The 72,089-nt window shown below is 34.1% G+C and overlaps 4 protein-coding genes and 2 long non-coding RNA genes across 7 annotated transcripts; 2 read left to right on the top strand and 4 right to left on the bottom strand.

The window, feature by feature from the left end:
- Positions 1-28,261: 28,261 nt before the first annotated feature.
- LOC107926652 (uncharacterized) lies at positions 28,262-29,132 on the bottom strand. The gene has a single exon (XM_016857574.2). The coding sequence runs from the start codon at positions 28,910-28,912 to the stop codon at positions 28,385-28,387; it is 528 nt and encodes a 175-aa protein (XP_016713063.1). The 5' UTR covers positions 28,913-29,132; the 3' UTR covers positions 28,262-28,384.
- A 9,899-nt stretch (positions 29,133-39,031) lies between these two features.
- On the bottom strand, positions 39,032-39,983 carry LOC107926503 (uncharacterized protein At5g01610). The gene has a single exon (XM_016857407.2). The coding sequence runs from the start codon at positions 39,662-39,664 to the stop codon at positions 39,188-39,190; it is 477 nt and encodes a 158-aa protein (XP_016712896.1). The 5' UTR covers positions 39,665-39,983; the 3' UTR covers positions 39,032-39,187.
- A 296-nt stretch (positions 39,984-40,279) lies between these two features.
- Positions 40,280-41,803, top strand: LOC107952908 (uncharacterized). 2 transcript variants are annotated; one of them, XR_001698987.2, is made up of 3 exons: positions 40,305-40,912; positions 41,102-41,198; positions 41,301-41,803. It is a non-coding gene; the product is annotated as an uncharacterized lncRNA (long non-coding RNA). The 2 variants fall into 2 exon arrangements; XR_001698985.2 differs by having other exon boundaries at positions 40,280-40,912; positions 41,102-41,803.
- Positions 41,804-42,717: 914 nt separating this feature from the next.
- LOC107926445 (uncharacterized) lies at positions 42,718-43,895 on the bottom strand. Its single transcript, XR_001692207.2, has 2 exons — positions 43,342-43,895; positions 42,718-43,130 (listed from the first exon to the last, which is right to left on the bottom strand). It is a non-coding gene; the product is annotated as an uncharacterized lncRNA (long non-coding RNA).
- A 20,063-nt stretch (positions 43,896-63,958) lies between these two features.
- On the top strand, positions 63,959-65,794 carry LOC107926359 (60S ribosomal protein L18-2). Its single transcript, XM_016857237.2, has 5 exons — positions 63,959-64,138; positions 64,231-64,320; positions 64,422-64,547; positions 64,651-64,833; positions 65,407-65,794. Exons 1-5 carry the CDS (start codon positions 64,136-64,138, stop codon positions 65,563-65,565), a joined length of 561 nt encoding a protein of 186 aa, XP_016712726.1. The 5' UTR covers positions 63,959-64,135; the 3' UTR covers positions 65,566-65,794.
- Positions 65,795-65,817: 23 nt separating this feature from the next.
- On the bottom strand, positions 65,818-68,320 carry LOC107926277 (epoxide hydrolase A). The gene is made up of 3 exons (XM_016857130.2): positions 67,580-68,320; positions 66,345-66,583; positions 65,818-66,211 (listed from the first exon to the last, which is right to left on the bottom strand). The coding sequence occupies exons 1-3, from the start codon at positions 68,042-68,044 to the stop codon at positions 65,965-65,967; spliced, it is 951 nt and encodes a 316-aa protein (XP_016712619.1). The 5' UTR covers positions 68,045-68,320; the 3' UTR covers positions 65,818-65,964.
- Between the last annotated feature and the right edge of the window lie 3,769 nt (positions 68,321-72,089).

Here is a 72,089-nt window from a genome sequence, read left to right on the forward strand (position 1 = left end):
GTTGCTTTGAAACCTCAAACTGGTCTTGAATTTTGAGTTATTTCCCTCGCCAACCTTTGAACTGGAAGCTTTCATACTCCGTCTTTAGAGTGATTTTTTACACCAGAGCAAAGAGGTTTAACACTCTAAATTATTAGAATTAAGTGACCTAAATTCTTATTTAAATAAAATGCAGTGGTAAAATTCATATAGAACTACACTTCTTTTAGTTTATTTTAGAATAAGATTTTTTTAAACCTTATTAAACTCCATCTATTTTATATTGATTAGAATAAGGTGTTTCAATCTTACTACAATTCTATTAGAACATGGTTTTACAAGCCTATAAATAGACAGAATCTATTCCTCTTTGAATTCGACATAGTAAATTTTCTTTTCCTCTGTCCATAGTTTTTGTCCTAAATAGTTTCCACGTAAAATCTGTGTGTTTTTTATTTTATTTTATTTTCACACAAATATCCCAATCTTTTAGGAGTTAAACTTCATTTATATTAAAAGATTGAGACTAAAATGATAATTTTCAGTTTACTTAAATTATGAAAAAAATCAAATTTATAGAAATAATTCCAAGTCATAATTCTGTTTGAAATTTTAATAAAAATGATCAAAATAAACAAATTATATAACGTGAGTGCTTAGATTGTAAATTTTTTATTTGAATGTTTAAAATAAATTCTTTTATAGTTGAATCACCATTTGTGAAATATACAGTATTTCAAATGGAATGATGCAGCACAAGTTGTAAAATATCATTTCATCTTTTGCATCCAATTGGTTCTTTCAGTTGACAGTTCCGTATGGGGAAAAAAGGTAAATTCCCATTTACCAATAGTAAATGTGGAAGCAATCATTAAACAAGAGATTATTCTTGAATAATCTTTTATTTTATTATTGTATTTTCAATATTATAAAAATTTATTAAATCTAAAAATATAATTTGCATTTGTATTAATTTCTCTTTTGAAATTACAACTATTTATTAATCAGGCTAAAGTCCGGTTCCAAAAAGATGTTAATGCCTAAGCCAGTTTTCAGGTTTCGCTATTCAAAAAGTTCATTTTAATGTTAAAATTTTAATAAAATATTAAAAATTATTTTAATTGATGTTTTATTTTTTTTATTTAAATTAAATTTGAGATACAAAAATTATTGTTCAAACTTGGGTCGTGTGCGTTACTCAACCTTTGAACATGTCTGTTTAAGAAGTTTGGTGTCCGAAATTTATTGTCTAAAACATATATAATTATATTGGTACCCTTTGCGATAATTTGCAACAGTATTTTTATTCAAATGTTTTATTCTTATTAAAAATTTTATCCTACGCATATATGTGAAAATCACGAATTTAAAACACAAATGTGTGTTTAAGATTAACATAAATATATAATGAAATGTGTGATTTGAAACTAATTAATCATAATATCACATGAAATATGTATGATGTTAAAATAAAATAAAAGATTGTTAAAATGTTAGTAAAACAAAATTTAAACATATAAATACACTAGATTAACAATAGAATTGTTTATCATGGCAATGTCATCAATTGTGAGTTAATGTCGAGTTGACTTGTGACACCAACTCAATCGATAACATTATCTATATACACAAATTCGGTGAGAGATAACATTTTATGTTAAAAAATAATTATTTTTAAAAGTTTACTCAATAATTATTATTAATTTACTAGTAAAAAGTTGTTTATAAACCCTTTAAATATAAGTTCAAATTTTAGAAAGGTTAATTTTAATTATTTTATTTAAAACTATATAAAAATAAGAAAAGATAAAAGAAACTATCAAAATAATAGTAATAATTATTTAATAAAAAAATATTAATTATTTTGATTATTTGTTAACTTTAAGAACTTTATAACACTATAAATAGAATGCTTTCCCGCCTACTAATTTCTTAATTTACATATACTTTCGTATCTAACTTACGTTTCCCAGATTTATCTTATAGCATGTGAAGAGCATATTCTTTTCTATTCATTAATCTTCAATTTCTAATCCAAAAAAACCAAAATTTATATAATAACGGAGGAGCAACTCATTCTGTTTATTTTACGTATAAATAAGTTAGTGTCATCTATAATTAAATCTGAATAAATTTAAAATTTACGAAAATATTCTTGCATGTATAAATAATTTATTGACTTATTGGTAAAATAAGGAGTCGAACTTTTTCAAAAAAAATCAATTAAGCTTTTCCGATTTTTTTGCACCTAATTGAACCCCTAAACTAATAGAATTGGCCAAAGATATCTTTTGACTGACATTGATTATTAGTATTTAATGATAACATTGACGAGCTATTAATAGACACCACGTTATTTATGATTACTTCTGTGGCAATACCGAGTGATCTCAAATTGCTGACATGGCAATGTCACATCATTGTTAGTTGTTTGGTGTAGCAATGCCATGTTAGAAATGTTAGAGTTGTGTGACCCAAATTCTAAGAGATTGCTTGCAAGTCAAGTTAAACAAAATATATCTTCTTTCTAGAAGATTTAGTATTTGTGAGTATAATATATTTAGCATTTATTAGCATAATATATTTGACTTTGATTAGAATTAAGTTTTTTCAACCTATAAATAGATGTAGTCGAAACTCCTTTTGAAATCATTCGAATTCGATATAGTGAATTTTCTTCTCCTCTGCCCATGGTTTTTTCCCGTAATGATTTCCACGTAAAATTTGTGTGTTTTTATTTTATTTTATTATATTTTATTTTTCACAAATTGGTATCAGAGTTTCCGGGTTGTTCATCTCAATCACGGTAATGGCGTCTTTGAAGTATGAAATTTCGTTGTTGGATCGCAACACTAGATTTGCGTTGTGGCAGATTAAGATGCAAGCAGTTCTTGCACAGATTGATCTGGAGGATGCCTTGCTAGGGATAGATAAGATGCCTTCGATATTTAACAGATGAAGAGAAGAAGCGTAAGGATTGAAAGGCGTTAACACAATTACATCTGCATTTGTCCAACGAAATTTTGCAAGATATGATGAAAGAGAAGACCACCGCTGCATTATAGAAGAGGCCAGAACAAATATGTATGTTGAAAACTCTAACAAGTAAGTTGCATATGAAGCAACGTCTTTATGCTCATTGTTTCGAGGAATGTGCATCTGTATACGAACACTTAACTTAGAGGCCATGGAGGTTCAGTATGATAAGGAAAATTTAGGGTTGATTCTACTTTGTTTGTTGCCCCCGTCTTATTCAACCTTTAGAGACATGATTTTATATAGCTGCGAGTCTCTCACAGTTGATGAGGTTTATGATTCTTTGATATCGTATGATAAGATGAAGCATATTATGGTTAAACCCGACTCTCAAGTAGAGGGTCTCATTGTTCGTGGGAGGCAAGATCTGAATACTGATAATGATCGTGGAAGGACACAGGAACGGAATCCTCGCGGTAAATCTAATGGTAGATCAAAGTCTTCAAATAGAGGTAAAACTTGTAACTTCTGCAAGAAGAAAATGCACACTAAATCTGAGTGCTATAAGCTACAGAACAAGATTAAGAGGGAGACTGCGAATCAAAAGGGAAAACAACCAGAAAATTCCGGTTAAGCTGATGTTGTAGAAGACTATAGCGATGGTGAACTTCTAGTCGCTTCTGTCAACAATTCTAAAGTGAGCGAGGAGTGGATACTTGATTCAGGCTGCACCTTCCACATGAGTCCCAATCGGGAATGGTTTACAACTTACGAAACAATGTCTGAAGGTGTTGTTTTGATTGGAAATAATGCTTCGTGTAAAATCGCAGGTGATGGAACAATTAAAGTTAAGATGTTTGATGGAGTTGTCAGAACACTTAGTGACATACGGCATGTTCTAGAATTGAAGAGAAATTTAATTTCATTGAGTACTCTTGATTCAAAAGAGTACAAATACAAAGCTGAAAGTGGGGTTTTAAAGATTTCCAAGGGTTCCCTTGCTGTGATGAAAGGGCTGAGAAAAACTGTCAAGTTATATGTTTTGCAGGGTTCTACTGTTACTGGTGATGCAGCTGTCGCTTCATCTTCCTTGTCAGATGATGATATTACTAAATTTTGGCATATGCGCCTAGGGCATACAAGTGAGAATGGCATGGCAGAATTGAGCAAAAGAGTACTTCTTGATGGACAAGGAATTTGCAAACTGAATTTCTATGAGCACTGTGTTTTTGGGAAGCAAAAGAGAGTTCGATTCATCAGAGGAATCCATAACACGAAGGGAACGTTGGAGTATATTCATTCTGATCTATAAGGGCCATCCAGAGTGCCTTCGAGAGGTTGAGCTAATTATATGCTAACCTTTATTGATGATTTTTCCAGAAAAGTTTGGGCGTTCTTCCTTAAGCAGAAAAACAATGTGTTTTTCGCATTTAAGTCTTGGAAAATTATGATTGAAAAACAGGCGGAAAAACAAATAAAATACCTCCGCACAGACAATGGCTTAGAGTTCTATTCTGATGAGTTTAATAGATTGTGCAAGTCAGAAGGGATCGTGAGACACTTAACAGTTCATCATACTCCACAGCAAAATGGCATTGCAGAATGAATGAACGGAAGGATCATGGAGAAGGTTCGATGTATGTTGTCAAATGCCAACTCACCAAAGTCGTTTTGGGCCAAAGCAACCTCTACTACATGTTTTTTTATCAACCAATCTCCATCCGTGGCCATTGAGAAAAAGACTCAACAAGAGGTATGGTATGGTAATCCTACTAATTATTCTGATTTAAAGATCTTTGGGTGTCCTGCGTATGCTCATGTTGATAATGGAAAATTGGAACCGAGATCCATTAAATGTGTTTTTCCTGGTTATAAAGTTGGTGTAAAAGGGTATAAGTTATGGTGTCCTGAAAATAGAAAAGTTGTGATTAATAGAGATGTTGTTTTTGATAAAACTACTATGCCACCTAACTTATCTCTCAAAGATTCTTCCAATAAAGAAAATAAAAATTAGGTGGAGTAGCAGATTAATACAGAGTAGACTCCTCAAGCCAGTACAAAAATTGAGAATAGAGTTGCTTCTTCACCGTAATACTCTATCACGAAAAATAGAACTAGAAGAGAAATTAAACCTCCAAAGAAGTATGCCGAGGCTGATCTAGTTGCTTATGCTTTAAATGTGGCTGAAGATATAGATGCGAATCAAGAGCCATCTAATTATTTTGAGGCGGTTAGCTGTAAAGACTCAGAAAAGTGGATGTTTGCTATGCAAGAAGAGATGAAATCACTCCACAAAAATAGAACATGGGATCTTGTGAAACTTCTTAAAGGTAAAAAGGCTGTTCGTTGTAAATGGATGTTTAAAAAGAAAAAAAGGGACTCTAGGAGTTGAAGAACCCAGATATAAAGTAAGGCTTGTTGCAAAGGGTTACAGTCAAATTCTAGGAGTGGACTTTACAAATGTGTTCTCCCCAGTTGTTAAGCATAGTTCAATTCGAGTTTTGCTTGGTATTGTGGCCATGCATGATTTGGAGCTTGAGCAGTTAGATGTAAAAACTGCATTTTTACATGGAGAACTTGAGGAGGATATTTACATGCAATAACCAGAGGATTTTATAGTCTCAGAAAAAGATGACTACGTTTGCTTGCTGAAAAAGTCCCTTTACGGTTTGAAACAGTCACCAAGACAGTGGTACAAGAGGTTTGATTCCTTTATGACTTCTCATGATTTTAAAAGAAATAGTTTTGACAATTGTGTTTACTTTAAGAAAACCAGTGATGGTTCTGTTGTGTATCTACTTCTTTATGTTGATGACATGTTGATAGCAGCAAAAGATAAAGGAGAGATAAGAAAGGTTAAAACCTAACTAAGTGAAAAATTTGAGATGAAAGATTTAGGACCAGCAAAGAAGATACTTGGTATGGAGATTCTCAGAGATAGAAAAACAAGTAAATTGTACCTAAGTCAAAAGGGGTACATTGGGAAAGTTCTTTGCAAGTTCAATATGCAGAATGCTAAGCCTGTTAGTACTCCTTTAGCAGCCCATTTCAGACTTTCATCGACTTTGTCTCCACAATCAGATGATGAGATTGAGTACATGTCACATGTTCCATACTCTAGTGCAGTGGGATCTCTCATTTATGCATGGTTTGTTCATGTCCAAATTTATCATATGCAGTCAGTGCAGTTAGCAGATACATGGCGAATCCCGGTAAAGAACATTGGAAAGCGGTTCAGTGGATTTTAAGATACTTACAAGGTACTACTGATGTTTGCTTACAGTTTGGAAGAACTAGAGATGGAGTCATTGGGTATATTGATGCTGATTTTGCTAGAGATCTTGATAGAAGAGAATCTCTCACAGGTTATGTCTTTACAATCGAAGGTTGTGCAATCAGTTGGAAAGCCACTTTGCAAACTACAGTCGCTTTGTCTACCACTGAAGCTGAGTATATGGCGATTACTTAGGCTTGTAAAGAAGCTATTTGGTTGAAGGGACTCTTTAGTGAACTCAATGAAGACCTTCAAATCAGTACAGTATTTTGTGACAGTCAGAGTGCAATCTTTCTTACAAAAGATCAAATTTTTCATGAGAGAACAAAACACATTGATGTTCGGTATCATTTTGTTCGTGATTATTATTACTCGTGGTGATATTGTTGTGAGCAAAATTAGTACTCATGAAAGTCCTGCAGATATGATGACTAAGTCACTTCCTATAGGCAAGTTTGAGCATTGCTTAGACTTGGTTAGTGTTCATTGTTGAAGTTAAACCCTTAAGCGGTTTTATGGAAAAGGTGAAAAACTTGTTCGTTGATAATTCGTGTCAATGTGGAGATTGTTAGAGTTGTGTGACCCAAATTCTAAGAGATTGCTTGCAAGTAAGTTAAACAAAATATATCTTCTTTCTATAAAATTTAGTATTTATGAGTATAATATATTTAGCATTTATTAGCATAATATATTTGAATTTGATTAGAATTAGGTTTTTTTCAACCTATAAATAGATGTAGTCGAAACTCCTTTTGAAATCATTCGAATTCGACATAGTGAATTTCCTTCTCCTCTGCTTTTGGTTTTTTCCCGTAAGGATTTCCACGCAAAATATGTGTGTTTTTTATTTTATTTTATTTTTCACAAGAAAAAATAAAAAATAAAAAAATTTAAAATAAATACACAATGAATCTAGATAAATGGTTGTCAAGGTTTATCTAAATCTGGGCACCTAGTCTCGTTCTAATTTTTAAAAAAAAAAGCATAATTTTTTCTTAAAAATTATAAAAATAATTAAATCTATTAAAAATTATTAGAAACTAATTGAAAACCATAAAAATTATAAAAAAAATTAAAACCCATAAAAATTAGAAAAAATAATTTATAAAATTGTTAGAAATTAATTAAGAATCATAAATTTTAATAAGAATCATAAATTTTAATAAGAATCAATTTATTTTTTATAAAAAATATTTTTTATTACTTTGACTAATATAACTTGCGAAAATTGAAAAATGAGAGAAAAAATATAACAAAAAATTTTAATATTGATTTTACGATATAAGTTGTTGATATTTGTTTAATAATTTAAAATATAAAATAATAAATTATTGTTTTATTTTTTTAATAAAATTTTATGATTAATTTCTATTTTTTTAATAATATTTTATGTATTGTATAATTCCAAAATGTATCTAGACAAATGGGATTCCCAATTCAAATGAACCTAGATAATAATTTATTCAGACTTGTTGTGTACTTTTCTTTTAAAAAAAAGTTATTTTATTTTTTGAATTTTTATTCTTTGTTAACAACGACATTAGTGTTACTGTTAAATACTTATGATCAACATCATCAAAGGGCTTATTTAGCCAATTATGTGCTTTAAGGGTTCAATTGAGTGCTAAAAGTTCATAGATGTTTAATTGATTGTTTTGAAAAAATGACAAGGATATTTTTATATTTTTAATAAGACCGGTAGAAAGTTTGTATATTTTAAATTTGATTTATTTATTTATTTAAATTTTTTTTACAATCAATTTGAACTTTTTTTTTATAATTTAGTAGTTATTGCATATGAATTATTGTTTCATTATTTATTATATGTTATTTCTAAAGACATATTTATGTTTATATGATTTCAACTAAAAAAAGAAGAAACATCAACATAAAAAGAAGAGAAAGGAAGTGTGGGATAAACCTCCCACTCTTGAAGATGAGCAAGGGATAAGGCCACCTTTTTGAGCTCATGAACCATTTGTCTAATCCACCAAAAGGACAACTGATGAAATGAACTCAGTTTTGAAGAACAAGTGTCATGCCGTAAAGAGTTAAGTGCATCCGATTCCACAATTACCCTTTTTACTCGCCCCTCTTATGGCCAATTAATTGATAAATTATTAAACATTCAAATTTCAACTAAAAAAAATTAATTATACAAAAGCCAAAGCATTCTAAAATAAATACTAATGGCTTTTAGTGTAATATTATTTGAATTTAAAAATAATTATGTTATTAAAAGGAAAAAAAAGGGAAGAGTTATCATCATTTATATTAAATAGTTTTTTTATAAAATGTTTAAAATTATATATATTTAATTTTATTCATAAATAATTATAGATAATTATAATGTTTACTCTTAACTTTAAATATTAGTAATTGATTTAAGTTTAAATAAATAAGTTTTTAGTTTTAAAACTTATGTTATTGAATAATAATAATTAAAATAAAATTCATAATTAGATGGATGGATGATTGTGATACACTGGAGCAACTTGAGAGTTGATGCAAATGGTTGAGACCAGACACACCCTTTAGAAACCACACCACTTGGTCCTCGCATGCACCCAAACCAGGCTATATGTATTGGATCTCCATATTTACATATTTTCTCCACTTTTATCCAATATTATCATAACCAATATATTCTCTTTTTAGGCTTTTTTTTATTTTTATAATATCTAAAACTACTCATAATCTTTCTCTAACTTGTAAATAGGAGTATGATGCGCTTTGGCATATTCGAATTTACCTCCTCTTGCATTGGTAATAGTATCCATATTAATTAAGTCAAGATTCAATCAACCTCTTTTTAATATTTTCAATAAAAGAGGAGATCCTTGCTTAAAATTAATGTCGAAACCATTTTTTTTGAAAAAACGGGGTCGCCAACTTTTTATTTTGGAAATGAAAATAAAAATGGGAGCCGCCATCAATAATTTTTATTTAGGTGTGATCGGATCACCTGGTAATTCAATCATTTTAACAAAAGTTAAATTTATTAAAATGATGATTTTTGGTCTACAAAATTCAGAAAACGGGTTCGGGAGCCGATTGCAACGAGGAAGCGTTAGCATCCTCGATACGCCCAAAATTGGTACCTAGTTGATTAATTAATATCTTAGTGCCGAAATTTGAAAATTTGTAAAGAATTTAAAAAATATGACCCTCCTTTTTATTAATGTTAATTTTACAAAAAATGTTTGGATAAATCAAAAGCGGATGCTAAAGACCATCTTGTCCCGAAATAATAAAATGTCATATTTAGTACGTTAGGACACGACATTTTAAACCCTCGAAAATAAGCTCGTCTTTTGATTTTCAAAACTCATGCATTTTAATTTTAAAAGGATATTCGGTCATTTGGGTCAAACGAGAAAAATCGAAACCCAGTACGTTAGGGCACGATCTCTCGAATTTCCAAATACAGAACATTGCTTTATTTTGAAAATTTTCTTTTTATGAAATAATAACAAATATGAAATTTTAAAACGATGTGTATTTATTTTGTTTGAAATATAATAAAACGGCACATTATGAATAAATACGTTGGGACCTAATCCTCGATATGATTTGAACAAAACAAACTAAAATGGCAATATGAACATGGAACAATAATGTACAAATAAAATGTTATGTTAATGAATGTCTATAATATGAAAATACTAATAAATCCTAGTATACATAATGCAATAACCACATACTATCACTTTAATACCAACACGAACAATCGAAGGGAAATAAAATAAAATAAACAACAAATAATTTCAATGATAACAAAAATAAAATAGGCACTAAACAAGACAAAACCGATTTTTATAGTACCATAAGGACTAGTGAATACATAAATTGATATACAAACAGATATTGAAGAAAGTAGTTTGTAAAATATTGAAAATAGAAGAGTAAATTAAAATATAAAATAAAATTAAGGGAGCAATTTGTGAATAAATATACTATATAAAATAATAATATTAATAGAAAATAATAATAGTACTAATAGTAATAATAATGATAACAATAATAAAAAAAATAATAAAAAAATAATGATATTAATACATAAATAGAAATAGAAATATAATACATAGAAATATAATAATAATAATAATAATAAAAGTTTTAAAATCATATAAGAGGACATAAATTACAAGAGTAAAATATATATATATAAGACAAATAAAAATGGAAATAATATTAGTATATACATAAAAATAGAAATATAATAATAGTAGAGAGATAAATAGATAAATAATAATTAGATAAATAATAATAGTATTAGAATAACAAAATACATAGAAATAGAAACATAATAATAATAGCAATAATATATTAAATTAGTTAATTTAATAATAAAATAGCAAAAAAAAGACTAAATCGAACCTTAAAGCAAAATTTTGGGACAAATAAAAAATAAATAAAAGGAAATGGACCAATTTGAACGTGCGAATAACAAGGAGGGACCAAAAGGGAAATAATCTCCGCCCTCCAAAACGCACAGCTTTAAGAAGGATCAAAATGCAGTCAAAACAAATTTTAGGGGCCAAAATTAAAATAATAAAAACTTAATTGCAAAAATATAAAAAAGCGGAAGGGATAACAGTGCAATTAACCCTTCTGATTAAAAACACGCGGATCCTAGGCTGGAGTCGGTCGGGTCGAACGGGTAAGGTTCAAAATGACGCCGTTTTGGCCTATGTGCATTGGCACCAAAACGACGTTGTTTTATGTGCTTATAAAGGCCAAAATTTTTGCAAAAAAAATTCATGTTCAGCTTTCCAACCCCCAAAAAAACTGAAATCCTCTCATTTTCTCTCACGGCCCTCCATGGTCGGCCTAAGGTTCTGGCGAGTGGCCACTGTGGCGGCCGCCGTCTACAGGGGCTGGAAAAGTAATTTCCTTTTTGCTTTTTGAATCCTGAGCCCCCAAGAGGTCGTTTTTCATCGGAAATAACAAAACTCTTCCATCAAAGGCGACAGGACGTGAAAGGTAAGATTTGATTCCATTTCTTTTTCCTTTATTTCTTTTAAAAAAAACAAGTAAAGGAAGAATAGAGGGGGAGAAAAAATAAATAAATAGATAAAGCAAGATAAATGAACAACCTTTCCGAAGTTTCTTTTTGTTCTTGTTTTTTTATTTTGTGTGTGTATTCGTAAAGAAAAAGTCTTCTACAATGGTTGTTTTTGTGGCTTTTTATAGCCGAAAATACAACAAATATTATCTGTTTTGGCTACTATTTTCTGTTGCGTTTTTTTGCAGTATGGCGACGTGAAGGTATGGGTGCGAGCATGGAGGCACGAGCGGCAGACGTAGCGAGTGCGACGGCGACAGCTAAGCTAAGGACTAGGGTTTTCTTTTGCTAGTTTAGGTTATGGGCTTGTTGGGCTAGGGTAAATTTTGGGCTATGGGTTTTGGGTTAGTTTTTTTTTTTGAATTTTGTAATTTGGGTTGGTTTTATTTTTGGGCCTGATGTAATTGGACTGTTGTAAATGGACTATTTATTTTGTTTTAGGCTTGGGCGAATTGAGCTTGCTACAACTGCCCCTTTTTTCTTGTTGTCGTGTAACGAGAATAGAGTAAAGACTTTTAAGAAGGACCAATTTTGCCCGGTCTCGTCAAATCCTGACTTCTTTAGTGCTTCTCCTCTTTAAGTAGTCTTGTCCTAACCCACTGCAACTTTAGGGAGATGAGACTTGTAGCTTCGATATACTTCAACATAATTCCAGGGAGAAGAGATTTGTAGCTTCGATCTACTCCGTTGGAACTTAAAGGAGATAAGAATGGGTAATTTCAACCTGCTCCACTGCAACTTCAAGGAGATAAGGTTTTTTTCCTACTCCACGACAACTTCAGGGAGATAAGGCTGGTGGCTTCAATCTACTTCATTGCAACTTCAGGAAGATAAGATCCGCCATTTGCAATTTACTCTAGTGCAACTTCAGGGAGATAAGATTTGTAACTTCAACATGCTTCACTCCAACTTCAGGGAGTTAAGGTTTGTAATTTGTAGCTTTAATCTGCTCCATTGCAACTTCAGGGAGATAAGGTTTGCTATCTTTATTCTGCTACACTGCAACTTCAGGGAGATAAGATTTGTGATTCACCAATCTTGCTACACCATCCTCTGGGGGACATGACTTGTAGAATCGATTTCATGGGCCTATGCTTATGCCCAAATGATTAGGATGTCATGATCAGAATGAATCAAATGCTCCCAACTAGATGATATTTGCATGAATGCAGAATGTCATGAGAATGATCATTTCTTAATGTTTGGGTTGTCCTTGCTCATTGTTTATTAAGGTTCTATCACTGACGCAATATCATGGCTTCTTGTTCAGCTGATATATTTGACCAAGAACCCGAAGAAACAGTTACAATTTAAACTCTTCTTTCTCAAATATTTCCAACCCTTAGGTTTGGTGAGTTCTAAATAACGGTCCTGTTTCAGGTTCTTATACTATTTAGAAACTTCTCAGAGTAATATGCAAAACTTATTTTATGTGAATATTATCAGCCTAGTAATCATTGTTTCAATGAAAAATGCTTGAAAAAGATTATCACAATGGACAAGATGAAATGTTATTGAGAGCAAAACTCGAAGTGGAAAATTTAACCAAGATAGCATATTTTACTAAAGTACAAAATGAATAAGATGAAAATAGGTGCCCCAGATATCGCAGTATGAGCTTCTTTGTTTGAACTTCTCGAAGACCCTTTTGAGCTAGATACGTGTTTAGGAGATCTAAAGTATTCGTTGATGCCCCAAGATGTAGCACCCTTCCTTATTATTAATTTAGAGAAGACAAGACTACCGCATGCCTGGCCTTCGATCAAAATTCGAGCTGCCCTTTTCAGGTTTTCAACTCAAAACCCATTTTGGTCTTAAAGCACCATTTATGGGTTTTCGCCTTGACTCTCCATTTTTTTAGAAGGTCTCAAAGCGCCCTTTACGGGTTTTCGCCTTAGCCTCTCCCCTTTTTTAGGCGAAGCACCTCTTAACTAAATCTGAATTTACGGGATTGAGTAAGTTTTTACCATCTATTTCGGCTAGAATCAGTGTTCCTCTAGAAAACGTTTTATTTACCACATAAGGTCCTTCCCAGTTTGGCATCCATTTCCCTCTGAAGTCCTTTTGTATTGGAAGGATCTTTTTCAATACCAGGTCCCCCTCATGGAATTCTCTTGGGTGAACCTTTTTTTCATAAGCTCGTATCATTCGCTTTTGGTACATCTGACCATTACGGATAGCCTTTAGCCTTTTTCCTTCGATCAAGCTCAATTGATCATATCGAGACTGGATCCATTCTGAGTCATCCAACTTCACTTCTGATAAAACTCAGAGAGAAAGAATCTCGACTTCAATGGGCAAAACTGCCTCCATTCCATAGACCAAAGAGAAAGGCGTTACCTCAGTGGAGGTCTTGACAGACGTTCAATAAGCATAAAGGGCAAATGGTAACTTCTCATATCAATCTTTGTAAGTCTCAGTCATTTTCCTCACAATTTTCTTAATGTTCTTATTGGCTACTTCCATCGCACCATTCATTTTTGGGTGATATGGCGATGAGTTGTCGTGTTCGATCTTAAATTTACTGTAGACCTCTGCTATCATGCTATTGTTCAAATTCAGCGCATTATCCGATATGATCCTTTCTGGCATTCCATACCGAAATATGATCTCCTTCTTCAAGAACTTGCTAATTGCCGACTTTGTGACATTGGTATATGAAGTGACTTCTACCCACTTGGTGAAGTAATCGATGACCATGAAGATGAATCAATGTCCATTGAAAGCTTTTGGCGATATTGGCTCAATCACACCCATGCCCTACATAGAGAAAGGCCATGGAGAAGTCATAACATGAAGAGGTGAATGAGGTACATGAATTTTTTCTCCATAAATTTGGCACTTATGATATCTCTTAGCGTAATTAATACAATCCCCTTCCATGGTGGATCAATAATACCCGAATTTCATAATCTGCTTGGCTATTGTAAAGCCATTAGCGTGTGTTCCACAGATACCATCATGGACTTATTCTAAGATCTTCTTAGCCTCAACGGCGTCTACACATCTTAATAGCACTTGATCTTTTCCTCTTTTATATAGGATCACTCCATCTGAGACATAGTCATTGGCTAGTCTTCTCAATGTCCTTTTATCATTCTCAGTTGCCTGGTCAGGGTATTCACGACTCTTCATATATCGCAATATATCATGGTACCATAGGTGATCATCTTTTTCTTCTTCCTCGATGTTGTAACAATAAGCCGGAGCTTTACAAATACTCATCTGGATAGGTTTTACATCCTCCTGTTTGTTTACTTTAATCAATGAAGCTAAAGTAGCTAGGGCATCAGCCATCTAGTTTTCATCTTGAAGAAGGTAGCAAAAGGTGATGTCATCAAACTCTTTAATCAATTCAAGAACCAGCTTTCGATAATCGATCAACTTGGGATCTCTTGTCTCCCATTCTCCCTTGAGTTGATAAATCACTAGCGCAGAATCCCCATACACCTCTAACACTTTGATCTTACGTTCTATAGCTGCACGGATACCCATGATGTATGCTTCATATTCTGCCATATTGTTCGTGCAATCAAAATCAAATTTACTAGTAAAGGGATAATGATCTCCGTTTAGGGACACTAGGATTGCCCCGATTCCATTACCCATAGTATTTAGTTTCCAAACTGTCTTAATCTCTGAGTTGTCCACATCAAGGTACAACACAACTTCTCGATTGGTGAGTACCTTATCTCACGTTCAGTGAACTTTTTACTGAGGTAGTATATTGCTCTTTATTCCTTCCTGACTCATCATGTTGGCTGAGCACGCACCACATGGAATTCTCAAATACAGCCAAGTACAATATTAATGGTTTATCTAGGTTGTGTGGCATCAACACCAGGGCATTGGACAGGTTTTGACCTTGTCGAAAGTCTTTTGGTATTTCTCATCCCATACACCTATATTGTGTTTCTTAAGGAGACGAAATATGGGATCGCATTTCTCAGTTAGTTGTGAAATAAACCGGGTGATGTAATTTAAACTCCCTAGGAAACCTCAGACTTCTTTTTGAGTACGTGGCGGAGGTAGCTCTTGTATGGCCTTGACTTTTTCTGGATCGATCTCGATCCTTTTTTCACTGACTAAAAATCCTAACAACTTTCTGGATTTAGCCTTGAAGGTACATTTTGTTAGATTAAGCTTTAATTGAAACTTTCTCAATCTAAAGAACAATTTCCTCAGGACTTGTACATACTTCTTTTTGGTCGGGGACTTTACAATCATATCATCGACATAAACTTTAATTTCTTTGTGCATCATATCATGGAATAGAGTTACCATAGCTCTTTGATACGTTGCTCCCGCATTTCTTAGTTCAAATGGCATCACCTTATAGAAAAATATTCCCCCATACAGTTATCAATGTGGACTTCTCCATGTCTTCAAGATGCATCTTAATCTGGTTGTACCCTGAGACACCATCCATGAAGGAAAACAGTGAGTAACCTACCGTGTTATCTACTAAGGTGTCGATATGAAACAACGAAAAATTATCCTTCAAGCTAGCTTTGTTCAAATCCCTGTAGTCTACACACATTCGTACTATTCCATCTTTTTTAGGGACAGGGATGATATTGGCTACCATTCTGAGTATCTAACCACTTTTAAGAACCTAGCATCGAACTGCTTCTTGACCTCTTCTTTTATTTTTAGCAAAACATTAGGCCTCATCCTTCGGAGCTTTTGTTGAATAGGCTTGCACTCTTCCTTTACGGGGACTTGATGTACCACAATATCAGTATTTAACCCGGGCATGTCTTGATATGACCATGCGAAGACATCCTTGAATTCTTGGAGTAACTTAATAAGATCTCACTTTATCTCTACGGTGATACAAGTTCTAATCTTCACCTTTTTTCCTTCCCTTAAGCTCATGATTTCGACTGACTCTTTGTGAGGTAGGATCTGTTTTTCATCTTGGTCTACCATCCTCAACAAGTCAGGAGATAGGTAACAGTCTTGATCATATTCAAAATTTTGAGAATTCTCCATATACATATCCTTATCAAAAAGAGACCCTGAGTCCTTAGCATCGTCACTCATATTATTGATATTTGGAAACCTGTTATGGTGATGGAGGGCAATCCAAAAAAACAACAGAGTCTAAGAATAATTATTTGTATGATGAATGGAGAATAAAAGAATATTTGAAAGAAAGTCCAATAGGACAAAAGAATCTAAGAAAAATCATCTATATAGCATGATTATGAATGAAATGGAAAGAATAAAAGAATATCGACTAAGAATGATAGCAAAGACGTATTTAATTGAAATAAAAATTTTGGACACAAGCATATTTCACAAAAGTACTCTTATTACTCCTAGGCTTAGAGCAATAAGTGTGTTTTGAACATTACTCTGAATTATCCTTAAACACTACAGGAATCTCTTTCGCAGTCCAGTTGTTCAGAACACTCCCAGGTACATACTGGCAAATACCCGACAAATTCATTTCTCCAGTTCCCTCTTCAGATATGATGTTGATGTCCAGATTTCTCAACATTTCTTCCATGGTTTCTTTTCTTGGCATCCCTCGCTCAGGGTGAATAATTCCTCCGGATACAAAATTTCTAGATATGTGAGGGAAGATCATTGGTTCCCATTTGATCTCCTTCTCGCTCAACCGTGCTCTCCTCCTCTCTTGCTTCTTTTCTAACTCCCTCTTTTTTTGTCTCCCGTTTGGCTTAAATCTTATGCCAAAGTAGTTTCATTTATTCTTCATCATCGGTGCTTCACCCCTTCCTTGAAGGTATCTCCTGAGTCCGCTTCCTGGTAAAGCCCCATTTTTAGCAGTCAGCTGTAGGATTATTTTTGTAGTTTTGGATATCCTAGACATGGGGATCCTGTTCCCTTCGATGATGAATGTTGCATTCAAAAATTCCAAAGATCGGAAGGAACATTAGATCACTTCATCGTTCGTCTCTAAATATGGCGCATCACTGGTCACAGCTGCAATGATGTATTCTTCTACATTTATAGTCACTAGCTTTCCTTTTGTTACTAACTTCAACTTTTGATGTAGTGATGAAGGTACTGCCCCCGCTGAATGTATCCATGGCCTCCCCAATAAGCAGTTATACGAAGGCTTGATGTCCATTACTAGGAAGTCCACATCGTACGTGTTTGGACCGATCAAAAGGGGTAATTTGATTCTTCTTATTACTCTCCTTTCGGTGCAATCAAATGCTCTTACTATGTTTTGATATATCTTCATGTGAGAGCTATCCACAAGCAACCTATTCAGTGTAGATAGGGGTAAGACGTTCAGGGCCGATCCATTATCAATCAACACCCTTGGTAAAGTATACCCCTTACAGCGGATGGTGATGTACAGAGCCCTAATTGATCCCATCATCCGGGCGGTATTTCATCATCATTAAAGAAGACAAAATTATCAGCGCTTATGTTACTAACCAAATGGTCTAGCTTGTTGACTGAAATATCGTTAGTGACATAAGTTTTGTTTAATACTTCCATCAATACACTACGATGTATTTCTGAACTTAAAAGTAGAACTAGCACTGATATGCGAGTTGGTTGTTTACGCAGTTGTTCTACAACGCTATACTCGCTGTGCTTTAAAAATTTCAAGAATTCCTTATCCTGCTCTTCATTGACTGGCTCGTTAACAGGCAATTCAGGTCTGGCTATTTTTCCTTCCTTTGGTTCGACCGCCCAGGCTTTTCCTTTTACAGGTTCTGCTCTTGTATTTTCTGAAATGTAGCGTCTCCCACTACGTGTATGGAAACCCACATCTTGGTCCTCCTTTGAAGCACCAGTCGGGTTCTTCTTTCCCGGGATCGTAATTCCAGGAAACCCTCTTGCTGTCTTTATAAGGGAAGACTGCAAGTTTCTGTATTATGACCTTTGGTGCCATTTGTATTCTAGCTTTATTGTTTCTTGTCGTGAAATAATGACCACCGGGTAGTTAACTTTTTGTTCCTTTATTGTCGGTTCTCCCGTCGACGCACATATATTTTTCTCTTTGGGGCTTTTAACATTTTCATAAAATTCTATTTTCTTATTGTCTATCATGTCTTGCACTAGGGCCCTGAACTCAATGCACTCTTGGATCGCATTCCCCTCTCCATTATGGAACTCACAGTAGTTTCTCATTCTTTCAGGTCTCCCCTCTAAATCTGGTATGATCAATCCCCTTTTGTACTATCTCTTTCTAAACCAATCTCAACGGGGTTTTGACTTTTGTAACCTCACTTTTGACTTTCTTGCTCCCACCTTCAGTTGTCCCGTTTACCTCTTGGTCAGCATGATTGGGTAACAGGTTTCCTACTACATTTGGTCCTGATGGGTCATCAAACTTTACAGTTCCCATTTTTATAAACCTTTCGACTAAATTTTTAAACGCAGTACAATTTTCGATTAAATGTTCAGTGATTCCAGCATGGTATTCGCATTGAGCGTTTGTGTCATACCATTTAGAAAATGAGAGTTGCATCGGTTTTAGGAAGAAAGGGGACACGCGTGCGCATCAAATAGATTCTGATATAGCTTTCTATATGTCATGGATATAGGTATGAACTATAGTCTTTTTGTATTTGCCCTTGTATTGGATTCTTGCCTTAGGGAGCCCTAGTGGTTTGTGGTTACTGTCTTCGGCTGGCTCACAGTAATTGACTTTGAATGACCTTTTTTGTATACACTCGTGCTATTTACCTCATTCTCCTTTTTTTCTTGGGGCTGATCCCTTAGTGTTTTCCCCCACATCTATTTTTCTGCACCTTATTGCATTTTCTATCATCTCAACAGACATTACTATGTCCAAGAAACTTTTAGTTGTGCTCCAAAGTATTTGATTAATGAATGGAGCCTTCAGGGTATTAATAAAGAGATTGCCATCTCCTTTTCTAGCAGAGGTGGTTAGACTTGTGTGGTGACTTTCCTCCACCTTTAAGCATACTGCCTGAAGCTCTCGTTTGGCTTTTTTTTCCATGTTTTGTAAGGTGATTCTATCAGGTGCCATATCTGTTATGAGGCCATATTGTTTCATGAAGGCTTGTGCCAAGTCCTTCCATGAATTAATTTGGGCACGGCTCAACAGATTATACCATTTGGCTGCTGCCTCAGTCAAACTATCTTGGAAACAGTGAATTAACAATTGATCATTATCAATATAGCCCGTCATCCTTTGATAGAACATTGTAATGTGAGCTTTGGACAGCTAATCCCATTATATTTCTCAAATTCTGAGGTCTTAAACTTGGGTGGGAGCACAAGATCTGGAACCAAGCTCAAGCATTGGGCATCAACTCCATAATGGTAATGAACACTTTTCAATGCCTTGAAGTTCTCCTTTAGCAATCTGCATCGGTCTTCGAGTTGCTTCGGGAGCTCTGTTTTTTCCTTTTCTACCTCCGTTATGTCATCAAGATCAGGGACAACGAGATTTGCTGGATTGTCTTTGGATCCTGAACCTGTCGAGAAGTTTGTTAGTGCCGAAGCACCTGCTTGATGTTAGGGACTAATGTTAACGGACACCCAATGTGGATATGCATTAGGTTGTGCTTGGCTGTTTGTTGAGGTGAAGCCTGGTGGATAGACAGGGTCCTCGTTGTCATCCCCGAAATTGACCATAGGGCTCTTTCCTTTTTCTGGCCCTCCAATCAGCAACTGGGTTAACTAGTTCATCATGCTCTTTTGGGATTCTAACATCTGATCCTTTATATCCTGTTTAATCTTGGCCAGTTGCTCTTGCATCTATACTTGTCGTTGATCTTGCATTTCTTTTTGCATTTGCTTTAACCTTTCCAATCTTTGGTTTATTGCCTTAGTTTTCTTTCGTGTACCGTAATAATATTTAATCGGTGGGCTTTTGTCAGTTTCCAGATTCACTAAAATAATTTTTATTTAATTAGGCTCCTTTTGTGAAAGTTAATGCATGTAATGTGATGTAATGCAAATGTATGGAATGAATGCAAAAAAGGCGTCGACTTTGATTCAATTCCCTTTAGAATAGCTTTATTAGAAAACAAAATTCTTCATATAAAATTGATTACATATATGGTTTCGCCCTAATGCTCAAAGTTTTAACCTTCCTAAGGAGCCAGGTGAGCTCTTGACCCTGTCTGATTCTAATTCATATTTCACACTTAGCACGTCAGCCTGAACTGCTAGAGTCTATAAATGATCAGCCACCTCTCACATCTGAGCCACAGTGTCACCCACGATATAATCTCTGTTCCTAACTTGATCTTAGAAACGATGGAGTTACTCTTTCCAATGCTCTTCATTTGGTTCAAGGAGCTCAACCCGGAGTTCGCAGTTTCGTAATGCAGTCTCGAGTTCTTCTATTTTCCTTTTTAGCTCTTCAATCTTGTTTGAGCTCGACTTCAACTCCATTGTAAAGTTTCAGCTACGATACTGATGAAGCAATTTTTCCAATTCTGCCACTTTAGCTTTTAACTCAATTTCCTAATTTCAAGTTTCTGATAAGCTCTTTTTTAGGGCTTCCTTTTGATCCTGAGTAACTTGAAATTTTCTCTCCCATCGATCAGCTCTGGTCTTTTCTTCTTGAATCTCATATCGCCATTGCTCTGGCGTTTTCCCCAATTCGACGGTTCTTATTGATAAACGTAGCTTCTTATAATCCGATTTTAGATTATCCAAATCTTCTTCGGCCTTATTATTGCCCTTTCTCACTTTCTCAATTTCCAATTTCTAAACATCAGCATCTAGTCTCAAATGCATCTTCTTCTCTTCCAGTTGCTCTATCTGTTTTCGAGTTCTGCATTCCTTTTCTCAAAGTCCTGCCCTATGATTTCTAACTCGGATGGGACCACTTATAGATATTCTTCATCGACCGCGCGCCCTCTTGATTTAGCTCGGGAATATTATCGTTGATCCGCTTACTTCGCCACCCATTATACTTAGGGTCGTTATCGGACCTACTGCCGATCTCTTCATTCGGCGAGTCTAATTTTAAGCGTTGGACATCTCTTGTACTTTCTTCTTATAATTATCCCCCTTATACGAAAACTCACACTGAGCTAGCCATGGGTCGTCGGTATGAACTGTCTCGATCTGTACTGCCTTAATATGAGCAAAAGAGAATATCCTATGGCTCCCCAAATCCCAAGTAGGGGGACCCAGTCAAAATCTCCACATCGGTATAAGATCTCGTCGGGAACCAACCAAGGGGCTCTTCACTCGACATTCTCTCTTTGGAGATTTTGGAGGATCGCTATCATTCTTTCTTCTGATATGTCATCCCATCTTGGTGTAGCCATTATTTCCTTTAATGGTGAGTAATTCTAGGAAAACACCCGATATGACACCTTGTCTAGCTTCTAAAAATGACTATGGAACCAAACTAGCAGCAGTTGCGCACATCCTATGAATCGACCCTCACTAGCTCTTCAGCATGCATTCAAAGATCTGAATGTTTCGGCTAAAATCGTGGGAATCGACGTAACCGTCTTATCCAGTCAGTCAAACAGATTAGAAACTGCCTCGTCTACATGCGCCAACGCCTTAGGGAAAACCATTAACCCTTAGATACTTAAAGCAAAAACATACACTCTCTTCTTCACGTCTAGGTATGACAAAATCAAGTCTCGCAAACTTTTCCAGGGAATACATTTGCTTTCCCCTTTTTGTTTGATCCGAACCATAACCCACTGCTCACTCATTCCGGTGATATTCATCAATTTCTTCACAAAGGTCGGAACATTAGTGGCTCTAGAATAGGCCTTATCAACTTGAACCCTTAGGTATCGAAGTAGGGCAGTATATTCTTCTACTGTAGGCGCCAAATCTACGCTCCCGAAGGTAAAACAACTGTAGGCCAAATTCCAGAATTGGGCAAAGCCCAAAACAGATGCTTAACTATCTTGATGTCGAATAAGTAGGGCAGATCACCATAATTGTCATAAAATAGTTGTTTGACTTTATCACCCCATTGGGCCCATATTTTCTTTAATTTTCGAAGTTCATTCTGTGTCACACTGATACGAGTGAAGCCCCATAACTCTGACGTATACCCCGCTGTCAAGCTATCTCCCTTTTCCAATTACGTTTTCTCCGATCATATACGGACAATCGCATTATCCTCTACTTTATCAAGAAATCTGTTTTCTATGACAAACCCTCTATTTAGTAATCGAACTTTAACCGACACCCTTTTATGATGAAATGCCATGCAAACACAAGCAAAACAACCCAAGTCAATACAATTCATATGAAATTAAAGCAAGCAAGAAATAACAAGCAAAACTCCTATTCGGACAATCGCTAATGGTTTGATGTAGCTCTACCTAGGGTGGGCTCCTATGGGTCACTACATTTTGTTTAGTTCTAAAGACAAGGTACTTGAACCAGCAGATTCCTCGATCCTCACCCATGATAGGCTCATATAGATCGAGTTCGGTTCAAGGGAATACATTTTCCTATAGCTATACAGAGATGAAAATCTCATGAAGATATAGGTACGGATGTATCCCGGAAGCAATCCACTGTCCTATACGAAGATGAAAATCTCATGAAAGACTAGTTTCTCACTCCCACTTAAAACGGGTAAGACTGAGCGATCATGCCATGCAATATGCAAAAATATTTAAAGACGCGAACCAACAAAGCTGGTATTATGACCAAGATCATGAAGATAACAGATAAAATGCAATGAAAGGGTAGTATTTTAAATCAAATTTTTAATTTTCAACGAAAAGACATAAATTAAGCAATTTACAGCTTGACTCTCTCGGTCCCCAGTTGGGTCGCCAAGCTGTCGAAATCATTTTTTTTGAAAAAACAGGGTCCCCGACTTTTTATTTTGAAAATGAAAATGAAAATGGGAGCCACCACCAATCCTTTTTTATTTAGGTGTGATCGGATCACCTAGTAATTCAATCATTTTAACAAAAGTTTAAATTTATTAAAACGATGATTTTTGGTCTACAAAATCTAGAAAACGGATTCGGGATTCAGTTACGTACGAAGAAGGGTTAGCACCCTCAATACGCCCAAACTTGGTACCTAGTTGATTAATTAATGTCTTAGTGTCGAAAGTTAAAAATCCGTAAAGAATTTTAAAAATATGATCCTCGTTTTTATTAATGTTAATTTTACAAAAAAATGTTTGGATAAATTGAAAGCGGATGCTAAAGACCTTCTTGTCCCAAAGTAATAAAATGTCACATCCAGTACATTAGGACACGACATTTTAAACCCTCGAAATAAGCTTGTCTTTCGATTTTCAAAACCCATGCATTTTAATTTTAAAAGAATATTCGATCATTTGGGTCAAACGAGAAAAATCGAAACCCAATACATTAGGGCACGATCTTTCGAATTTCCAAATACGGAACTTTGCTTTATTTTGAAAATTTTCTTTTTATGAAATAATAAAAAATATGAAATTTTAAAACGATGTGTATTTATTTTTTTGAAGTATAATAAAATGGCACATTATGAATAAATACGTTGGGAACTAATCCCCGATATGATTTGAACAAAACAAACTAAAATGGCAATATGAACATGGAACAATAATGTACAAATAAAATGTTATGTTAATGAATGTCTATAATATGAAAATACTAATAAATCCTAGTATACATAATGCAATAACCACATACTATCACTTTAATACCAACACTAACAATCGAAGGGAAATAAAATAAAATAAACAACAAATAATTTCAATGATAACAAAAATAAAATAGGCACTAAACAAGACAAAATCGATTTTTATGGTACAATAAGGACTAGTGAATACATAAATAGATATACAAACAGATATTGAAGAAAGTAGTTTGTAAAATATTAAAAATAGAAGAGTAAATTAAAATATAAAATAAAATTAAGGGAGCAATTTGTGAATAAATATACTATATAAAATAATAATAGTACTAATAGTAATAATAATGATAATAATAATATAAAAAAATAATGATATTAATACATAAATAGAAATAGAAATAAAATACATAGAAATATAATAATAATAATAATAATAAATAGAAATAGAAATAAAATACATAGAAATATAATAATAATAATAATAATAATAATAAAAGTTTTAAAATCATATAATTAGGACATAAATAAATAAATAACAACACTATATAAATATATAAATAAAATGTTAATAACAAGAGTAAAAAAAAGCATATATAAGAAAAATAATAATGAAAATAATATTAGTATATAAATAGAAATAGAAATATAATAAATAGAAAAATAATAATAGTAGAAATATAAATAGATAAATAATAATAGTATTAGAATAACAAAATAAATATAAATAGAAACATAATAGTAATAGCAATAATATGTTAAATTAGTGAATTTAATAATAAAATAGCGAAAAAAAAAAGACTAAATTGAACCTTAAAGCAAAATTTTGGGGCAAATCAAAAATAAATAAAAGGAAATGGACCAATTTGAACGTGTGAATAACAATGAGGGACCAAAAGGGAAATAATCCCCCCCCAAAACGCACAGCTTCAAGGAGGATCAAAATGCAATCAAAACAAATTTTAGGGCCAAAATTAAAAATAATAAAACTTAATTGCAAAACGATAAAAAAGCGGAAGGGCTAAAAGTGTAATTAGCCCTTTCGATTAAAAACACGTGAATCCTAGGCTGGAGCGGGTCGGGTCGGACTGGTAAGGCTCAAAACGACGTTGTTTTGGCCTATGTGCGTTGGCACCAAAACGGCGTCGTTTTATGTGGTTATAAAGGCCAAAGTTTTCACAAAAAAAATCATCTTCAGCTTTCCAAACCCCCCAAAAAAATTGAAATCCTCTCCTTTTCTCTCAAGGCCCTCCATGGCCGGCCTAAGGTTCCGGCGAGTGGCCATCGTGGCGACCGCCGGCCACCAGCAACGGTGCCGGCGTCTACGGTGGCCGAAAAAGTTTTTTTTTCTTTTTGAATCCCAAACCCCCAAGAGGTCGTTTTTCATCAAAAACAACAAACCTCTTCCATCAAAGGCGACAGAACGCGAAAGGTAAGATTTGATTCCCTTTCTTTTTTGTTTATTTCTTTAAAAAAAAAACAAGTAAATGAAGAATAGAGGGGGAAGAAAAAATAAATAAATAAATAGATAAAGCAAGATAAATGAACAACCTTTTTGAAGTTTCTTTCTGTTCTTATTTTTTGATTTTGTGTGTGTTTTCGTAAAGAAAAAATCATCTACAATGGTTGTTTTTGTGGCTTTTTATAGCCGAAAATACAACAAATATTATCTGTTTTGGCTACTATTTTCTATTGTGTTTTTCTCGCATGTATGACAACGTGGAGGTACAAGCGCGAACATGGAGGCACGAGCGGCGGCGGCGACTAGGCTAGGGACTAGGGTTTTCTGTTGCTAGTTTAGGTTATGGGCTTGTTGGGCTAGGGCTAATTTTGGGCTATGGGTTTGGGGTTAGTTTTTTTTTTAAAATTTTGTAATTTAGGTTGGTTTTATTTTTGGGCCTGGTGTAATTGGACTGTTGTAAATAGACTATTTATTTGGTTTTGGGCCCGGACAAATTGGGCCTGCTACAATTAAATTCCAATATGTTCTTGACAACCAATGAAATAGATAAAAATTGGACCTCCACTTTTATCTGATACTATCATAACCAATCTCTCTTTTTTAAGATTTTTTTTAAACAATGTTTAGAACTCCCCATAATCTCTCTACAACTCATAAATAAAAGGATAATGGGCTTCGACGCACTCAAACCACGTTCTCCTACATTGATAACAATGCCTATGCCAATCGACCTAAGACTCAAGCGACCTCTTTTTAAGGTTTTCAATAAAAGAGGAGATCCTTGCTTTGTATTTAATAGAACACTAAAATGATATTACATTATTATTTTTCCTTTGATTTAAAAAAGAATGAATAGAAGTCAATTATATCGTATCTCGATTGGTATGAGTATTGTTGCCAATATAAAAATACGTGAATTTAAGTGCGTTGAAGTGCATTATCCTCCTATTTATAAATTAAGAGGTTGAGTAGTTCTAGACATCGTATCAAAAAAAAAGAATATATGACCACAATCTATATCGTAATGACGAATCTTACACGTGTCTCAAGAAAAGAAAAAAAATTATCAAAATTTTGGGATCTTAAAGGGTCGTATAAACACGTAAAAACTCTTGAATAGAACTAGAAAAGAGATACAATTCCAGTTCTCTTGAAAATGGTAAAATCTTTGGCGAAAAAAAAAACTGATTCATATCTTGACTTGGTTCTGAGTTTTCTATTTTTTTTTTAAAAATTCCGCACATGCTGAGGCAAACCTCTTTAATGTAAAATCTGCTTGATTTAGATCAGGAAGATTGCTCAAAAAAACAAAACAAGGATAATGTGTGAGATATTTTGTAGTTATAAAACAATTCAAGATGACGATCTCCATTCAGCGACCTCCCATTATTTACTCATCTTTCCCTATTACATCTAAATAAGAACTTTTTAAGGTTTAAATGAAAAATTATCACCTAAATCTCATTTAGTTTTTTTCTTTTTCTTTTTTTTTTTGCCAATGCCACATTTAAATCATGATTCTGTTTTGTTTTAAAAAAATATTCTTATTACGTAATATCTTTATTTATTTATTTTAATTTTTTTTTCTTCCAATGCAGCTAACGCTTGTTGCTCTTCTGCTCCCCTGACGTTAGATTCCGGCAAGCTTTGGGCCTGGTGAAGTGGGCCATTGATGATATGCAGGCAGCTACATAATTGCCAACAACCGAAATTAAAAATCTAATGCGAACTCTTGCTTAAAGAGGAAGCTTAGGCACAGAGAGGCATTGACCCTGTCACCTATAATCCTCGCTCAGAGCTGGTTGAAAATAGAGAAAGATAACAAGTGTCAACACACAAATAGCCTGGACATGGTTTCTGGGGCATCTACTGAATTGAACCTCAACATCGACAATCCTAAACCCAAGAGTAGCTTTATACGAACAAAGACCATCGTCAATTACTGCACCAGGTTTGATAGCTTTAAGTGCTCATAAAATGGCATCCTACCACTCATTTTCACTTGAATGCAGCAAGTAACAACACTACGCCCAATAGGGCTACCTCAACCAGTTACATATTTCGAACCTGGCAAAGCTTTAACAATCATGTGATCAGTACCCTGATCACATAAGCGGACCATTATATAACTATCACTACTCAGGATATGCAGTCTTCTATAGATATTGAAGCTAAGAGAATTTTCTAGGCAATAAAAAACTTCATAGCAAGCAACTTAAAAAGACAATTTTTCCCATTGAAGTTTTCTGCTACAGGGTGTCTGCAGAATGCGTAACAAAGATCTTTCCTATAGTTCCATACTGTTAAGTTCATATAGATAGTCTCAAAATAGCACTTTAAAAGTTTTAACGAGTTTGGATAGTGATTCTAAGCTCTGATTACAATTCTCACTTCCACATATTACTTATCCCCAGTCCTCAATGACTACTTCAGTTCCCACAGCATTTGCTATTGCGATCTCTGCTATAGTCCTCCATTCTGCCCTCTTTACCTCATTCCAACTCTTCATTTTTCTTGAAATATCAGATACATAAGGATACTAAGATCAACCTAGAAGTATATATATCTGAAAAAAGACTAGAAAAACATCAACCTGCCTGTGTTGTACTCATACCCGATATTTGATGCTTAGCCACGAATCTTATCAACATAGCTTAATAGTTACAGGAAATCACTGTTCCGAAGTTGTTTAGAGTACATGATCTTGTGAATAACTTCTATAGTAGAATGCAGAATAACAGGATGGGGATCTGTTTAACATGGTCTTAGCATTCTAAACTATCTGGCTCGTAGCATTAATAAGGGTTGCACTAATGTTTTAACCTATTCTACATTATCTTGCTTTATCTTGCTCATATCACTAACGTGTGGTTGATCAGTTCTTCCCTAAACCAAGCATTTAAAGGATGAAACCAATACCAACCACATAAACAGCAACAAATAAATATGAGTTCAAGGTCTAAACCCATTAAAAAAGTTGAGTCCATCAATTTCGATTAACTAAAAACCCAATTCAATTTAAACCAAGGTTCATACAAATCCGTTTTTCATGAACCTCTGTAGTTAATTTATTCTACCCCCACAAATTCCTCTAAATTGAAGGAAAAGAAGACTTAATTCTAAGTTTGCTTACTTTCCCATTACTATTAGCGCAATCCAATCCGCAGCCGCACTGTGGGCACTCGTAAAAGTTGTCAATAGGAAAGCTAGCAGATGCAATCCCCACCGAAAATTCCAGCTCATCTTCATCTCTAACAACCTCCACGATGTTGAGCCATAAAAACAGGATCTTGACACTGATCCCACTCAGGTTTTTGAGCCTGTTGTTGGAGATGATCCCGCTGATCGTGGATTTGTATTTGAGTTGATAAGACCCTTCCAGTGAGAAGCTACACGAACCCTCTAAGTAGGCATGGAACCGACCGGTGGATTCATCTAATTTGTACTTTAAGACGCCTTGGGGGAGAAGCCCAACGGGGAAGTTGTAGCCTTGGAGGACTTCGTAGGGTGAAAGGGAGTCGCCGGTGAGGTTGAGGGGGGATGACGTGGCCAGTGGGGTGTGGAGGAAGAGGAGGAGGAGGGCGGCTGTGAAAGTGGCGGTGGGCGGAAGGAAAGCCATTGCTTTGTTTGGGTTAGGCAGCGAAAGAGGACAGTGGAGGAAGAAGAGGGGAAAGGAGATGCCTTGTTACCGAGTGCGTGTCGGGGGGTTGGCCGCTTTGGTTAATGAGTAATGAGTGATGAGTGATGAGTGATGAGTAATGATTGACTTTAAGGGAGGAAAGGGCCACATGGTATTTGGCTGTCTTGGAGCACGTTGTTAACCGGAAATGAGACAAATCGGGACGCAAATTTCTGAAGCGGTGACTAAGCTATTATTCTTTGTGTACGCTTAACAGGGTTAATTGGCTAATTATATTAATCATTTAATAATCAATATTATATTAATCAAATTTTTTAAGTCCATTTTACATTTAAAATACATCATGTATTACTACATTATTTAATATGTAAAAAAAATTCTTTTAGTATCTATCTTTAATAGACCTACAGAATACTGATGATTAATTACTAGACTTATTCCAACAGATTCTTTGAGAAATAAAATAAAATAAATCCTTTTAAATTTTAATGATACGCCCCTTTTCATATTTTAGATTCAATTTGTTTATAAAATGAGTAGAATTTAATTTGTGTGTTTTCAATGTGCTTCATTGTAGCATTTAATAAACAAATTAATAATTAGTCTTATAGAAAGATTTAATTGATACAATATTAATATTTTAAGAATTCAATTATAATATTTTAAAGTTTAAGAATTCATTTAAAATTTGAATGATAGTTTGAAAACCTTTTATAGAATTAACCCTTAAAAACATTTTTTTTCAAAATAATTTATATTTCGTTGATTTACATTTTATTTATTTATCAATTATTAGAGAATAAAATAACACCATCTTCAAAATCACAAGGTGAATTGCATGGTATATTAGTTGTAAACGATGTCTCAATATTTCTCACTTTATTTACTAATGACAATTTTTTGCTCTTTTGGGCCACTGATTCTGAATGTACAGTGGTAAGGAGATACTCTGTGAGACGACGTCAGGACTAGCAATTAACTTTGTGAAGTCAGGAATCATGTTTAGTTCAAACACTAGTGGCACCATTCAAGATTCGGTTAAATCTATGTTGGGCATTAATAGCCCTATTGATCATAGGCGTTATCTCGAGCTTCCTTCGTTGGTGGGTCGTAACAAGTGGCAAGCCTTTGCTTTTATCAAGAAGCATATTAGTAAATGCATTTTTCATTGGCAAAATAAGCTATTGTCTTGGGTAGGTAAAAAGGTCTTGATAAAGAATGTTACTCAATGTGTTCTCGTGTATAACATGAGTGTGTTTTTGTTGCTTGTGCCTTTATGTGCTAAGTTGCATAGAATGTTGAACTTGTTCTGGTGGGGGTTCTAGTTGAAATTGTCGTAAAGGAGTTCACTGGACGATGTGGGATCGTCTATGCGTCCCTAAGAAGTGGGGCGACATAGGATTTATAGACTTTTATTGTTTTACCTTGGCGTTATTGGGAAAGCAGGTTGTGGATTGGTTTCAAATCCAAATAGTTTAGTTAGTCGTTTCTTTAAGGCTAAATATTTTTCGAGTTGTAGTCTTTTTGAAGCTGATGAGGTTACCAATTAATCTTTTATTTGACAAAGTTTAATTGTTACACGTCATATTGTGCATATCGGAATTCAATAGAGAGTTGGTAATGGGTGTGATATTAGAGTTTATCATGATTCGACGCTTATTAATGATGATAATTTTTATGTTGATTCGCTTCTGTTACTTGGTATAAAAAATATTTGAGTTTTTGATTTGCTTAATGTGGATGGGTGGTCTTGGAACAGACCATTGATTGAATGTTTGTTTTCACCAAGTGATTGTGAATAGATATAGCAAATCTTGATTAGTCTCAATCATCATCACCTAGATAAACTTATATCGCTCTTTGCTATTGATGGTCAATATAGTGTAAAGTCAGGTAATATATTAGTGTTATAATATGTGAATACACATGTGATTAATGTGTGATTAGTTAGGTGGTTAGGCAGTTAACAAACTGGTAAATTGTTAACAGCAGTGAAGGCTTTCTTTAGTGTATATAAACGTGTATATGGGCAGAATACAGAGTAAGCAGAAAGTTTAATTTCATTTTGAATAAATCTTCTTCTCTTCTTTGTAGAGTTTTCTTTAAGAATTTGTTAGCTTACTAGATTTCTATCATGGTATCAGTCGCTCGGTGATTCTCGGGCATGGCTACCACGCATTCTGTCGAATCTGATTCTGTTGAGCTTAATGGCTCGGTGTTTCTTGGTGATCGAGTGGTCACTTCTTTTCCTCGGCATGAGGTTGTCAAATTGGATGAAGGTTCGTTCGTTCAATGAAAGCAGCAGATCTGGCTCATTCCTTGTGGCTACGATTTGTTCGGTCTTCTTGATGGATCGTTGACGGCACCAACGAGGTTTGTTCAATCCTTTGATAGTAGTCTTGTAGTCAATTCGTCTGCTTTGATCTTTGATCAGCAAGACAGTTTGCTTACCTTCTAGCTTTTATCCATGATAAGTTCTTCATTTTTTTCCTCTTTCACGGATGTTCGGACTGAACATGACGTCTGGATCATGGCGAATAACCTGTTCACGGCTAATTCGAGTACAAAGCAGTCACAGTTGTATCATGAGCTTCACTTTCTCCGGAAAGGCAGTCTTTCTATTCGATCATATGTTAATAAAATCCCAAGCTTGTGCGCTCTTCTTGCAGCATCTGGATCTCAGATCTCAGAGGCCGAACGGACGGCAGTGCTCTTTGCTAGTCTCTCATCTGAGTTTGATGCTATTGTCTCATCCGCGTCACTCTCCTCGAGTTCATTATAGTTTCAACGCATCGTAGATGCTTTGCTTGAATGCGAAGCTCGACAAATTCGGTCAGCCCAAAATATGTTGATTGCCGCGAATGTGGTGGAGGGGCCTCAGTTTCAGTTGACGGATGGTTCATTTTGTGGAGGACGCTCTTATGTTCGTGGTCGTGGTCACTCTTTTCGTCCACGAATACAGTGTCAAATCTGCAGTAGATATAACTATCTTTCGCAGCGGTGCTACTATCGGTATAATTGTGACGAGCAATCGCCACTTGAAGCTCCAGTGGTGCGACGAGGAGGATTTGCATCTAGAACAATTAGGAGAGATTGGGCGCGTGATGACCAACTTGGTGCAACTGCCTATGGTCAAAATTGGGGAACTTACGGTCAAAATTGGAGGCCTTATTTTTGGCCAAATTTTGGAGTGGATAACTATGTCCCACGTGGGCCACATGCAGGGAATGGGCATAATGGATCAAATCCATTTGTTCAAAATGGAAATGGACAGCATGATATTGATGACCCAAATTTTTATCCTTATCGGCGTGAGTTTAATATTAGACGAAATGCTATGGGCTTACAATTTAGTGATATTCCTTGGGTCGTCCGTATAGTAAGGTGGCTTCTAGGCCACGTGGGTCGAGTGGGTCAGTTCGATTTTGTCCAACAGATGGTCAATGTGTGCCTGGGCCCGCTGCTAATTGTGTTGATATTGATAGATCTTGGCAGACTGTTCCTGAGGCCCGTGGCGGACGAAACCACGTGCTCATGTATTTAGTGTTGACTCGTCTTTGTATGACTCGTCTCAGTTTGTTGGGCTTCCTCCCAAGCTTCCTGAGTTGTACGCTTTTGATTATTCTGATGCTACAGCATATGACTCCAATTTTAATTCTACTGACTCTTATGTTCCATTACCGGTAGGAAGCACGTCCTCGTGCCCAGACTGGGGGCTACTCATCACGTGTGCCGAAATGCTTCGGATTTACATAGCTCCACCCCATATACAGGTAACTCTTCTATTTTAATGGGTAACGGGGTATCTACTAAAATTTCATCCATTAGGAGTATAACTATTCCTACGAAGAAGAAATTACTACATCTCTCGAATGTGCTATGTGTGCCAAGCATTCAGAAAAATTTATTATCTGTGTCTAAGTTTGCTACTGATAGCAATGTGTTTTTTGAATTTCACCCATCGTATTGTGTGATTAAGGACATCCAGACACAGGAAATCTTAATGCAAGGCCGAGTTCGTGATGGGCTCTATCAGTTCTCAGCGGGTTCGAGTGTTTTGTCTCCCTCTTTTCATAGTTCTGTAGTTCAAGGTTCCTTTATAGCTGATGATGTTTTTAGTTTGTGACATAAAAGGCTAGGTCATCCTACTCATAATACTGTAAAAACTATTCTAGAAAAATGTCAGATTATTGTAAATAAAAGTTATCTTGAAAATGTTTGTGTTGCATGTCAGAAAGAAAAATCTCATAAGTTGCCTTTTTCCCGTTCTAATACTGAGTATGTTGATTTGTTTTAATTGGTTGTTTCTAATTTGTGGGGCACAACTGCTGTTACATGTGAAGGGAGTTTGTTTTATGTTTCTTTCATTGACATGACTAGTCGGTTTACCTGGGTGTATCTGATAAGTCGCAAATCTCAAGCAGTAGAGTGTTTTGGTCAATTTCAGAAGATGGTTCTCACTCAGTTCGGGAAGTACATTAAGAAGTTTCAAAGTAATTGGGGAGGTGAATTCCGTGCGTTTTCATCAGTTCTAGCTAGTCAGTGGATACTTCATCGTGTTTTCTGCCCTTACACGTCTGAGCAGAATGATGTCGCTAAGCGTAAACACAGACACATTGTGGAGACTGGTCTTATTATTCTGGCTCAAGCTCATTTACCAATGAAGTACTGGGGTTATGCGTTCTGCAGTACAGTACATCTTATTAATCGATTACCTACTCCTCTTCTAAAAGGACGATCCCGGTATCAGTTTATTTGATAGCGAATCGACTTATGATCATCTCAGAGTGTTTGGTTGCTGCTGTTTTCCATACTTACGTCCGTTTGTTAAACACAAACTTGAGTTTCGATCAAATCCATCTACGGTTCTGGGGTATAGTGTGCATCATAAAGGTTATTTTTGTTTAACGCCAGATGGTAAGGTAATTCTCTCTAGGAATTTTGTTTTTGATGAAAATCGATTTTTGTTTCTGCTCTCTACTTCTACTAGTGATCAGACGTCTCTGGATAATACCACGTATGTTCCTGTTGTTTGGTCTTTTACCACTGGAGAAACTCGTTTGCATCCTGAGCCTGCAACTGGGGTCTCTCTTGCAAGTCATAATGGTGAAACCGATCTGAATGATTCTTCTGCTACGTGTAGTGCTTCCCAACGTAGTTCTGTAAATTTGTTAAATGACTCAGGGATTGTTGTCTGAGAGGACGATATCTTTACTGCAGCTATTCCTGTTGAACGTGTTAATGTTCCCACTGTCTCTACTACCAATACTCATGCTATGGTTACCCAGTCTAAAGTTGGTATATTTAAACCCAAAGCTTTGTGTGTAGACAACGTTGAGGTTGAGCCAAGTTCTGTTGAGGAGGCACTTGCTCATCCAGACTGGCATTTAGCTGTTCAAGCTTAATTTGATGCATTAACAGCTAACTCTACATGGGATCTCTATTCCCTCCCTCCTGGCCGGAAAGCGATTGGTTGCAAGTGGTTGTTTAAGATAAAAAAGAATCTTGGTGGGACGATTAACCGCCGGAAGGCGCGGTTGGTGGCCAAAGGCTGTTCACAAGTTCCTAGTTGTGATTTTAAGGAAACGTTCAGTCCGGTAGTCAAATCTGCTACCATTCGAGCCATCCTCTCTGTTGCTGTGACTAAGGTCAATAATGCCTTTTTGAATGGCGATCTAACCGATGACGTGTTTATGCAGCAACCTCCAAGTTTTGTGCAACATGGTTCAAATGGTGAAAAGCTGGTGTATCATCTGATTAAAGCTTTATATGGCTTACGGCAAGCTCCTCGTGCCTGGTTTGACAAGTTAAAACAGTTTCTTGTTTCTACTGGTTTTACGTTGTCGAAATCAAATGCTTCGTTGTTTGTTCATTTTTCTTCCGACTACTCTTTATGTTCTTGTCTATGTGAATGATATTGTTATCACTAGCAGTTCATCTGATGAAATAAATTGTTTTGTTTAGCAGCTACACAACAAGTTTGCTCTAAAGGATATGGGTAAGCTCCATTATTTTTTAGGAATTGAAGTCAATAGATCTTCCTCAAGCAGTCTTCATTTATGTCAACGCAAATACATTCGTGAGCTTCTTGCCCGGAGTTCTATGACTAATGCCAAAAGTGTTCATACACTGATGGTAAGCTCTTCTATGTTATTAAAGGATAAGGGTGAACCCCTTGCTGATCCAACTGAATATCGCAGTATTGCTGGAGCTCTTCAGTATATCATTTTAACACGACCAGATATTGCATATGCTGTTAATTGGGTGTGTCAATTCATGCATGCTCCCATTACTCTATACATGGTAGCATTAAAATGAATTTTACGGTATTTACGTGGCACTCTTTTTCATAGCTTAGTTTTTCGACGATCTGATAGGCTATTTTTGGTTGGTTATGCCGATGCAAAATTGGGGACTTAATTTTGATGATCATCGTTCTACTACGGGATACTGTGTGTATTTTGGCCACACACCTATATCTTGGTGTTCTAAGAAACAACAAGTTGTTTCTCGATCTACGGCAGAGGTTGAGTATCGAAGTTTAGCAGCAGCCACTAGTGATATTGCTTGGCTTGTCTCGTTATTAACGGAGTTAAAACTAAGTTCGATTGATCCTCTAATATGGTGTGATAATTCCAGTGCCGTAGCTGTTGTAGCTAACCCGGTTCTGCACTCCAAGTTCAAACATGTTGAACTTGATCTGTTTTCTGTTCGAGAAAATATGGCTAGTGGCGAATTAGTTGTTGGAGAAGTTCCCACTTGTGACCAAGTGGCGGATATTCTTAATAAACCATTGTCTATGACGATGTTTACCCGGTTTCTTCATCTTTTTCGGGTCGTCCCAATCAAGGAAGCTGGATGAATGTTATATTATGTAAATACACATGTGATTAATGTGTGATTAGTTAGGCGGTTAGGCAGTTAACAAGCTGGTAAATTGTTAACAGCAGCGAAGGCTTTCTCTAGTGTATATAAACATGTATATGGGCAGAATACAGAGTAAGCAGAAAGTTTAATATCATTTTGAATAAATTTTCTTCTCTTCTCTGTAGAGTTTTCTTCAAGAATTTGTTAGCTTACTAGATTTTTATCAATTAGTAATGAACTTGTATTCAGATACGAATGTTTTAATTTAGGATGGGCTTGGGCAATATATATGGCATTTGCGTATCCCTCCACATGTGAAGGAGTTTCTTTGCCACTGTTAACATTTTTTTCTTTCGGTTAAAAGTTAGCTTATTGAAAAGGTATTACCGATACACAAATGTGTAGGCAGGGTGATGGGAAAGAAGACATTAAGCATGCCTTGTTGCACTGTTGTAAGGCGCAAGCTATTTGGACTACAACAGTGGTACCTACAGATGGGGTTACTTGGTTGAATTTCTTGTCGAGATTGCTCGCTATGTCAAATAGTGAGGTTCAAAGATGAAGGCTTGTGTTGTTGTGGCAAATCTGGTCAAATAGGAACTTATCTTTATGGCAACATCATGAGCTTCCACTATCTCGGGTCCTTTGTAACGTCAATTATTTCATTCAAGAGCGAATGCTTACAAAATGTTGATTATTCAACAGTTGAGTCCCAACTACCTCAGGATGGAGGATGGGGGTGACATTGGGATGAGAGGGGGACTGTTAAAGGCTATAAGGTGGAAACTACCTCTTTTGGGCTATTTAAATGTAGTGTTGATGCCTTTTTTTTATAGATGAGTCGACTGTCGAGGTTGGATAAGTTCTTCAAGACAATCATGGTGTTTTGATAAAAGGGTTATCGATATTTGAGAGGGTGACATTTTCACCATCCGGGAGACCTTGTTGTGGTTGAAATCTAATCATTACAATCACATCATCGTTGGGTTAGATTGTGCATTGGTGGTGCATGCATTAGATCGATCTGTTGTTGATGACTCAGAGTTCGACTGTTTTATTTCGAATTGTTTAATGCTAAGTAATTTGTTTTAGCACTTATCTTTTAATTGGGTACGTTAGTCAGCTAATAAAACAACTCATTCGCTTTCTCAGGTAGCCTTATTACATGCTAATTACACTAAAAAAGTCTACTTTACCGTCTTCATTTTTAGATGTTTTGAATGATAGTAATGTTCCTATTTTGTCTAATAGGGATGTTGGATAATAAGATATGGGGTGAGCCTATTGGATTGTGTCTTAGTGTTCCTCCTCGCTAGTCATTAATTTCTACCGATTTGTTTTTTTAATATAAGTTTACTTAAAAGAAATAACGTCATCTTAATAATTTTGTTAAAATTTTTGAAAGATAATATAAATATTCAAAATTATACCGTACTAGATTATGTCACAATTATGAGAGTGAAATTTTAAAAATAATATTTTTAAGATAATAGTAATTTTAAAAATAGAGATGACTTATGATTAACTTTTTTAAGCCTAAAAGAATTAACAAATTTTTAAGATAAATGTGATTTTTGGAAGGGGAGAATTTTTTTTAAAGAGTGATTGTCTTTTAAGAGAGAGAAAAGATCTATTAAATAGTAGACTATACATATAATAATATTTGATATAGTGTTAGTGAAGTTTATTAGGCTCTGGTAGAGTTAAGGGGTTTTGACAATTATTCTATAAAGGTATAATAAAATATTAAAAACAATAAATATTTAGATAAAAGAAACACATGATAATTTTTTTAAAATTATTTATGAAATAAAAAATTTATTAATATACCAAATACTAATTAGTGTGATTGATTTATCACATGGAATTGAAGTATAGACATAAAAAGTTGTAGATATGATTATAATTATTTTCAAATTTAATAGCTATAATTATATTAGTCCAATGCAATAAAAATATTTATCTGGAAAATTTATTAGATTATTTATTATCCTTAATTTTAAGAAAAAAAAACAAAGTTCTAATATTAAAAAATGTTATGAGAAGATTATAGGAGATGAGGGGTAGAAACATGGAGACAAACTTGATTAAAGGGTAATTTACCATTATTTTAGAAATGTTTTTTAAAAGTTTATTTTAAGATTTAAATATTTAATATTATTATTAAAAAAGTATTTTTGAGAAATAAAATGTCTATTTTAAATATGATATAGTAAAGTAGAAAAATTATTTAAATAATATTCAAAATCGTTAATATTACAATTATAACAAATAATTTATTATTACTCATTATTAATATTTTGATATATGAAATACAAATTTTGAATATTTTAAGTAATTAATATTAATTATTTGTAAAATTCAATTGGAATCTATAAATTGTAATTTAAATATTAAAATATACCTATTAAAAAGAGAAAAAATTATATAAAACCGTGATTCTATATCCATTTCCAACAAGAGGATGACAAATCAAATTTTTACTCTTGATTTTCAATTTTTTCTCCCATTTTTCCTCTTGAAAAGTTCAAATCAAACAAAAAAAATTAAAAATCAGGAAGAAAAATCTAATTTGTCATCTTTCAATTCAAAAAGAATATAAATAACGTAGAATACAATTTCATATAATTTTTTTTTTTACAATGCTAAAACAATTTTAAAAAACAGTGTCAATGAAAGCATTAGCGGAGGAGAGAATACACCATACCATATGCTCTTGGATTTAACTTTTCTGCCATCATCAGTGACGTGAGTCACACGATCTTTGGATACGCCGCCACTAATTGTGGACTTGTATTTGAGCTCCTAGGATAGGTCTAGGAGTCGATGGGCAAAGACTAAAGATGCCACAATCACTAGCATCCAAAGGAGACCATGGCCCATGAAGTTCGATTGTTCAACAACTTCTGTTATAAATTGTCGATGAATCCCGACTGTTGTTGGTGGAATTAAAAAGTTATAAACCAAAGACTAGGATATTCCTGTAGCTAAAAGATGTTCATGGCCCCTTGAGCTATAACTTGAGGAGAGAAACTATCAATTCTCAATGACTATATTTCCTAGAGCCCTTATCCCCTCAATTTGTTGGGTAAAACATGGGAAGATTTTTCCTCGGTGTAGAAGCACTTACTATTTTATTTGGACGAACCCGAGTAAGTTTAAAGATGCCAACCAATGAACGCACAGAGTAGAGTTAAAAAATAAAAGTGGAGAGAGAGACAAGTCACAGGATTGATGCCAATAATAATTTCTAGGATTTAAATCATAGAAAGCATTCATATTCCAACTGCCCAAGTTAAATACCCTAAAGATTTCCAGTAAACATACCCGAACAGTGCCTAAACAAGTACCAATTATAAATCATCTATTAGTTATATCACAACTTACCTAAATAGAAGATGCTAAAGCATTCAATCCATTGCAGTTGAATCCGCACCCACACTGAGGAGATTCATAAAAGTTGTCAATAGGGAAGTTAGCCGACGCAATCCCAACGGAGAACTCCATCTGGTCCCCATTATGTATCACTTCAACGATGTTAAGCCAGAAGAAGAGAATCTTAACGCTCACTCCCTTCAAATTTGTTATCCTGCCTGGGGAGATCACTCCTTTTATGGTGGATTCGTAACTGAGTTGGTATGAGTCAATGTCAAACTTGCAGGTTCCACTCAAATAAGCTGAAAACTCGCCCGTTTCCCTGTTCAATTCATACCCAACCACGCCATTGGGAAGGATGCCTACTGGGAAGTCGTACTGTTGAAGAGCTTGGTACGCGGATAGATTGTCGTCATCGGCTACAGCGAATGAAGAAGCCGGGAGGGAGATTAGGATGAGGAAGTGGAGGATTCTGCTTGGACAAGGCATGGAAAAAATCTTTGGTTTTCAGGATTCGATTGAGCGGAGATCTCTGTTGTAATGGGGATAAGGGAAATTTGGGAGTGAAAAGGTCAGATGTGGCTGCTGCTGAGTGCACCATAAATTGAGTCCGGTCGAGTCGCGAGGTGGGCGACAAAGACATTTTCTTTTGACTTAAATACCCATAAATTCCTTTTTTTTTTATAAAAAAATTTACATCAAGAAGTTGATTTTTGGAAAAATTATGAAAATAGGCCGATTTTACGAAGACAGGTCCAGCTGAAAATGCAGGAAAAACACTTCCAGTTAAACATATTTTCAGCGTATTGATAGAAAAAAACTACTAGCTAAAAGCGTTTTTTGTCATATCAGTACTAAAAATGATAGCACTAATATTTTTTTTCTTATTTCTTATTGCTACTGATTACTGTAGAAATAAAAGTTACAAAACAGATATTTATATAGACTCAAAATCTTATTTCCCATATTGTTTAGAAACAAGCTGCAAATGAATTATGAATCTATATATATTCATATATCATATTCTACATTGTTTAAAAAAATAAAGAAAAATAGACTTTATATATAAAAACTTGTTTGATAAGTTTTATTTCATATTAATAAATGACATTAGAAAATAAGAAAAAATATTAATGCTATCACTTTTTAAAATGATGAGGCAAAAAATATTTTGGGTAAATTATACCAATAGTCACCCAACTTTGGGGTAATTGACAAAACGGTCGCTTAGGTTTCATTTTAATCACTCAACTTTCGAAAAGTTACAAAACAGTTCTTTTTGCCATTTTCCGTCACAGACGTCACGGCAAAGTGACGTGGCAGGTGATGACGTCATTGCTGTAAAAAAATTGTCCAGTTGGCCGGTGACTCACTTTAACAGCCCTCTTAGCACCATTTTAGGGCTAGAGAAAAAGAAAAAGAAAAAGAAAGAGGAGGAGGAGAAAAAGAAGAAGAAGAAAAAGAAAAAAAAATTACTGGGTTCGGGAAATGGGTTAGACGATTGTAGAAAGGGACGACGCGAGCCATAAAGAGAATGGTTACCTGAAGTGAGACGATGAAAATGAGCATCCATAGAAATGAAAAAGGTTGAAGATGAAGAGAGGTGAAGGAGCTGTTTGTTTTTTTAGGAGAGTATATAGCGGTGCTGCTGGAGTTTGGAGGCATTAAGACAATACCAAGCTCACATTCGCAGCCTCAACGCCTACAATCGCCACAAGAAATTCTTGAACGATTATGGTAAAGTTTCCTTAATCGAGTTTCTTATTACAGTTATTGTTTTGTTTTTTTTTTTAGGTTAGAAAATATTTGCATTTCCTTAATCTATGTTACTCGTCAAAAATACTTGCTGTGCTACTTTATTGCTTAGTTAATTGGAAATGGACTTGAAAGGAATTATGCAAATAGTGAGTGTTGTATTTGTTATAGGGCTGCTCAGCCTGTTGAAGAGCATTCTCCATTACAAGTACGTAAAGCAGGCAAAAAGTTTGATGCAGAGTAGAGGCTTTGGTAATGGGAACACATGGTAAAAGATTAGCTAATATCTTAGAAACCCTATTTTATTAGGTATCTTTCTTGCATTACAATTCAGTCGACTGAGCTAATATCTAATTTTTTGGGCACATAGTAACAATGTTGCTGCTTTTGGTGTATAAGACGCTACTGTACAGAGAAACCTCCAAATAATCTATTAACTTGATGAGAAATCCTTCTCTAGCTATGGGGGAGAAACAGATTCAAAGACATTGGTGGGTCGGGCTTTTGAATGCAGAAGAATTAGATGAGTTTTCAAACAACTGCAGACATCTCCTTCAAGCCATTGGTACTGCAGACAGTTCCATAGTTTTCAGTAGTCCAAAGTTGCAGTTCCAGAATACCAATAGTAAGAGTTAATAGTGGGAGGATTGGCGACTGACTTTCGTGTTTCTAAAATTGTTGTTCCCTCCATTGATAGTATTTATGTTGTCTTGTTTGTGTTCTTTGTAAATGGCGGAGGCCTGCCAATTTGTTTGTAAGCAGCTGTATCATTGTGTTGGTAAAACGACTGTAAACCTATCTTGTTCTTTTTTGTTCAATGAGCTTATGTACTTAATTTACGTGAAAAGGGCAGATTTAGTGATTGTTCTTCTTCTTCTTCTTCCTCTTCCTCTTCCTCTGTTAAAGGGATTTTTTTAAGTTTTTTTTTTAACTTTTTCATCCAACGTGGCAAGTTAACTGGCCACATCAGCTAGTTAACTTGCCACATCAGCTGTTTTGTTAACACACTAACAGAAACTGTTAGTCAGTGACTGTTTTGTCACTTTTTTATAACGTTAGTGACTGTTTTGTTATTTTTCAAAAGTTGAGTGACTGAAATGAAACCTAGGGGACTATTTTGTCAGCTACCTTAAAGTTAGGTGATTGTTGGTATAATTTACCTAAATATTTTTTATTAAAAATATTTTTTTGTCAATACACTAAGAACGCGTCTAATTGATTTTGCATTTCAATTAACAATGCTTTTATAAAATAAACTTATTCCCGTAAATTTTTTAAAATTTAATTTATTTACGTAATTTTTTAGAAAAAGCAGCATTTGAGTATTTAATCTTTTCTTTTGTCATTACTAAAACCCAAAAATAAATTCTATGGGATAAACGAAGGGAACAGAAGCTGGCACGTGGACCTACCAACCACCATTAAACGTTTTCATCGTGCTTTTCGTTCCAATGATCATGCTCTCCTAGCTATCACTACTACTTTACCAAGTATTATTATTATGCAATTGAAATGTGATTTATAATTTTTAAGAAAGTTTCGTTTGAATGAAATGGAATAGTATTTTAATGGAATATTTATTCTATGAGAATAAAAAAAGATAGTAATGAAATTGAATAGATGTAGTAGTGATTTGGTTGGAAGGAGTGGAATGAATACTGTAATATTATTTTTATGTTTGATTGAAATATATAAATATGTAATAACAAAAAAAAAAAAACTTAAATGACAAATATAACTTTAACATTTTAATGTATTTTTACATCAATTTAATATTAAAAAATATATTTTATATTAAACTATATTAAAAGATTTTTTATTTTTATATTAAATTATATTAAAATATTTAAAATATCTTTGTACGGGCCTAAATTTGCCCGGCCCTTCAGAGAAACCAGCAACAAAACCCAATTACAAGAACAGCCCAATTCCTACCCATTTTACAAACAAACCCTAACCCAAACCCGGATAGCCCAATAGGCCCAACCTAAACCCAAATCTCAGCCGAAGTCTAACCCTAGCTCACCCTTGCGTCGTACCCCCTCCCATGTGTGCCCTCGGCACGCACGACGCCCGATGGTTGCTTCCTTGCACCAAAATGGCAGGTTTTCTCGCCCGTTGACGCTCCATGAACCTGCAAACATGACAAAGAGAGGAGAACAGCAAAAAGCAGTGCGCAAACAATAGATTTTGTATTCGGCTATATAGCCACAAACGCAAAAAATATTGTAACGCACATTTTTATCAATCAAAAAGTGAACAGGACTTTGAACACAAAAAACAGAGGATTAAGAAATCAAAGAGCAAAAAAGGTTGATCTATTTTCTTTTCCTTTCGGTTTTGTTTGTTTTATTTTTCATATTACAAATCTATTTTAAATAACGAGCACTAAAAGAATAAAAGGGACTCACTCGGAGCCTCCTGCGGTCGTGACGTCGGTGGATCTCTTCCCATCGTCGAAGTCGGGCTTAAAAGGAAGCCGAGAGCCTCCTCCATTCGGTGTCTCCGTGTCTCGGTGGTGTGGCCTTCAAGGAGCGTCGAAGATAGGGCTGAAAAATGCCCTTTTGAGCGACGACGGCCACCGATCGCGGTGGTGGTGCGATGACGGCAAGGATGGGTTTCTTGGGAAACCCTAGTAGAGCACAAACAAACAAGGGGGAGGTGTTCTGAAAAATTTTGAAAGAAAATGAAGCAAAAATAAAAAAAAAACTGGTTTAAATGATCATGCGAAACGGTGCCGTTTCGCACCTGGAGTATCAACGCCCAAACGGCGTCGTTTAGACCACGCCCGTGCGCGACCCGACCCGCTCCTGGGGGGTTCGCGCGTTTCTTTAAAAGGGGGAAATACTCATGTTAGTCCCTCCGCATTTTCTGTCCTATTCATTTTAATCCTATATAGCTTCATTTCTTTTTAAATTTCGCCCTTTTTTTATTTTAATTCTGATTTGGTCCTTGGCTCAGATAGACGAAACACTGCGCATAGAGGGCTGGGAATATTTTCCCAATCAGTCCCTCGTTCTTTATGCGCATTTCGCCTCAGTCCTTAGTGACCTACATTTTTATTTTATAATTCGCATCCTAAATTTAATTAAATTTCAACTTAGTCCTAATTTATTTATTCATTCATCATTCTTTTATTTTCTTTTATATTATTTTTATCTTCTATTATTTTATTTCATGAATTATTCATGCTATTTTTATTTCCTTTATCGTTGGTGGTGGATTACTTATTTTATTAATGTTATTATGATTATACTGTTAATCTAGTTTAGTTAATATTTGATATCTATCTATTTGTTGATTCATTTATTCATTACTATTTTTATAGATTGGATTTATTTTTATTTTTACCCTCATTGTTATCATTTTTATCATTTATTTATCTATATCTTTTATACCTTCAAATTTTATATTATTTATTTATTATTTTCATCATTATTATTGTCATTATTTTGAACATATCATGTATTTTTGTATATATATTATTTCTTCTAAATCATCATATGTAGTATTCATTTGAAAGTTTTTATATGTATCTTTGTACTCTAAATTATTATATATATACATATACTTTTTATTTAAATGGTTTTCATACATTGTTTTGTCTCAAATTTTTCTTTTCACCCCATCTATTCTAAATATTTTATACATTATTTATGTTAAACCATCTTACATATTTTAAGTTTTTACATGCTATTTTGTTATACTATTTTATATGTAAACAATTTTAAATTCTGTTATTATTTGTTGCAAACCTTTTATCATTATTTACCTTAAGGTTTCATATATATTACTTATATTAAATTGTTTCACATACTTCTTATACATTATGTATTTTTGAAGATTATTTTTTACATATTATTTATTTTAAATTTTTTTATATACATGATTTGTTTTAAATCTTTGTGTATATTCTATTTTAGAGTTTTATATGTATTACTTGGTTTAAATTATTTTATATGTTATTTACTTAAAAATTCTTTTACATTTTTTACTACTTTGTATTTTATATGTATATTCCTTTTGTTCCAAATTCCATTGTAAAATCGGTTAAAACCCAATTCATTATGTTTGGATTTTAAATGATTGCACTTTCATTATATTTTGTCTTATTTTGTTCGTTTATTATACCCTTGCACGTTTTGTGTTTTAAATTCAGTACTTTACCTATTATATTTATTCATTCGTTTACCATATTATTTTATTTGTCTTTTCATTATTTATGTTATTTATATATTATTCCTACTTCGAAATGTGCATGCTCAATACCATGTACGCTTAGCCTGTTCACCCATTCATCGAGTGACCCATATGTTTCATACACATATTGATTTGTAAAGCCTTGTCATCCCGACTGTATCCAAACATTTTGATATTATGACCTTTATGGTGCATATTCGTTTCATTATTTTGATTATTCAACGTGATTTGTTTTTAAACGTATACCTCTTAAATATTTCATTAAAATTTTTAGGTCCAAATTTAAAACAAAAGAAATTTTGAAAATAAGGCAATGTTTCGCGTTTTGGAACATCAAGGAATTGTGCCCTAACTTACGGGGTTTCGATTCTCTCGATAATTCTAGATAGCCAAATATCCTTTTGAGTTTTAAAGTATACGGAAATTCAATTAAAATTAAAGACGACTTTGCGCTCGGGAGTTCATGGCATTGTGTCCTAACTTACGGGATGTGATACCCCGATATCTTGAGATAAGGAAATCTTTAACAATCATTTTGAGCTAATTCAAGCATTTTTAAAATCAATGTTAATATAAAAAGGGATCGTACTTCAAATCCATCCCCGAGTTTTAACTTTCGACATTAAGACACTAATTAATCAATTCGGTACCAATTTTTGGGCGTGTCGGGGGTGCTAATCCTTCCTCGCCCGTAACCGACTCCCGAATCCTTTTCTCTCGAGTTTCGTAGACCAAAAACACCGTTTTGATAAACTAAAATGTTTTATTAAAGCAAAGATGATCCGATCAAACCAAATAAAGATCGATGGCGACTCCCGTTTTAATTTTCACTTTCAAACAAAGTCGATTCCCGTTTCCAAAAAAATGGTTTCGACAATCTTTATTTTATATTTTTCAAAATTCAAAAACAATATTTTATATTAAATTAAATTAAAAGAATTATTTTTCTCCATCTTCTTCATTTTCGTTGATATCCTTTCTCTTTCCAAATTCATTTTCATCTTCCTCTCCATCTCCAACATTTTACCATACAAAAAAACATCAACATCAATTTCATTACTATATGTGCATTCAGTTGGTTGCTTTCTCTCAACAACTCTGATTAATTCTCCGTTTGACCCTAGCCAAATCACACTATCCCAACATTTTCTCCCTCCCAAGTAACATATAATTCTTGGAAATCTAAAATTAACTATACGCGTGCACAAGAGAGCTCTTTCACATCCTTATTTATATTTCATAAGCAAAAAAGGAAAAAGATCTTATGATTTATCACAAAACATGTCAAAATCACTGTAATTTCATTTCATTTCAAAATGCAACTAGTCATTTACAACTCCTGAGAACGCAACTATATCACATTTGGAGAAACCAAAATGGCCAACTTCTCAATGCTTGCTTCATCTAAAATCACAAGAAAATTTGAAACAGTTTGGAAAAAAATTACACTAACTTTTCTACAAGTAATTTGAGACTAGACATCATAGACTAGCAGTCGCTCTTCAATAGAAACACAGCAGCTTGGATACCTTTTACCCTTCTCACAACAAGTGCTAAGAAAGAAACAACAATATTAATAATTAAAGAAAACAAGTTCTACATCCTTTGATAAGAAATGAAAATATTACACACCATATGCCAAAAATATGGCATGCCACTAAAAGTAATGTATATACCATAATAATATAGTTCTGAGTATATATGATGCCTAAGCCAAAGCTTTCATAGATATCTTTGCATTAACCAATAGTCTAATACTGAGAAAACAACCAGGATGGAAACTAACATTGTCAATATGATGTGGATGTTTTTATTGGGAAACAATATCAGAGAAGGAATAGGAAATAGGAACGAAAGAAATTAGAGTTTTAGATTTATTTAATTTCTTTATTATATCATATTTATTAAGAGTTTTTTAGTTTTATTTATTCTCCCTAATATATTAGGTTTTTTTTTATTTCTCTTATAAACTCTAAATTAGGAATTCCATTAGGACTCTTTCATTTATTATTAATAGCCTATAAAAATACCGCCAATATGAAATAAAGAGTAAGTAATTTATTTTTATCACAAGCATTATTTTGGGAGGAGGTTCAGTCAAAGACAAATATGCCTTTTAAGTAACCATAGGTCGAAGTAAGAACTCTTTCTTATCTAAACCTGTGACTAGATCCTATGCTAAGGTGCATAATAACTTGGTATTGAAGTCAGCTTGACAGCTAAGCTGGAGGCTTTCATGGAACAAATGGCTACAAGGCAACAAGCATCAGAGGAGCAGGTGGCGATGTCGGTTTAAAATACAACAAAAGGGGATTCAAAAAAATAATAAATATTAGAACAGTAGCAAAGGTAGAAAAAAGGAATTCAGACTCGCAACAAGTGAGTACATGGTACCACAATACTCTAAGATGGAATTTCCCGCTTATGATGGTGTTAAAGATCCTTTAGGGAGGCTGAAAAGATGCGATTTTTGTTGGCAATCAACATACTAACAAAGAAGACAAAGTAGGCTTAGTCGCATTCCATGTCTTAAGAGAGGCGTAATTGTGGTTTGATCAAATGGAAGAAGATGAGGCAAATCTTGATTGGGGACACTTCAAAGAGTGTTGTCATGTAAGGTTTGGGCCGCCTATAGGTAATAACCCATTGGGGGAACTTGCAAACTTGAGACAAACTAGGGCTGTAGAAAAATCTCAACGCCAATTTCAATCACTACTAGCCAGTACTACTGGTCTTAAACCTCGACAACAAGTAGACCTCTTTACTGTCAGGTTGGTAGAGGAGTTTAGAATTGATATTAAGATGCAACAACCAAGAAACCTTGGAGTTGTAATGAATATGGCTCGAGCTTTGGAACGTAAACAAAATGTTTATTTCAAGATGTTGTCTCAAACTAATCTATACTAACCAACTTCTCAAAACACTGGCAGCAATTCGATCATTCCAACAACTAAGAGCTTTGTAAAGGGAGAGGGACAAACAACGAAACCAATGAGGAATAACAACAAAATAAGTTCTTCCACACCTTTTATTAAGAGATTGACACAGGCAGAAATGGCAGAAAGAAAGGCTAAGGGATTGTGTTTTAATTGTGACGAGTCTTATTCCATGGGACACAAATATAAAGGGTTATTTTGGATAGAAGTACCATATACTGAAGATGAGCAAGATGACGATAAGGTAGATGATCTTGAAATTTCTTTACATGCCATCAGAGGAACTTGCAACTCATCTATTATGCAACTAACAGTAAATGTGTCAGTAAAAATAGTGTTAGTCATCGTTAATTTGGGCAGTACATATAACTTTCTACGTGAAGGTTTAGTGTCAAGATTGGGACTGAAAATACGAAAAAAATATGGGTTACAAGTATGTATGGCAAATGGAGAACGGGTCCCTAGCATAGACATTTGTAAATCAATACAGTTCGTGGTGGCAAATGACAACTTTCATGTAACGCCCCTAACCTGAATCCATCATCGGAATAGAGTTACGGAGCATTACCGGAGTTACTGATTTATTTATCAGATATTTTATTTCATCTAATGTTCATATTTGGAACCAATTAAAATAAAACATATTGTCCCTTAAAAGTACTTATTTTTCTCGACATGTTTTACTTGAATTTATTACTCATCTCAATATACTTAATTTCCTTGTATCAACGTATCAAAGATAATCACATATTTACATGTCATGATAAATATCATTCTCTTGCCATTTCTTCATAAACATAAATTAGATAATTCATTATATCGATATTTCATGCATTTAAAAATACAATTCAAGTTACACTAACTTACCTCGTTGCTTGTTCATGTTTATAATTTCATTAATCCGATATCTTTTCTTTTCCACGTTCAAGTCTCGTATTCGAGTCATCCGGATCTTTATAAATAAATTTGATCATCGTTTTCATTTATTTCATGTTCTAATACATTCAATTAATGCTCTAAATAAAATTACCATTTTGCCCCAAAACTTTTAATTAATGCCATTATTCTCATACAAATTGATAACAATCCATGAATTCTATAAAATATCAAATTTTCCATAATTTCAACACTTTTCAATTTTATCCTTAAAACATGTTTTTCCCCAATCTTGAACTAAGTTAATAATTTCATTCAATTTTGTAATTTTAAATAATAAAATAATCTATTTCATGCAAATTGGTCATTTCTAACATTTTTACAAAATTGCCCATAAAGTTTTACTTTTATTCAATTTAGTCCCTGAGCCTAAAACATGCAAATTAGCCATGCTAGCTGAATATTCATACATATTTTCTTCGTCCTTCTCTCCATTCCACATCCTATATTTATATAACATGCTATAGGTAACATTATCAATAATTTCACTATTTACTTATATGTATATTCAAAACTGTCCATTTGCGTCATAGTCACTAAATTATTTATATCTTGAGCTGCAGAACTCGAAATTAAGATTCGCTAATTTTCTATGAAACTATGCTTACTTATCTTCTTACCATAAAATTTTCAGAATTTTTGGTTCAGCCAAAAAGTACAATTTATTCTTTAAATTCACCCTTATTCTGCTGTCTAACAGTTCCAACCCTTCTTTACTAAAAATTAATTATCTCATTGTACAGGATTCAGATGATGTTCTTGTTTGTTTTTATTGAAAATAAAATTATTCAGGATTTTAAACATATAACTTTAAGAACCTTTTATTTTTCTCCAATTTTTGATGATTTTCCAAAGTCAGAACAGGGGAACCCAAAATCATTCTGACCTTGTCTCACTAAATTTATTATATCTCACAATTTACAATTCCATTTCTTACACTGTTTCTTCTATAAGAAACTAGTCTAAATAAGCTTTAATTTCTTATTTTTTTATTCTCTAATTCGATTTATAAAATATATGGTGATTTTTCAAAGTTAGCCTACTTCTGCTGTCCAAAACTGTTTTAGTGCAAGATATTAATTACCATGTTTATAACACCCTTATTTTCTTTCTCTACACTATTTCTCATCACTTTCTCTTATTTTCTCTTCACTAACATATCAAGAACATAGGACCATATGTAAGGAAACTCTACATTAACATCAATCCCATGCTTTTTAAGTAATATCAAACTTAAAAATATATTGAAATCATGATGTTCTTACCTTGTTCTATTGATTTCAATCTTCATCTTGATTTTCTCTCTCCTTCAGCTTCCATTTCTTGAATCCAACTTGATATTCTAACTTTCATAGTCTCCTTAACATTTTTCTCTCTTGGTAGCTACGGAAATTCTTTTGATTTTTAGGTGAAAATGATGAATTTTTTGTAGAAGGACCAACTTGTAAAGAAATGAAAACATCTTTTCTTCTTCTTCTTCTCATGTTGGTTTTGCATGGGAAAGATGATGGAGTGTGTATTTTTTTTCCACACACACACACATATATATAGACTAAATAAAATAATAAAATAATAAAATATCTTATTAAAATATTAAATAAATAATAATTATCTAATTAAATAATTATAAAATATCACCAACATCATTATTACTTTCTAGATTTCTCTCTCTTCCAATTGACCATTTTGCCCTTTGTGATCTTTTAAAATTCCATTATTGAGTCATCTCTTAATTTGGTAAAATTAAAATTTAGTCCCTCATAATTCTTCACTTATTCAATTTGGTCCTAATTCATCAATTTTCCTTGGTTTCTAGATCATTCCACCATTGAAATATTTGCACTATTAGTCCTTCAAAATTTTCATATTTACACTTTAATCCCTCAAATTTTGAGTATTTACTCTTGGGCCACAAAACTTTTCTCACTTTTACAATTTAGTCCTTTCTTGAATCAATATGTCATAATATACTTCCCAGTGACATAACTCAATTTTCCTCTTCTTATCACTTTATTTCCTTATTTTACTATATTAAGGATAATATCTTACTGTAGAAATTTTCAGGGTGTTACATTTCAAGTTGATTTTTATACAATACCATTAGAAGGGTTTGATGTGATTTTGGGGGCTAAATGGTTGTGTACCCTTGGTCCAATTTTATGGGACTTCAAATCCTTGACTATGCAATTTGTAGTAAACAAAAAAGAGATATTATGGCAATGGCAACACTTAGAGGAAGTTCCATGACTTAGGATGAAAGGACAAGATTTTACTAATATAGTCTTAGATAAACTATTGGTAGAATTTGCGTATTTGTTCCAAGAGCTGTCTAGCTTACCTCCTAACCAAAAATGTAACTATTGTATAACTCTTAAACCAGGATTTGGACCGATTGTAGTCAGGCCTTATCAATACCTACATTTTAAAAAAGATGAGATTGAGAAGCAATGTGATCAAATGTTACAACAAAGAATCATTCGACCTAGTAGATCACCATTCTCTTCTCTAGTATTCTTGGTAAAGAAGCATGATGGGACATGAAACTTTTGCATTGATTACCAGGATTCAATGCTTGCATTGTTAAAGTCAAATATTCGATTCCTATAGTGGATGAATTGTTGAATGAACTTCATAGGGAAAAATATTTTACAAAGTTTGATTTACGTCGGGATATTTCCAAATTAGAATGGCAACTATAGATGTTGAAAAGACATCTTTCCAAACCCACCATGGACACTTCGAATTTCTAGTCATATCATTCGGGCTTACCAATGCCCCTTCCATATTTCAAAGATTGATAAATGACATTTTCGCCCTTATTTGCGTAAGTTTGTTTTGGTCTTCTTTGATGACATATTAATTTATAGCAAAACATGGACTGAACATATGCATCATGTAAGGCTACTTTTTGAAATCTTGTGGGATAACATGTTATTCTTAAAGAAATCCTAGTGTTTATTTGGAGAGCCTAAGGTAACCTACCTTGGTAATGTCATCCATGGTGACAGAGTCGAGGCTGATCACACTAAAATTGAAGATGCCACTAATTGGCCAATTCATAAATCTATCAAGACTCTACGATGCTTTCTAGGGTTGGCAGGATATTACAGAAAATTCATCAAGAATTATGGACAAGTGGATGCACCCTTAACATCTCTTTTAAAGAAAAATGCTTTCAACTGGACTAAGAAAGTTGATGTTGCTTTCACTCAATTAAAAACTTCTCTTTTAGTAGCCTCAATCTTGCAATTACCCAACTTTGAAGAGGAATTTATGGTTGAATGTGATACTTTTGATAGCAGGTTTGGAGTCGTACTGTAACAAAAAGGACACCCCATTGCCTTTATCAACTATAAGATTGCAAATCAACATATTAAGTTGGCTGCCTACGAGCGAGAATTAATTAGTTTGGCAAAGGCAATGACTCATTGAAGACCCTATCTTTGGGGAAGGCACTTTCTCATTTGTACTGATCACTTCAGTCTTAAGTACTTATTATACGAGTGATTTACGACATCCCCAGAATAGCATTGGATCAACAAGCTAATGGGGTTTGATTTCAAGTGGAGTATGAATTAGGAAAGTTGAATAGAACTGCAGATGCTTTATCTAGAAAAGACGAAGACTTACCACACCTCATGACTGTTTTTTTCCCTCAATTTGAAATTCTTAATGTCATCAGACAAGAAACGAGAACTTCTCCAAAATCATTTCAACTCCAACAAATAATTCTACAATGAGAATTGGGGTTAGATTGGGTTGCATAAGATGGGTTGATTTTCTTCAAAGAGAAGTTGTACCTCCTACCTACCTCCAATTATTCCCACTATTATTTCATCTATACATGCTATGACAAATGAAGGGGGACCAAAAGCATTGCATCGTCTTCGTCAAGATTTTTTTTGGAAAGGAATAAAGCTTATAACCTCAGAATTGGTACAAAATTGTTTAGTATGCCAACACCGCAAATGGGAAAATTTACAACCCGCAAGTTTGCTTCAACCTCTTCCAATTCCATAACAAATTTGGTCTGATATCTCTATAGATTGTGAGAGGTCTACACAAAGTTAAAAGGGAAATCAATACTTATGATGGTTGTGGATAGACTATCGAAATACACTCATTTTTTAACCTAGGCCCATCTGTTTACTGCTATATCTATTGCTACTATCTTTTTGTACAGGAATTTCGACTTCATGGCTTGCTGGAATCCATAGTTTTGGACCGTGATAAAGTTTTCCTCAGCTTGTTTTAGAAGGAATTATTTTTTCAGAGTCGTTTTAAGCTCACTTTTTCTTTAGCATACTATCCCCAATCTAATGGCCAAATAGAGGTAGTTAATCAACAATAAAAATGTACCTGCGATGCCTCTCTAGTGATTGTCTACAACAGTGGGTCAATTGGGTTCCATAGGCTGAGTATTGCTACAACACCTCCTATCACACTGCTATAAGGGCCACATCTTTCCAATTAGTATATGGTAGGGATCCACCCCGACTGCTCTATTATTTAGTTGGTTTTACAAAGATTGAAGCTGTGGATAAGACCCTACAAGATAGGGATGCACTTTTACAAAATGTTTGGGATAGACTATTACAAGCTCAACAACGAATGAAAAGCACTTATGATTTTAGGTATAGAGAGTTGAACTTTGAATTCGGGGATTGGTTTTGGTTACTACTTCAGTAATATCAATAATTCACGATAATTAAACAGAAGCATCACAAGCTGTTGCCAAAGTATTTTAGTCCTTTTAAGGTTTTGAACAAAATAGGAACAGTGGCCTATTAGCTTGAATTACCTACAGGCAACAAAATACATGATGTATTCCATGTTCCTTTCCTCAAAAAATACAAGGGACCTCAACCAGATGTAGTGGGAGACTTGCCCTTAGTGTATGATGGCAAGGCCTTGCCTATTCCACAAGCTATTAGTCGTAACAGGCTAAATCGAGGTTGACAGGAACTATTAGTGCAATGGGCAGGTTGTCCTCAAGAAGATTGTAACACCCCTTAACCCCAACCCGTCGCTGGAACAGAGTTATGAGGCATTACCAGAATTATACACTAATAAACGAACAAAACCGAGTCATAAATCTGTATTTCGATTTAAAATTACCCAAATATCATCTTTAAGTCCCTAATATGGACCGACGAGGCCCAAAATATGCTTAGGAAATGATTTGGGACTAAATCGGGAACTTTGGAAACTTTTCTTTGAAAATAAGGGTACACGCCCGTGTGGCCTGGGACATGCCCGTGTGGCCTGCCCATTGGGCTCCCATGGTCGTGGGGCTAGCCCGTGGGCAGATCTGACTTGTTCACATGGTTGTGGGACCAACCTGTGGGCAATTCTGGCTTTGCCACACGGCCTGGGCACATGCCCATGTGACTTGGCTGTGTGAAAACATGATTTTGACCATTTTCAAGCTATTTTTACATGCTAAACACATCTAATTCACACCCAAACATTTACTAATAGTTTTTAAATCAAATATCATTCATTATGCCATTTAAACTTAGCAAATATTCATTCATTCACTTCAATACCTCTTAAAGATTATGTACCACAATTCATATCGAAATTATACTACATTATCATACTAGTCAAACTCATGTAAGTTTAACTTCCAAAATATGCATATTTCACACTAAATGTTTCAACATCTTTCATGCCCATTCCTATCATTTACAAAATAAAATCTTATCAGCCTAGGTACATGCCATTTTACCAAAAGAAAGGTACTTCACCACTTTGAGTTCGGGATTAGCTTGGATGCTGAGTCCTTAGCTTCCTTTCATACCTATTCCTACGACGAAAACATACCGTACGCTGAGTATGCACTCAGTGGTATTTCTATAAACTAATACTTAAACAAATAATAAGCTATGTATATACATTGTAACTTAAACTTTTTATTTTCATAATCTTAATAGTTTCGTCTCTTACATTCAATTTATATCTTTTACATATCATTCAATGTCTTTCAACATCGTATATCAGTCTCAGTCACATAAACGATAACAGTCAGTCTTCAGTACTTTTATTTATCCCTATTAACATGACTCGGACCTGAATGGATACACGGATCCAACCCACACTCCGGGGATAATGTACAGTGTTTCTTCGGTCGAAGTCGGAATACACTGTAAGGGTAACAATAACAATAACAGTAACAGTCACAGTTAGGTGCGAAGTACCTCTTTAGAACAAATCCTGTTGAACAGTCACAGTATTCGACACATATAGTGTCTTATCGACACACAGTCGGAATATCCCTGAACACTTCCAATCCTATGGCATACCAATTATATCTGACTAGCCCGACACTGTTAATAGGGTATTCAAATCATATCATTATAATACAGAAATAGTAATAGTTCCATTATACCATTCATTATACATTCTTTAATTAAGAATAGGAATTACAGTGTACTAAAATTTTAAGCATAGTTTATAGAAATACAAACCAAAATTCTCGAGTTTACTCGACATCCTCGTTCACTTTCTCCTTTCCCTTTTTCGATAGCATTTCTAGTGCTACGTTGGCTACATAAAATTTAACATTTAAAATTATCAATGCAAGTTATTTAATAACACATGCTTTTATTTCCATATAACTTTTACGATATTTCCAATTAGGTCCTTCCACCATAACCATTCTTTCTCTTCAAATAAACCCTATATTTTCATTTTATACCTACTTTAAACAAGTTTCAACTCTTAATATTCAATATAAAACATCAATTCTACAATTTAAACAATTTAATCCCTACAATGACAACACTTATATCTCTCTTTACAATTTAATCATTCTCCCACTTCTAACTTGAATCTCTATCACTTAATATCATAATTCATCAATTTATACAACTTAATAAACATCTAAAAATTTATTAACTTCCTAATTTTTAACATAATTCAAGTAGAGTTTTGTTTTAGGATTCCAAAAACATCAAAATTACAAGAAAATGGATCAAATTGACTTACCAATTAAGCTTGAAACGCTAAAACCCTAAAATTTTCTTTTCTTTTTCTTTCCCTTTTTTCTTCTTTCTTTCCTTGCTATCCGTGCCCTTCTTTTTTCTTTTTCTTTATGTTTTATTTCTTTTATTTATTATAACTATTATATTATATCATTATTATTATTATATTTTAAATTATAATTATTATTTCTTATTTAATAAGTAAATACATATTTATACATACATTTGTACCAATTAAAATAATACAAATGTATTCATACATACCACTCACTTGTCACATAAGGCTTATTTGCTAATTTAGTTCCTTAAATTTTTCTATGATTTATAATTAAACCTTCACACTTTATTCAATTTAGTCCTTTCACTAAATTAGCCCTCATTAAGCTAAATTTACTTAATTAAAGTCTAATTAACCTCTCACTCATCTTTGTAAATATTTCTAATAAATATTTACGAATTAAATTTTCAGAATCGAAGACCCAGAAATTCACTTTTCCGATGACCTAAAAATTTGGGTCATTACAAAGATACCACTTGAGAACCATTTGATTGTTTTCACGAAGCTTATCCTGAATTTGAGCTTGAGGACCAGCTCAATTCTGAGAGGGGGAGTGATGATATAGATGTTTTTATTGGGAAACAATATCAAAAAAGAAATAGAAAAATGAATCACATAAATTAGAGTTTTAGATTTATTTAATTTCATTATTATATCAGATTTGTTAAGATTTTTAGTTTTACTTATTCTCTCTATTATATTAGGTTTTTTTATTTCCCTTATAAACTCTAAATTAGGAATTCTATTAGGACTCTTTCCTCTGTTATTAACATATTATAAAAAGGCTGCCAATATGAAATAAAAAGTAAGCAATTTATTTTTACCACAAGCATTATTTTGGGAGGGGGTTTAGTCAAGGACGGATCTGCCTTTTGAGTAACCATAGGTCGAAGCAAGAACTCTTTCTCGTCTAGACCCATGACTAGATCCTACGCCAAGGCGTATTGTAACAGCCGGAATTTGACCCTAATCGGAACGGTGGTTTCGGGACCACGAATCAGAGTTAGAAAAATATTTAAATATCATTTTCTATGTTTTGAATGTATGAATTTAGGTGTGCTAAATTTTCGTGTTTAGATTCGATGATTTGAGTGCTTGATTATTAAAAACGATTAAATTGCATCAATTGATTAATAAGCATGCTATCATGAAAATGTTAAAGTGTTATGTCTTTAGAATTTTGAGGTTTTGAATGGCAATTATATCATTAATAAATATGTGGACGGTAATGGCTTAATGCATGATGTCTTTATATGTTTATTTTAAAGTTATTTGTGAGATAATTTTTTTTATAAGTATTATAAAACATAAAATGGAAAGCCATGCATGTTTGTATCTTTAGGGCCGAATTGAAGTTGTTTTTGTAAGTTGGATTAGTCGTGATGATATTTAACCTTAGGCAATTGATATGGACGGTATGTGACATAAAAAAATAAAGCTATGTTATTTTTTTTTCAAAGGTTAAACTAGTAAATTATTATTAAGTGAAGTTTTAATAAAACAAAGCATAAAAAAAGAGAGAGAGAGAATATGCATGTAGTTCATCTTGGAGGCCGAACAAAGGAGAAAGAAAATAAAATTTGTGGCTTTGAAGTTTCGGCCATTTGAAAGCAAAAATTCAAGGTAAAATTCATGTTGTTTTTGTTAATTTTTAGTATCATTGAATTCCTTGCTTAATTTTCTCTAAAACCCATGAGTTAAATTTTTGTTTTGGAGAATAATTGATGTTCGGCCATGAGTTGATAAGCTAAGAAATTTGAGTTTGATGTTAGAAATTAGAAATCAAGTGTTAGATGAATAGCTTTTGTGTTACGATTTTATGTGATTTTGAGTTTAAGATTAATTTGTGAAAATTATTTAATAGGAGGGTTAAATGGTTAAATAAATGAAATATGAGAATTGATATTTGAATAAGACATATTCGGTTTTAGTGTGCCATGGGAAGAATTTAATTATTTTGATGTATTAAGAATGTTTGAACCGAAATGTCGAAGCCTAATTTTAAAAAGGGGTATTATTTAAATTATTATATTATATGATTTTTGAGTGAAAATAAAATGGTTAATTAATTAAATAAGTTTAAATTTATTTTAATAAAGAGAGCTGATTTGGATCGGGGGAAGTCGAAGCTAGTCGAGTAATCGTTTTTATCAAAAGCTAATACCCGAGGTAAGTTTTTAAGCAATTAAGTCAAATTGAATTTATCGTTAATGAGGTTTATGAATTTATTGAAAGTATATATATATATAAAGGCTATTACTATAGCCGAATGTGATATTTAGGTGAATGTCTTATAATCGAATGTGATAGATACATGGATTGATATAGTTGAATATGATATATATATATGTTTGACATAACTAAGTGTGTATATATGTGTAGTTGGATAAAGTTGAATGTCTATATATGTGTGATTGGATATAACCGAATGTGTATCTAGGTGTAGTTTGATATAGCCGATTGAGATGTATACATATATATATGTGAGTTTAATATATCCGAATGAGATATTGAATAGGGAGATGAATAAGTTAATACGTGGTTGATGTTTAAGCTTATTGTGTATATGTATAAATGAGTAATAAGTTTGAGGGATGCACTAAGTGTGCGAATTTGATACTGAGCACTAATTGTGCGAGTTGGATTTAAGCACTATGTGTACGAATTTGATACTGAGCACTAAGTTTGCGAGTTGGATTTAAGCACTATGTGTGTGAATTAATTTCTGAGCACTAAGTGTGCAAAATCAGTTATTGAGCATTAAGGGAGCAAATTAATTTCATGCTAAAAAATTGAGTTTGGTAAGTCCTTAAGCTATGTTATGTACTAAATTTAAATAAATGTTAAATATAAGTGCCGAATTGAATTGTTAGAAATTGTTATACCACTGCCGAATGATTTTGTAAGGTGAATGATATTATTATAGAGTAAAAGTGAACGCCGAAGGTGATCTAAAGTGATATATGGTTTTAATGGATGTCTATTGAGGTAGTCAAATATGATTTATAATGTGAATAATATATATGCTATGTTTCAATGTGAAAGTCGAATGTGTCTTATGATATGAAGGATATTTGTTATGTTTCAATGTGAATGCCGAATGTGATTTATAAGGGTGAATAATATTGTGATGAGTTAAATGTGATGGCCCGATGTGATTTTGAGTTGGAAATGATAATTCAAAGACTTTGATAGTGTTCTGTTAATGATCGGTAGCGTAAGACATGTGATTGAGATATTCAGGCTCCGAGCCTAGCAGGCCTTGTGCCGGTGGATTCATTTAGGCTAAAAGCCTAGCAAGTCTTGTGTTGTTAAGTTTATTCGGGATTTATGCCTAGCAGGCCTATTACCGGTGATTAAATATCAGACCTTGAGTCTAGCAGGCCTAGTGCCGGTGTAAGATTTCAGGTTATAATCCTAGCAGGCTTTGTGCCAGTGAATTAAATCGGGCTCCGTGCCTAGTAGGCCTTGAGCCGGTGAATTGTATTAAGTTATAAGTCTAGAAGGTTATACACCGATGTGAGATCAAATGTAGTAAACGAGCCCTAAAGGTTTGGAGAAATTTGATTATTAATTATCTAAAATAAGGTACGTATGTGTTTCGATATTTATTGTCAAAATGTGTATATTTGTGAAATAAGTATGTATACGAATTCGATTGTCAATGAACATTTGGTATAATTGGTTATATGTGATTTTAAAGTGATTTGGCATATGTGATTAGGTATGAACTTATAATGAAGTGACATATTCGATTGTATATATATACATGAGATTATACAGGGTTTGTATATTCGGCCTTGTGAAATAATCTACTGAAGTGAATTATTAAATGTCATGTGATGATATGTTGAATTCGTACATGTATACCTATTCATCATTTTGGGATATAAATAATGTAGTGAATTTTATACTTTTGATCTTATGAGTAAGAAATCATGTGATGTTGAAATTAGCTAAGTAGATTTAGCCAAGTTCACTTAGCTAAGATAAAGTATGTTCCTAATGGTATTTTTCGGCCAATTAAGTGATGCTTGTCTATGAAGTTAAATCTTGTCTTGTGATCTTGCATAAATGAGTGGAATTATAGTTGAATGTATAATGGCATTTGCATGATTTGGTATCACCGGCCATGTAGGCTATGTATACATATGAGTGATATTATACTATGAATTTTGGATTTGTTTATATGGATAAATGTATGTATGATGATTATGATTTTTTGGATTGGAAGTGGATATGGTTATGATCCGATAATATATGGTCTATGTGAAAATGAGATGTGATTAATGGCACGTAACTATAATAAAATAAAATATATAGGAAACGTGATATGGTAACCGTGTTAGTAAATATATGATTCTGGTACATCTGAATTATCTTTGAAACTTAAAAATGTAAAGTGATTATGTATTTAATAATGATATGTGAAACATGTTACCATGAATGACTGAAAGGTGCGCAGATGAATATATGATATATGTGCTTGCTATATGGCCTTGTGGTCCCATGATTTGAACATGGGAAATATGAAATAATAAAAATGGTTTTGAGATATGACTAGGTCTTAACTTGAAATCTGGACATGAAATGGATATTAAGATGGTGATATTATGATGCATGGTTTTTATATTTATAATTCAGTTTAGTGTTATGGAATTATAATTATCATTGAAATGATTTATTTGCTTATGGCTTACTAAGCTTTCAAAGCTTACTCTGTGTGTTTTTCCTATGTCTATAGAGCTTCGGAGATTTGCTCGGGTTGGAAGTTTGGAGACGTCTTCACACTATTCAGTTTTCGTTTCGGTAAATAAGTGTTTTGAGAATTGGTAATGTGGCATGTATAGGCTAGTTTCAATACGTTTCATTTTGATTTGTACACAAATAAGCCATGCGAAAATGGCTTGTTTATTATGTCAAATTAGTTTAGTACTTTGATTAAATGAGGTTACACATGTTGAGGAATCAACCAAAGTATATTATAAGTCAGGACTATGCTTGATATGTTGTTTGTGGTTTTGATGTTTTGGATATTTCAAGTAGTAATGTTCATGTGCCGAATAGGGTTAGATAAAGATGATGCATATTTGATTATGTATGTTTTTATAAGATTCATTAATGAGATCTTTGATTGATTTAAGAGTTTAAGAAAATGATTACTTATGATTGAAATGAATATATGTGTATTTTCGGTAATGCCTCGTAACCTTCCGGCGAAGGATTTGGGTTAGGGGTGTTACACGTATAACACAATATTACAATGGTAGATGCAAATACCTGCAGAGAACATGACGTTTACAAAGAAGCAAGACTACACTAATTTGTTCCTTAAAGCAAACTCTACACAGAATCTTTTCCTGAGTGACAGATCCATTCAATTAATAAGCAAACAGTATAGTATATATTAGCCAAACAATTGGAATAACTTGGCAACAACTTAAGTTTGGTGCAAAAATAATTAAGATTTAATCCTTATACTACTTGTATTGATTGTATACCAAAAGGATTTCAAACCTTCAAGCTTTCAACATTTCATTCAACACCAAAACTTCTTTAAATCATTAAAATATGGACTAAGTGCACTTCACATCAATAGTGTGAACATATATTATCCAAGACCAGAGGAGAGTCAAATATAGGTATGTGATGACCAAGAGTATGCTAATTCTTTTGTACCAAGTTTTTCATTTATTAGGAGGATTATACCCTTGGACTCGAGCCCGGATATATGTCAAACATGCAGTACTTTACAGGGGAAAATACAATTAATGTAGAAAAATAGTGCTAAATCAACTTCAATTGCTTATCCAAATTTAAAGCCAATGCTCGCATTCATAAAGACTAGGCTGAACTTATCGGAGGTTAATGCCAAGAAAAACTCAATTTACTATCTACGGCTAATAGCAGCAATTCCGTTAATGTAGTAAACATGGAATGAAATACTTGTAAAAATGGAGAATGAGGATAGGAAATAGGCTTTCAAGGATTATGCCAATCTTGGATAATTAAAGACCACACAAAATTCAAATGGAAGTGAAAACTAGGAAAATATAACATGGAAATGATGCAATATGGAAAAAAAACTGACTTGCTAACCTTAATCTTTGCCAACATAAGCTTGAACCTATCAAAAATCAGTAAGTCATGCCCGCCTTTTTTGGACGATCAACTTCCTGCCCTATGAATTGTTCTCCCACTTGTTCTTCACATCTGTACTATTATAAAAGCATCTTTTAAGCAACAGATGAAAAAAAAAACTACATTTTTTCTTTTCAAAACTTAAGGATCAACCACTAACCAACTTTTCCCATAGTATCAATCAAGTTCTTCTTCTTAGGAACCTTGTTAATATCAATCTTGATATCATGGAGAGTTAGTCTTTTAAAGTTTATTTAGCTTCTCACCATACTAGGTGCATCAACAAGAGCTTATATCACATTAACAAAGCCATTATCACACAACTTATTCCATAACAATAGTAATCATTTTAAGCAAAAAAAAAAAATCTTGAATATGAAAGAAAAAATATTTATTATTTCAAAACACTATAAACAACAAGAAACCAAATGATTTGAAATATAGTACAAGAATGATGTAGTTTCTTAAGCTAGAGATTGAACTTGAATTCCATAACCAAATAGATTATTATGATTTTTAAAAGCTAATTCTAGAACATTTTTCTATTAAGATTGTAGTTAATAAATTTAATTAACAGTTTAGCACATTTTTCTAGGGAGGGAGGGAGGGAGGGAGAGGGAGAGGGAGAGGGAGAGGGGGAGGGGGAGGGGGAGGGGGAGGGGGAGAGGGAGAGAGAGAGAGGGAGGGAGAGGGAGAGGGAGAGGGAGAGGGGAGAGGGAGAGAGGGAGAGAGAGAGAGGGATAGAGGGAGAGGGAGAGAGAGGGAGAGAGGGAGAGGGGGAGTGAGAGAGAGGAAGGGAGGGGGAGAGAGAGAGATAGAGAGAGAGAGAGGGAGAGTGAGAGAGAGAGAGAGAGAGAGAGAGGGGGGGAGGGAGAGAGATAGAGACAGAGAGAGATAGAGAGGGAGAGGGAGAGAGAAAGGAAGAGAGGGAGAGAGAGAGAGGAAGAGAGAGAGAGAGAGAGAGAGAGAGAGAGAGAGAGAGAGAGAGAGAGAAACCTATAATTAAATCGACACCGGAGGTTCAACTGTGGGTGGAGCAAGCAAGCAAGCTAAGGGACTGGGAGGGGTTGTCGAGTTGAGTGAGGAAGTCAAATCGGCACTGGCAAATAGGCTCAAGTATTTTGTTTTAGGGTTTAAATTAAGTAGAGAAAAGATAATGTTAGGCATTTGTTAATTATTACAGTAGAGGGGACAAACATGAAAAAAAAAGAGGAAAAGATATAGATTGGGGATTTTAAAGGTGAGGGAAAAATGTGAGGTAAAATTGAAACCTTGGGCTAATTTGTTGTTTCACCCATGCCCTGAATCACCTGTTTATTAGAGAATGGCATGCTGCCTCTTTCCTATATAAGCTTGTATTCAACACGAGTCATAATGGTTTATTGTAGTCAATCAAATAATAGTTTTGTGATGGGCCCACTGAATTGGACTGTAATGCATTGCTAATTCTCTCCAACTTAACATGCTGTAAATGTTTAGCTGTCAAATGTTATAGTTGGAAATTAAAAGGTTGAATTTAGATATAATGTTGGAAACTTAAAAAAAATTAGATTTAAATACTTTAATGAAATGTTTAAAAAATAAATATAATGATTAATGATATTTAAATAAATATATTTGTAGATGATATTTAAATAATTAAATACAATAATAAATGAAAAAAATTAACACTTGTGATTTGAGAAAGTTGGCAATGCTTTGGGCTAGAGAACTTAACATGGGCCTCTGAACTTCAAATTCAAATTTATTCATCCGTTTCTGGCCCCAATAAGCTCAGAACTACAGCCGGACTCATCAAATCAATGGATTAAAGAAGCTGGTGACATTGGAATTAATGGATCTCAATGGGAAAGATTTCTAAAACCCTAGGTCTCTCACACTAAGTTGCTATTAAGGCCATTTTCCCTCACTAGGCACTGCCTTCCCCCTCGTATCAGCTTCACAGGCCATGGTATCTCTTTCCTCTCCCAAACCCTCACTCAGAGCCATTTCTTTATTTTTCTAATATTTTTTTGAACCTTGTTCTTTTCATTGCAATTTCAGGGTATCGACTTGGTCGCCGGCGGCAAGAGCAAGAAGACGAAGAGAACTGCTCCCAAGTCCGATGATATCTACCTCAAACTCATCGTCAAGGTTCCTGCTCTGTTCCAGTCGTTTCATTGTGCTTTTGTTTTTTTTTTTGGTTTAATGAAGGAAATTTGAATGTTTTTAAATGTGTTTGCATCCATTACCAGCTTTACCGATTTCTGGTAAGGACTGGCAGCAAATTCAATGCTGTGATTTTGAAGCGTCTTTTTATGTGCAAAGTGAACAAGCCTCCTCTGCCTCTATCCAGATTGATTGAATTCATGAAGGGCAAGGTGACTCACTTTTCTTTTGAATTTGTTTCTAAGGTTTTTCCAATTTCTAATTTAAATTATTGTGTGATGAGTGATTGATCTTATTATTGGTTTGATCAAGTAGGAGGATAAGATTGCAGTGGTAGTTGGAACTGTCACCGATGACATTCGTATATATGAAGTTCCCGCTCTGAAGGTTACTGCACTAAGGTTCACTAAGACAGCGAGGGCGAGAATTGACAAGGCTGGTGGGGAATGTTTAACATTTGACCAACTTGCTCTTCGAGCACCTCTTGGACAGAACACGGTATGCTTTATCATACAAATCTTTTACTTCAGTTGCCTGGATTCTGCAATTGTTTACTAGTCATCTCGAAACTGAAATTATCTGGTTGTTGTTTGGAATTGCTGACTTGTTTTTGCTAGCTTTGGAATGTCATATATTAATCATTTTTTGGTAGGAAGGATTGATGATAAAACTTGGTTTGAATTGTATGAATGGGCGAAGTTCTAATAGCTCAAATCATACTAAGTTTTGAGTTTTGGGCTTCTGTGTTGTATAGATAAAAGTGTTCCTCCTCCTGTCTTCCTGCAGTGGTCAATTGAGTATTTCACTGTATGATTATGGCAGTTCTAAAGTGCAGGTGTAGGTTCGCCTTAACAAAGTAAATTATATCTTATTTTGTGCAATCCACCTTTGTGAAATACTTTCATTTCAAAAGATTATACTCTTTGAATTATGTCTTTCATATCATTTCCCTGTTTCTCTATTGGTTTAACAGATTTCATTTGAAGCTTTGACAAAAAGAATTGCTATCAATTACTGATCTACATACTGCAATGGTGAAATTGACTTAAATTCTACATTGAAAATATGCAGGTTCTCCTTCGAGGTCCAAAGAATGCTCGTGAGGCTGTGAAGCACTTCGGACCTGCTCCTGGTGTGCCACACAGCCACACCAAGCCCTATGTGCGGTCAAAAGCAAGGAAATTTGAGAGGGCTAGAGGAAGAAGGAACAGCAAAGGCTTCAGGGTTTGAGATTCCAACTGCACTGGAAAAAAAAAAAACTTATCAACCCATCATGATAATGGGAATGCTCAGTTTTGTTTTTTTTGCTTTCCACCTTTCCTGTTCTTTTTCTTTTCCATGATTGTAATTTGGAATCTTTTATAATTTGTTTAACGGAAAGGATTTTAGAGTGACTGAAGAACGTTGTTGGATGTCTGTATTTCTTATATATAAATCAGAACAGCATTGAGTTCCATAAGCTGATAACCAGACGCAAAGCACTGCAAAAATATGAATTTCAGTAGTTCAAATAAAACAGGGAAAACATTAAATAGAGCAAGCAAATGGCCTTGCTATGGTATAAAACTGGCCTTATTGTTGGGTGACAAGCTTCAAGGGAAGAGTTGAAAACAAGAGAAGGGCAAGAACCTAGAATTTCTTAACGAAGTCATAAATGTGCATGCTAATCTCCTGAGGCTTTTCTTGGTTGATAAAATGGGCTACTCCTTCCATGACAACTAGTTCCTGCAAGAAAGGCACATTTTTCTTGAATCCGCCATTTTGTAAGTATTCCTTAACACCAGGGATGTGGTAGGTAATGTCCAGGTCGCCTACGATGAACTTAACCGGTACTTGGATTTGTAATCCAGTCCATGGTGCCATCAGTTCCCAGTTTCTGCAAACAAGAACATATCAGATCATCTTGGCTACCTTCAATGATAGATTATTGAAAAAACAAAGAAGTGGAACTTAATTAGGCAGAAAAATCAAATGGAAATGAGAGTTGAACAATCACAGCCTACACGTACAGATTCATAGCTCGATAATAGTTGAGTCCTCCAGTGAAGCCCTTCTGATTAAATTTGGTGGCAAAGTAATTGATTTCGTCTTCGGAGAGCCAAGAGGGTAAGGCTGGAGGATCAGGTAACGCTTTCAACCCTGTTTCTTTAGGTATACAAGGAGGATTTGGATCTCGAGTTGTAAGAAATTTCTTCAGAACTTTGGCAGTATCCATCTGCGCGAAATGTGCTTCAGCCTCCCCTGGTACCTACAGCATATTTATGAAAATCATATTGAATTGAAGGGTAGGAAAGGGGAAGAAGATGACAGCAATTCCATTTGCTGTAACAAGAAAAAATTGTATACTAAAGGTGGTCTCAATCATGCAAACTTCCTATTCACTATCATCTTATTTTTGGATCAAGCAGAGTTGGGTATAGTCTATAGCTACATTCATTAATCACACCAACCATTTGTGGGAAGTTCATCATAGAAGTTCAGAAAAGGGATAGGGGAATGCAGAAGTTTGTCTATTTATACATTAGTAGATGAGATAATAAGACACTAGAATTTGTTACCAATGATCCCAAAAGCTTAGGCTAAGATAAAGACCCAACTATCATATTTAAGTTGCAGCAAGTCCCCCTCGAATGAAGCATTGATGGAGTGACAAAGAATCTGTGTTCAAGTCTCGGTGACACCAGTCATGGGTTCAATCCTTAGACAACCTCTACGTCTACTTGTTATTAAAAAAGTTTCAACAAGTCCCCTAACATGTAAGTCGGAGGAATGATGAACGAGATTCACCAGATATTGTTAAGATTTGAACTCGAGAGTTCTGATATCATGATAAATTCGATTAGCAATTATTCCAAAAAAAAGAAAAAAAAGAAAAACAAAATGAACTTAAAATGCCGAGACCAAATTAATTGGAACGGCAGAGGGTGGGGCAGGAAACTTAAATGCTAAAAACCCATTACACAAGAATAGAGATAAGGGGCCCCAATTATTCCCAAATCACAAAATCTATGCTTCTTAACTATCCCAAAATGTACATACTCCAAGTGAGTCAAACAAGTCTCTCATGCAGAACAATCAAACAAGGCTTAAAAAAAGGGTGAAATAGATTGGATAGCTGTAATTTGTGAAGATGGTTTATTAAAATTGTGTTGAACATAGCTGCTGTTTTGCACTTCCCCATCATTGTAAAAATTGACAATTCAGAAGATAGAAGAGAAAATATAAACTAGGTTAAGTGATTCACCTGAAACCTGCAAATATAAAAATCGTCACCAAACAAAGCTCTATACCCATCCACAGTCTTCACCTTGGGGTTCCTAGGATGATAAGGAACGCTCAAGTTGACCAAAGCCTTGATTCTATCAGGCCTGAACAAGCAAAAATTCCAAGCAATCATCGCACCCCAATCATGCCCCACCAAGAACACCTTGTCAACACCAAGGGCGTCGAGGAGGCCTACGAGATCCCCCACAACGTGAAAAACAGTGTATGATTCGGGCGATGGAGGGGCGTCGCTGTCACCGTAGCCACGGAGATCGGGAGCGACGCAACGGTAGCCAAGGGATGAGAGCGAAAGAAGCTGGCGGCGCCAGGTGTACCAAAGCTCAGGGAAGCCGTGTAAGAAAAGGATTATTGGGCCGGAGCCAATGGATGCCACATGCATCTTTATGCCGTTGGTGGTCACCGTGGTGTGCTCAATCTTCTCCATCTTTATAGCTTTGGCCTCAAAGGGTGGAGTGGTGTGTGTGTTTAAACTTCAAATAGAGTTTTTGGTTTTGGGATTTTGGCTGTTACTTATGATTTACGCTTTGGATATAAAATAAATAAAAAAAGAGAGTGAAAGACGAAGATGGGAAATCCAAATTTTGATACACTGTAATGTTCACACCTCACAATGGACTGCCACCACTTTCACTAAAAACAGAATTACAAAATGAGGATAAGATTGAAAACTGTTATTATTATTTCAAAACAAAAACTTTTTTACAAATTAAATGTAATATTAGATATTCATATCACCTGATGGGTTAATTTGGGAAAAAACTTTATTACAAATTAAATCTAATATTAAATATTGATATCACCTTATTTGTCATGTTGAAGTGTTAATTTGGTATTTAACTAAAGAATGTTAATTTGGGAACGTATTTTTTTATTCCATAAATAATTTTAAAAATTTGTTATATGTTTTCTTAAATGTTTATTTTTTTAAAACCACTATAAGATACTTGTCAATTCTCTAATTCTACTTGTAGAGTTTAAAAACTCCACTAACAATATAATAAATATTTTCCTTTAAGTTTAGTATGTTTGAGCTATATTATGATATTATTTTATTGAAAAAATATATTTATTTTAAGCAAGCTTATCACATATAAATATTAGCCAATTCAATACCCTTAACTTTGTCACTGTTATCATTGTAACATATAAGAGAGTGTGGGTTAAACATATATCAACTAAGGAAGATACAATAAATAATTTCTTACTTGATATTAAGAATTCTAAGAGATGGAATTATTTAGATGAATAGGGTCGTGGAATCGAGGTGGTCAACCCATTATAAGTTGAAGGAGAAGATTGCCACATAAAGATTTCATACATGATCTTAGTCGCATGCTTCAACGAAATAAACTTGATTTAAATGCTTCTCACAACATGCTCCACTGAACCAGTCTTTTTACATCACTGAAATCTTTTCTTATCTTTGATCTGGACATGCTTCAACAGGGGTGAAGCCAGAAAATTTTTTTAGGGGGGGCCAGATGAAATTTTAACTTTTTATAGTTTATATTTTTATAATTTGTAAAGGATTAAATTGAATTTTTATAATTTTAGGGAGGCCAAAGTGCAATTTTACCTTTATTAATTTAAAATTTTTAAAAAATTTCAAGGGCCTAAAATAGAATTTTCTATTTTAGGGGGGACTAGGGCCCATGCCAGCCCCCCTAGCTACGCCCCTGTGCTTCACTGAGACCAGTCCTTCTGCTCTACCAAAATCTTTTCTAATTTTTAAGTTATTCAACCACGATCCATCGTACCATTTTTTCGCTCCAATGCCACCAACAATTTAAACTATAGGTGGATCTAGAAAAAAATCTCTACTCCAGTGTGATGATATTTTAATTTTAATTTTTTTAATTAAAACTTTTAATTAGATTTATACTTTTTAAAGTTAAGCTTGTAAGCTTTAAGAAAAACCCAAATATTTTCACTTTTTTTAACCAATGTATCTTTTAGGACTAATTTACAGTTCATAAAGATTAATCTATTCTGGGTTTATAGTTATCTCTCTCAAGAATGTCACCTTTAAGATTTGAATTGGAGTCTTTCCCTAAAAAATACAACCCAAAATTTTCTTTTAAGTAGGCATATAACCCTTTTTTTTGTAATTATCAACTTTGAATATTGAATTAAAGAGAGAATTTTCTTATATTCATCTTAGGATAATATTGAATTAACCAAGGTTGAAATATCATTGGTTAAAATTGGGTCATAATTTTTTAATATTTTGTTTCAATTGATATTATTGATTCTTCTCTAAATAAAATAGTCAATAATTTCTCTTTGTAACTTGTTATTAGGAGAAATTATTTTATAGACCCTTTCCACCATATTATCTATGGTTCTGTCTAATTAGAAAATGGTACATCATATTTTTTTCCACATTATATATACATTTGATTCCAAATCAAAGATGATGTGTCATCTTCTAATTGGGCTAGATCATAGATGATGTGGTGGAAAGGGTCCATAAAATAATTTCTCCGTTATTAGAGAAAGTGAGGGTTGATTTCCAATCATTGTTTCTAAGCTTCATAGTAAGTATATGGGGTTTGCACATTTGGCATTAGATTTTTGGTTCTTTCGAATCAAATAAATCTACCTTTTTCAAAAAAAGAAAAAAATTGTTTCAAAATTTTATTTGATTTCTTATTCCATTGGGGTTTACTCATTGTTAGCTTGGTAGGGTTTAAATTTACATCCTTTTGGAGTTTGTTAGCTTATTAATTTTTAAAATTTTCCATCATGTTGTAATTGTGTAGTAAAAAGGAAAAACTAATTTGTAACACCCCTTACCCGTATTCGACGCGGGATAAGGTTCGAGGTGTTACCGGACTTACACATAAACAAACATACAAAACCGAGCCATAAAATTTCGCTCAAATCAAATTCATTCATACATATGCAAATTGTCCCTTATATGGGTCTACGAGGCCTAAAACATACATCGGGAGTGGTTCAGGACTAAACCGAGAACTTTAGAAAACTTTGGAAAAACTTAGAAAATTTTCCTACTTTGGAGAGTCACACGCCCGTGTGGCTTGGGACACGCCAGTGTCCTCAGCCTGTGTAACTCTCTGACTATGACATCATCACCCAAATAAGATCACATGACTAAGTCATACGCCGGTGTGCTTAGGTCGTATGGCGAATTAAATTCCAAAATTAAGTGCAGACTTCACACGGCCTGGGCACATGCCCAGGTTCTAAAGCCGTGTCCTTCACATGGCTGAGAACACGGCCGTGTCTCTGCCCGTGTGTTTACTGCTGAGCATTCTGTTTCACCTAATTACGATGCAGGGGACACACGGTCGAATCACATGCCCATGGGGCAGACAGTGTGTCACACACGGCCTAGATATACGCTCGTGTGTCTACCCGCGTGGACAACTTTTAGGCTATTTTCCAAGCCATTTGTCACCCTTAAATGCTCACTCACTCATACATTTTTGATGGTATGCAACATAGTATATTTAGTCACTTAAATACTCATAAACATGATTAATCCATGACTTTGTAATGTCAACATATCACATATCCAAACCATCATGCTTTCATGTAACATTCCACACCAATTTCATATTTATTCATCATGATAAACCTACTTTCAATTTACTCAATTATACCATAGCTTTGGTCATACTTATTAGCCACATTTCATTCATTAAGAATATATGCCCTTCATCTCACATATCATCCACAAGCAACCACATCAAGCATAACACATTGCATGCATGCATAATTAATTAGGGTTACAACCTAAATAATCAATATGAACCATATCACATGGCCATATACAAAATGAATCAAATATTACCATAAGCCAACACATTTGGCTAAACCAATATGATATGTAACAAAAAGACCAAGTCCTTATACATGCCATACTCAAAATGTTGAGAATAACTATACCCAATTTTCCAATTGATAGTGTGATCGAAAACTTCGACGTCCTCCAATCCCCGAGCTAGCTTGGTGACACTATAAGAAAAGGGAAAAGAAAGGGGGGTAAGCTTTAAAGCTTAGTAAGCTCACATGCAAATAAAATGCAATTTAAACAAGCATTAATCATACATTTAACATAATAAACATAATTTTGCATTTTATTATCAAATCACTTAAATTTATTCTTCATATATATATTTACCACAAGTTCATCATATCCCATGGTATTCTCATGAGTTCGATGTACATATCTATGCCCACTTGCACATAATAACTTACTTTCTCGTCTTTGACATATTCATTAAGATTACCCATTGAACTTCTCTTTGGACTACCCATTGAACACTTGGAATACCATCGGATACATCAGAATCTCACACCTAAGTTCCCCGTATGTAGCCAATGCTACCTCATATCACATATCACATGTTTCTCGCTTTCGAGCTACTCACTAGTCTGCTAACTCAAGCTGTCAGTCAGGATGTAGCTACACGGGCTACTCACACAAGCTGTCAGGTATCCAC

This window comes from Gossypium hirsutum, chromosome A08 (genome assembly GCF_007990345.1).
Source record: "Gossypium hirsutum isolate 1008001.06 chromosome A08, Gossypium_hirsutum_v2.1, whole genome shotgun sequence".
In the NCBI taxonomy this organism is placed as follows: Eukaryota; Viridiplantae; Streptophyta; class Magnoliopsida; order Malvales; family Malvaceae; genus Gossypium; species Gossypium hirsutum.

Excerpts from the sequence above, each read along its gene's own strand:
- LOC107926652 (XM_016857574.2), bottom strand. The coding sequence starts at position 28,912 with ATGGCTTTCCTTCCGCCCACCGCCACTTTCACAGCCGCCCTCCTCCTC.
- LOC107926503 (XM_016857407.2), bottom strand. The coding sequence starts at position 39,664 with ATGCCTTGTCCAAGCAGAATCCTCCACTTCCTCATCCTAATCTCCCTC.
- LOC107926359 (XM_016857237.2), top strand. Across the intron at positions 64,321-64,421 it reads ACCTCAAACTCATCGTCAAG|CTTTACCGATTTCTGGTAAG; the intron begins GTTCCTGCTCTG and ends ATCCATTACCAG. Across the intron at positions 64,834-65,406 it reads CACCTCTTGGACAGAACACG|GTTCTCCTTCGAGGTCCAAA; the intron begins GTATGCTTTATC and ends GAAAATATGCAG.
- LOC107926277 (XM_016857130.2), bottom strand. The coding sequence starts at position 68,044 with ATGGAGAAGATTGAGCACACCACGGTGACCACCAACGGCATAAAGATG. Across the intron at positions 66,584-67,579 it reads TTTATATTTGCAGGTTTCAG|GTACCAGGGGAGGCTGAAGC; the intron begins GTGAATCACTTA and ends AATATGCTGTAG. Across the intron at positions 66,212-66,344 it reads TATTATCGAGCTATGAATCT|AAACTGGGAACTGATGGCAC; the intron begins GTACGTGTAGGC and ends TCTTGTTTGCAG.